The sequence below is a fragment of the Miscanthus floridulus genome, chromosome 8 (genome assembly GCF_019320115.1).
Source record: "Miscanthus floridulus cultivar M001 chromosome 8, ASM1932011v1, whole genome shotgun sequence".
NCBI lineage: Eukaryota > Viridiplantae > Streptophyta > Magnoliopsida > Poales > Poaceae > Miscanthus > Miscanthus floridulus.
Genome location: NC_089587.1, coordinates 222211477 through 222282776, shown reverse-complemented (window position 1 = coordinate 222282776; position 71300 = coordinate 222211477). Strand labels below are relative to the sequence as shown.

The following is a 71300-nucleotide window of genomic DNA, read 5'->3' as shown; positions in this document are numbered from 1 at the left end:
TGTTGTAGACTTGCCTGAGACAGGGTTACCTCTAGTAGGTCTAGGAGGAGCAGCAGGTATAGTTGAGGCAGATGCACCTGAGAGTGGTGCAGTAGCAGGAGCTTCACCTTCACCACGTGCACCTCCATGTTCCTCTTCATGCCATGGCAGTCCTCCCTCGCCTATCTGTAGGCTTTTCAACTCTATATTCGGGATGTGTAGAGACATCCAGACCAGGCAGCAGAAGGAGAGGGAGGCTAGGAGGAAGGACACTCGGACTTTAAAGCAGATTGCATCTAGACTTGAGCTTGATCCTCTTAGGTCTCCACTCTTAGATGAGGTAGCTAGTGAGCCTGAGACTGAGGAGCAGCTGCAGGCCAGGTACAATAGAGAGTATGCTGAGTTCCTTCAGCGATAGCAACAGCAACAGTAGGCACTAGACCACCCTGATACTCTACCACTACAGGCTCATGTGCCTACTCACTCTCAGCCACATCCTAGTTCTGCAGATGTCTATGCTTCTGACTGGTGGAGTGACCTCACTGGTGGTGGCGGCTACTATGGGTCTGGTGGCTATGACCTATCCGGCGCAGGTGGTTCTCATCCAGCTGGAGTTACACGCTCAGACGATGAAGATGCTGGGAGAGACAAAGATGATGATGAGTGATGCCAAAGATAAGATACAACTTGCAGCCCCTTTTGTCCTTAGTTTGTCATTGTTGGACCTTTGTGGTGATGGATGACAAAGAGGGAGAGAGACTGATTAAAGCTTCAAGATACTTGTTTCATTTAGCTTATCTTTACACCTGATGATATGTACTGTAGGTTGTAGTTTTCGTTTTTTGAGCTTCATTGATGTATCTTGAGTTTGAGACAGTTTGTATCATGTGAGAGATGAGACTCACTTATGCTTTATCTATGTATCTCTTAAGACATGATCTTTATATATATTCAGTGGCTTGTGGAATTGAGAAAAAATGTGTAATGAGTGCTATGTGTGACATACATGTGTTGTATTTATTTTCATAAGGTCTATGCATGTTAGAATGAAAATAATTGATGTGATGCCTTTATATTTATTCTTGTGTGATATATCCTGTCATATGCATCACGGTTTCATTTTGTCACACACACATGCACCCCATGGATGCAATGATTTAGGGGGAGTCTCCTATATGTTTTAGTATGTGCAATTGACATTTGAGGTCATTTTGTGAATCCAAATCATAAGCACATATTAAGGGGGAGCCTCTCATAAATCATTGAACCCAAAAAATCTTAAATGTTTATATTCTTGTGTAAGCTTTAATCAAATTGTCATCAATCACCAAAAAGGGGGAGATTGAAAGTGCATCTAGCCCTTTAGTGGGTTTTGGATGATTGAATGACAACATGATTAAAGGTCTAACCCATTTGCTAAGTGTGAACAGGTAATAAGGTATCTCATAGGTACTTAATGAAAGCCAAAATGATGTGTTGTTGTATAAATAATCTAGTTCAAGCACAAGACAACAATGCAAATGGAATTCATGCAAATGCTTATTTATTATGGGATTTCCATGTACTATATGAAAGCAAGCTCGTGAGTATTAGTTAATGAGACATGAGGGATTGCATATGGAATGGTCTCATATTTGAAGCTTGCTAAATTGAAATAAAAAAGATAACAATACATATGAATGGATGATTCAACACAAGATATGACTTGATGGCTTGAGATGGTGAAGATAGCAAGGAAAGGCTTCGAGGTACTAAGCAAGGGTGAAGGGCAAGCGATGGCTTGGTGGCCGAAGAACCTAGCTAGGGTGAAGAAGAAAGTACTTGCATTTAGTTGAGGTACTAATCAAGCTAAGATGGTCATACTGATGTGAAGGATCAAATCTATAATGAAGTATTTGATGGAAGTGACTTGATACATTTGGGATTATTCAAATTTGATGAATGGAATCAAGTCACGTGCTCAAGATGGCTATGCTCAAGTGATAAAGATCAAAGTTGACATGCTGGCACCCTTACTTGGTGAAGATTGGAATACACGGCTTCAGATTGAAAGAGATCAACTCTAAAGGTTTAATTTTGTTATACTTTTAAATTTAAGTTAATAGAAATGTCGTACTATCAAGAGGGATGCATCATGTTGATAGATAATGTTTCATAAGTGCTTAAGCCAACCCATGTGAGTTTTGAGTGTTTGAGAGACAAATGAGCTAACTGATTTCTCGCTGGTCTGGCAATACCAACGTGTCCGGTATTGATACCGGACGTGTCCGGTATTTGCCCAGCAGCTGTAAAATTGTTGTTCTCGGGTTAGTTCATCGGGAGTTCCGACGATCGGGAGTTTTGGCAATGGTCGGGAGTTCCGACATCTCGCACTTTAACTAACATTGGAGGGTTCACTGTCCTGGTCATACTGGACGTGTCTGGTATTCACGACCAGAGGCCAATGGTTACTTTTCAAAGCCTTGAGGGTCGGGAGTTCTGACGTAGGTCAGGAGTTTCGGCAATGGTCGGGAGTTCCGACATCTTGCACTTTAACTGACATTGGAGGGTTCACTGTCCTGGTCATACCGGACGTGTCCGGTATTCACGACCAGAGGCCAACGGTTACTTTTCAAAGCCTTAAGGGTTGGGAGTTCCGACATGAGTCGGGAGTTTCGACGGTCGGGAGTTCCAGCAATGAGTCAGGAGTTTCGACACCTCACATACTTTAACTCAGTTATATGATTTTCAAATTTGCTGAGGGTCGGGAGTTCCGACGTGAGTCGGGAGTTTCGACGGTCGGAAGTCCCAGCATTCATCGGGAGTTTCGATGCCTCACAACATCACTATAACTTAGTTACCATTGGTGCAGTGTAAGTCATACCGGACGTGTTCGGTGTGGCAACGGCTAGTTTTTCTATATGGGCTATAAATACCCCCAAGCCTCCACCTTTGGAGGCTACTGATTCTGCTGACATACACACACATTTTTGAGCCTTGCCAACTCTCCTAAACCCTCTCTTAGTGAGTGTGTGATACAAATTGCAAAATACATTTGTGGGTTAAGAGAGAATTTGAAAAAGAGAGCAAGCCACCACTTGAGCACTTGTGCATATTGTCAATCTCATGATTTGCATTTGTTACTCTTGGACTCTTCGGTTCTAGACGGTTAGGCGTCGCCGGTGAGCACCCGAAAGATTGTGGTGTGCCTCGGAAAGTTTGTAACGGTCGATTCCGCCGCCTCGGAATCAATTAGTGAAAGGAAGAAAATGAGTTGAAAAAGACTCCAACTAGAGTGACCTTCATGGTATCCTCTAGGGCTGACCTTCGCTGTGTTGCCCGCAGCCCCCTCAACGGAGAGTAGGTCTCGAACGAGTTCAAACTTTGGTAAAACAAATATTGTGTCTCAATTCGCATTTCATTTGATATTTGTGTTGCTCCAGCTCTTGTGCAGGTTCTCTATGTACATTTATATCTCTAGTAGGTACCTACAGTTTGCTTTGAAGATCAAAATCGAAAGGAGCAAGTTCGGGGTTGATCTGCAGAAACCGTGCATACCGGACACGTCCGGTATTAGAGCTCTGTGCTAAAAATATTTATTTTCAGTTCTAACTTTGTGTTGCAGGGTTATAGCTTCTAGATATATTATTTATACCCTGTATACTCTATGGCTAACTTGTGAGGGGTGGTACTACTCTTTATTTGGAGTTTCCATTTTAGAAACTCCCTTTTCTAATCGTTTCCGCATTTAAAGGTGTTAATTTTCAGAAACGCCTATTCACCCCCCTCTAGGCGGCATCCTAGGTCCTTTCACTTAGATGAACTTGTTTATGCTACAATCATGGTTTTATGAGATGAGCTCATTTGTTCACAAATTGCCTGATCTTTTATTGAAGTATCAGTTGATTTTACTGACCACTTAGATTAGCTTCGAGATATTCATTTTTAGAAATTTGCTCAAATTTACAGACTAAATGAAAATACGATAACCTCTATTACTTGGAAACTAAAGCCAACATTTGGTCAATTATTATTACTGAAAATGCAGACTCTCAAATGAACACAATAAAAGGCCTCTGCTGGCTGTAGTCCTGCACGCCACACCAAACAAGGGTCCCAAACAGAGTTAGTAACCCAAGCGACCTCGAAACCACCATGAGAAGGGGGACCTCTTTCAGGGGTACTGGCCGTACCAGCGGTGGGAAGCAGTCCTCGGTGGTGCGGCGTGGCACAGAGAAGCCACTGTGAGTGCTGGTGTCGGAGGACATGAGCGTCTTGCAGAACATGTGCGGCATCCATGAGAACCGTTACTTCACGGTCTCCCCGTCGTCGCCATCCCCGGCGCTCCCATCCTCGGACCCTCCGCGCAGCTGCCTCATTACAAGAAACACAAATCAGACTAAAATCCTGTCTTAATGGATGCAACAGAGAAATCAATCTGAATCCAATGCTGTTGGAGCACTGTAGTTTCCGTGAACCTCATTCTCGACGAGGAGGGCGAGCTAGGCGTACACCTCGTCTGTGGACGCGTCCACCTGCAATGAGCACAAGAGGAGGACAAGTCAATGGAAGCCGCACCGGCATGGGCAACCCACGCATGCAGGCACACACACATTGAGGAGCTCACGGAGGCAGGAACCGGCGCACGCACATGGAGAGTGACGTCGACGACGCGGCAGAAGACGTGGGGTGGCAGGGCGGTGGGTGCCGGCACGCCTCCACCGGTGGCATCATTGAGATGCTCGAGGTGTCCCTGCAGGAGGTACACCACGACGCTCCCTTTCCACGGCAACGACGCGACGGGGCCCGCATAGGCGTGCCACAGCTTGAGGCACACCATGGCGCCTGACCTTGGCTAGGGCGGCGGGGGCGTGGCCGTGTAGTTGGTCCGGCTCTGCTAGGAGCACGCGTGACACAGCTCCAAGCACACGGTGCCATTGGCCCTAGTGGCCATAGGTGGCGCCTCTGCCTCTACCTCATCCTCCTCCTCCATGGTGTTGAGGTCAATGCCCGCCATGGCCCTGGTCGGCCGCAGCAGCGGGCTCCACGGAAGGAGCAGACGACAACAGCAAAGCGCCGGTGCGGTGAGGGATGAAGCTGAGGAAGTGAGTGAGGAGTATCCGAGTAGGGTAGAAGGGTCACAAGAGGGCCAAAATACATGTATTTTGATTAAAAAAGTGAAGAAATACGTCAAATGTCATAAAAATAAGAAGCCAACGTTAGGATGATTTTAACGAAGTCGACGATTGCGAAGCGCATTGATTGCAATTTTCTCCTCCCTCTCCATCAGCTACGGCTCCCTCCATGGCTGGCCTTCACGCCGTGGTGTCTGGCCTGAGTGGCGGCAGCGCATCGCCTTTTCCCCTCTCCTTGGTGGTGCCTTCACTCGACGACCGGCCCTGGTGGTGCCTCGCCCTCTTCTTCTCCTCCTCCACCCTGCGGCCCAAGCTCTGGCAATGTCCCTTTGAGTCGAGCGGCCATTCTGTTATGAACTCAGATGAATCACAACATTCAGAGTAGCGATAACAGAGTTTTAGGCGAGTAGCAATGGATTGGAATGGAGGAAGGAGAGCAAAGCAAGGGGAATAGTTTGAAGGAAGCTTGCAGGAGGCAAGTTGCTTGATACACATTTTTTGATACCCTCTCTCCTCTAACCTATTACACATATATCTGATCTGTATCTAGTGGCCACCGCTTCATGCCGTCGCCCACTCATCTCCGCTGGTGCGCGTGCTCGACACCTTTGCCCTGCTAGAGTGCCTCAGGTGTGGCCTAGGCCCATGTGCTGCTGCCTCCTCTTCTGATGCTGGCCTAGGCCCATGTGCCGCTGCCTCCTCTTCTGATGCCTTGCATGGGTCCACATCACAGGCCATAACATCCTCTCCCCCTTGCGCGCCAAGCTGACTCTAGACGGTGGCATGAGGAAACTGCTGCCGGAGATGCTCCAAGTCTTCCTAGGTGGCTGGAGAAACTGGCAAATGAGACCACTTGATCAGTCCTTGAGATATGGAATGCGTACCTTTGAACACCGATCGGACTTGTAAGATCCATTCTGGAATACTCTAGATCACATCAGCTGAAGGAGGATGAGCGGTAACAGACTGCTGAGGACCAACGGACTTCTTCAACTGCAACACATGAAAGACCGGATGCACAGATGAAGAGGCCGACAGCTCCAACTGATAGGCCATGGTTCCTACACATGCCACCACCCGATATGGTCTGAAGAATTTGAAAACTAACTTCTGATTGGCGCGCTGACTCAAGGAAGACTGAATATATGGTTGAAGCTTCACAAACACCCAATCATTTACCTCAAAGTGATGCTCAGAACGATGTTGATCGGCATACTTCTTCATGCGTTGCTTGGCACGGTTGAGATGCTGCCGAATGACATCAAGCATAAGACTTCTGTCAGCCACCCAAGTGGCCAAATCTACCACTAGAACCTCCGAGCTATCAACAAGGCCAAAGTGCCTGGGAACATAGCCATACAAAACTTCAAATGGTGAGCGCCCAAGAGTAGAATGTCAATTTGTATTATACCAAAACTCCGCTTGGTCTAGCCACTGCCGCCAAGTGCGAGGAACGACATGAGTGAAATAGCGGAGAAAGGTTTCCAGACACTGATTCACCGGCTCTATCTGACCATCGGACTATGGATGATATGTCGTACTCATGCGCAACTCCACACCAGCCAACTTAAATAACTCATGCCAAAAGTTGCTAGTAAAGATCTTATCCCGATCTGAGATGATGGCTTGGGGAAGACCATGTTGTTTATACACTTGCGAAAGAAATAGCTAAGCAACAGAGGCAGCAGTGAATGGATGCTTGAGGGCTAGAAAATGAGAGTACTTGGAGAACAAATCGACCACCAGTAAAATGCAGTTGTAGCCGCTTGAAGATGGAAGCCCTTCGATAAAATCCATCGAGATGACTGACCAAGCACCATCAGGGACCGGAAGAGGTTGCAACAGACCTAGAAGTTTTGCTCGATCCAGTTTGGCCTATTGATAGATAGAGCAAGCAGCAACAAAAGCCTAGACAGCTGACTTCATCCCACGCCAAGCAAAGAGTTGCTTGAGACGGCGATAAGTAACAGCAACCTCGGAATGTCCCCCAATAGCTGTTGAATGCACGGCTGCAATCAATTTAGCTTGTAGATCCTTGTGGTGACCCACCCAAACTCGATTGTGATAACGGAGCAAGCCATCCCTCAAAGTGAAACCCGACACTACATCAAGCGTAATGGAGAGCTTAGTAAGGAGCGCTTGAGCGTGGACATCCTATGCATAGGATGAAAGCATGTCCACAAGCCACTGCGGTTGACAGACTGAAACCATAGCAAGCTGACAAGAAGGAAGGCGAGACAAAGCATTAGCCACGCCATTATCAGCACCCTTATGATACACGATCTTATACTGAAGGCCAACCAATTTAGCGAACACCTTCTATTGTCAAGGAGTGTGCAAGCGCTGTTTGGTGAGTTGCACAAGACTGCGATGATCAGTAACTATCTAAAACTCAGCATGTTGGAGGTAGCTGCGCCACTGCTCCAAAGCCATCAGAATGGCCATATATTCCTTTTCGTAAGTGGACAAACCCTGAGAACGAGGGCCCAAAGCTCTGCTCAAGTAGGCCAATGGATGGCCACCCTGCATCAGCACTGCCCCAATACCAGTACCACTTGCATCAGTTTCAACTGAAAATGGTTTACTGAAGTCCGGAAGGGCCAGCATGGGAGCTAAGGTAAGTGCCTATTTGAGAGCTGAAAAGGCCTGCTCCTACAACTCGGTCTAGACAAAGATAGCTCCCTTTCGTAACAGCTCCGTCAAGGGACGCGAGATGATACTAAAATTCTAGATAAAACGCCTGTAATACCCTGCGAGACCCAAAAAACTGTGCAGCTCTTTTTCTGTCTGGCTGTAACACCTCGGTGTTAAGCATGCACTAACATTCCATCCCATGAGCATAATCATCATCACCTTATGCATAAGCATCATTCATGCATTTCATTTCGAAAGAAATGAAGTATCATTTCATGTGGTGCTTAAATTGATTAAAATTTAGTATGTTTAAAACACTGTGAAATGCCATGCTCATGTTTGGATGCCATGATTACTTGTTTCGATCACTAAATTAACTTGGAAATATTTAGGATGCAATTTGGAACAAAGTTTATATTCAAAGTTTTGCCAAATTATGCTTTTAAAATAATTCTTAAAAATTAGGGTTTTGGGATTTAATTTACTTTAAATCTATAGTTCAAAATCTATATGGAATTTGACTTTGGTCATAAAAGCAAAGTTGTAGAGAATAAATTTTTGAGCAACTTTTATTTTTGGGCCAAAGTTTGAAACTGCTTTGAAATTGCTCAAAATTTGCATTGAATGAAATAGGAATAGAAATTATTTGAAAAAAATCACATTTTCCCTTTATGGGCCGCCGCCTTGCTTTCGGCCCAGTTCGCGATGCTGGCCTGGCCTGCCTCTGCGCTGGCCCACTCGCTGGCTCGCTGGCTCGCCCATGCCGGGCACGCACGTCGTGTGGCCGCCATGCGCCGGTGAAGCTCGCCGTGTGTCGCAGCCGGCCTGCCTTGCCCTCCATGCACGCGCCTACATCTGCCGAGCAGCGTCTGCCTCCCCTCCTCCATCTCATTTTCTCTCTCGCTCACTCAGCAGCAGCAACAGCCGCAGCGCACACCTGCCTTCGCCACCACGCGCCGTGCCTCACCGGAACTCGCTCGCCCGGCCGTCCCAGCTCGTCGTCGACCCCTCTATCTCGCCCGCAGCTCTGCCTCCACATTATGCAACCTGTGCTTGTCTCCGTTCGACGTGGTAAGGCTCGAGCTGGCTGCTATTGCTCACCGTAGCACGGCTGAGCTCACCGGAGAGCTCCGCTCCCGTGGGCACCCCCTCTTCGCTCCACCTCGCTCCTTCTTTTCATGCGCATGAGCACCGCCTTACCGTCGCGAAGCTCATGCGCGTCTCCCCACGCCCTGCCATGGCCAGAGTCGGCGTACCGCCGATGAGCCATGCCTCTGATCCACCATGCGCGCCGTCGAGCTTCCTTTCGAGCTCTTCCATTGCCCGTTCTTGGCGCATCGGGTCCACCTCGTTGCGGAGAGCCCCTGGTGGCGACCTCACCGCCAGCGAGCTCACCGGCGATGAACGCCGGCCGGTCAGCGACGGCCCTGCTCAGCTTTGGCTGACCTGTGGGCCCGGTTTGACCAAGGGTCCTGCCTGGCAGCCCCTCTGGGTGCACTGCTCCGGGTGCACCTAGCGGTTTTGGGTTGGGGGAATTTCAGTGTTAAAGAAAATGAATTCAAAACTTGATTTAAAAAGCTTGTAAAATGTATATCTCCAGTTATATTGCTCCAAAAATGGTGAAACAAATTTTGTTGTGCTTCTTGTCACCAGATCTACATGATAAAAATATTGGATGTCATTTTTGAGATACTTTTCTGTGGAGTTTTATTTAATCATTGAAATTGCTATTTTCTTGAGAAAGGCATAATAAATCATAGAAAGATCAGAAAAATATGATTCCAAGTTTGTTACTCTTCTTATGTAATGCACTTTCTGTGAAAAATATATTCCATGCATGTCCTATAGAAAAATTATGAGGTGTAGTTCAAGTGCCTTTAGTGGCTGGTTTTTCTTATTTTTGCTAGCGAGCAAAATTTGTATAAAACTTGCATGTGATAATTTTTGTGCAGTGATTATTTACTGTGTAGAACATAGGAAAAATATTACATCTGTTGTTGACACTTTTCACAAGTACAAAGTATTTTCATGATCATAATTATGCCATAGCTTGTCATTTTTGTGTAGGCTATTCTACTTACCCAAATGCCATAAAAATCTGATGGTAGACTACTTAGGGTAGTACTGTGCTATGGTAATTTTCTAAGATTTTTCTAAGCTATAAAAATAGATGTTGCTATTCAAACCTATTACTAATTTGGGTTTAATCAAATGTTGCTTTATGCATGATTAAGAAAGTAGTGAAGCTTTGGTGTATCTTTGAAGCATTTAATGAGATGTGTTGACTTAGCATATTAGTAGTAGAAAAGAATGCGGTAGATGACATGTGCTTGTAGTACATGTTCTTGGATGATGTGACTACCTTGCATGCAAGCATATTCATTGTGTTCATTTCATCCGATGCACCTTTTGCATAAGCACTGACGCATCTGCATCATATAGGATCGCAAACCAAGAGTCTAGTCGTCATACCCGAGGAGTCCGAGGAGCAGCTCGAGGTGCAGCCGCAAGAAGTGACTGAAGCAGACGAGAAGGACGTTGAGGAACTTCCGGAGTGCCCCGATCACCGCCCGAGCTCCTTCGAGAGAGGCAAGCCCCAGAGCATTTTTCTCCCTAGTTTGCAATTATTAATTAATGCTTTACTTTAATTGATGCATTACATTCAGGAGTTGTTTGCAACTGTTGCTGCATTATACCTTGTTTACCTTTATTATACTATATCCTTGTTACCCTGATATCCACAGTCGAGTCAATGCTTAGCTGGCTTAGACCGATAGAAGTCGGGTGATTTCCTATCACCTGCGAGCTATAGGTGGTCACCTAGATCTGCTTGGATAACTATGTAGTCATGGTATAACTAAGTGTTAATTTGAAGTTGAGACCGGACGGAGACTTACAGAGTTTTGGACTGTAGTGCTTTCCATCTGTGTCGATTAAGGACCGACCGTTGTTGGGCCTCGAGTCATATTGAACGCATGCCTTACATTTAGCTGGCCGAATAAAGTACCTTTCGACCACGAAGCTAGGAGATTATTCGGGTCGAGTAGATTGCCCGCAGCGCACTGTACCGGAGCAGGTGTGGTAGGACACGGGGGCACGATGATAAGACCGAAAGGCAGTCGGTCGGCCTCCGGGTACATGTGGTTCCTAGCAAACTTGAGATTTTTCTTGGATAGTTGACTCGGTGACCGATACCTCACTTTAGCGGGTGAGTGAGGTTTGTGTAAGTTATAAATCACCAGCTGGTTAGGAATCGATTCGAATCGCCATCGCTCCTGGATAGTGAGCACTTGACTTGAGTGACTTCATCGTAGTAATGTTGATGGAACACTTGGACAGTTATAATGAATATGACATTATGGAAGTTGTTAATGATCATTGGTTATCATTATTCGCTTAATCACATGCTTGCTCTAGTATAGGTGCAAATGTAGTCGATAGGTTAATAATAATTAACTTGACAATAATGCTTTTGGAAAGGTTCTTGAAATGCTAAAAATGCCACTTTTTGCAAATGAGTCAGCTACCCTACTATAAAGCCCTTCATAATCCTTGGTGTCACTTTATTTTCGGTTATGTTGGGTAAGTCTAGCTGAGTACCTTCTCGTACTCACGGTTTTATTCCCACTTGTTGCAGATGGGCAGATGTATTACGGCTACTGTATCAACTGCCTTTATCCTGCGATGGGTGATGCTTAGGACCATGGGCATGGTCATTCCCTATGTCTCGTCTGATGCTTTTGTTGGAGATGATCATTAGCTGGCACTGTATTTGAACTCCATGTGAGTGTGTGTGGTTTTGAACAAATAGCTTCCGCTACTTCTATTTGAACTCGTTTTGTAATAACTATGTTTAAACTCTGATGTATCTGTGATGCAAACTTTTATGTAATATGTGATGGTGACTGCTAAACTTATTACGATCTTGGCTGGTATGTGAGTTGGTTTGAAATCCTTCGTGATTTCACGGACTACCGGGTTATACGGGCTTAAGTTTGCTAAATTGTCTGCTCTGGCGGATGATTTTCTTACTTAATTTCGTATAATTGGTCGGTTCTATTATAGCTGTAACACCCTAGGTGTTTGCCACCAGTTAAGCAATGGGTTTGAACTCAAACATAGCATGTTAAGTGGTGATGAAGGTGTCAAGATCAAATCTACAAGAGTGAGCTCCAACTTAAACTCGGGCAACACACCTTTGCTTGCATATTGGCCCTTTTCGGATATTTACCTAAGTAATGTTGAAGGTGCTTATTTCATGTGTCTCACATCAATTTCCACCCACATGAATGATTGGAAAAGTTTCATGAAGTTTGGAATCAAGAAGTCACATGAAATGATAAGTTAAAATCTTTCTTGGATTGCTTTATTAAGTGAATGGAATTATAGGTCATCAACCAAACCTTGCTACCTTTCCCAAATGACTCTAATTGAACTCTACAACAAAAGTCATGAAGGGTTCGTGTTGAGCAGAAGTCAAGAAAATGCCTCAATCGGTCTAAAACTCTAATTTAAGCTTTATCGTGATGCTACTTTGACTTGGTTTGACCTATGGCTTAAATTATTTGCATGGCAGTGGAACCTAAACAAAAGTTGAAGTTTGAGTGGAGTAGAACAAACTTTGTTTTTATACCAAGAGCTAGATCAGCTTGTAAGAAAGTCAAACTGAGCCATCAATTTGGAATCCATGTCTGTTTTGGGAGCTCGAAATTTTGCCTAAGTCTGTAAAACTGAAGATCAGTTTTCCAGTTTCTTTGTGACCATATTTGATGCCTTGTAGTTTGCTAACCATCTTGAATCGGACCATGGTACTTTAATAAAAGTTTGAGATGGTATGTAGATCTACAACTTTTATTAATAGAGTTTTTGCTAAATCCTCGTGGTTTAGGAGTTACGGAGGTACGAAGTTTGGGTTTCAGTGGTATGTTTGAGGTAGTATTAGATTTTTCCTTCAGTTAGCAGAAGCAGCTGCATGGCCGACCGTACTCAGGCGTTGCAGTCCGCGTGTTGCGCTCGCTCGCCCTCGCTGCTTGCATGGCCGCCAGCTCGCCTCCTTGCTATGCATAAGTACAGAGACCCTCTCCACTCTCTCCCTCTCCCTTCCCCTTCCTTCTCCTGCTCTCTCCAAGCCGGCACCTGCCGCTGCCATCAACGCTGCTGCTGCTGGAGCTCTATCGCCACCGCTGTTCCCTTGCCTCCAGTCTTCCTTTGCTCAGGCCGGCAACACCTTCGACTTCTCCGGTTTGCGCCGCCGCCTCCACCCCATCAGCTCCCTTCGCCGCTGTTGCCGCTGCCTTGCTGTCGCTGCTGGCCACCATCGTGGCATGCCATCCACACATGTGGCCAGGAGGGCCACGAGCTATAGCTGGCCATGCCATTGGCCAGGCGCAGCCGCGGACAAGCCAGGCCGACCCCTCTCCGCCGCTGCAGGCTCTCGCTGGTCGAGCCCGGCCGCTCCCCTGCGCTGCCGTCGAGAGGTGGAAGAAGGTGGACCACGTGCGGAAATAAAAGCTTCTCCAGGGGGTTAAGTGAAGAAGTTGTGACTCATGTGAATAGTGCTTAGGAGGACCTCTTCGCTGACGTTTGAGTTCTATTTTCCGTAGGGACCCCGATGCAAGAGTTACATTGCTTTTCTTTGATTTTGGCAGATTTGAATGATGAACTTTGAAAATTTATAGTAATTAGTATAAAAATCATAAAATAGTAAATGAAAACTTTTTGGAATCCTTGTGAAATTCTCTATGCATTAGATCTATAATATGGCATGTTTTAGTTTAAATATTTTGCGATAAAAATAGATTTGTGCAGTAAGGTTGTAATGCAAGTTGAATTTGTTATTTTCCATAACTATAGATCTAGGGCTCCAAATGAAGTGAAATTTTTGTGGCATGCTACTCATGTGATAGTGGATGTGTGGTAAAAATTTCATGGTCATTGGTTGCTGCATGAGTGAGTTATTGGTTTATCTTGCTCTCACATGATTTCTTGCTTTAGCAACTTGTCCTTTTCATAGAGGTTGCTATACATATTCAAATGGAGTAAAAATTGTACATTAGACTATTGAGAGTATATGTGAGCCACTGTAATTTTTGTAGAAGTTATTGTGCACTTTTGGTATATGTTCATTAAGTCACCTTGTTATCTAAAATAAATTAAGAAATGCATTAAAAGAATTTATTTGGTCATGGACACTAGGTTTTCTGGTGTTCTTTAGTCATGTGTGACATGTTGGTAAAGTTGGTTTTGCCCAGTTATGTGTTTGCAACATAAGTTAATAATTATTTTCTTGCCGATGTGGTTTATGGATAGATCTGGGAACTTAGCAAAGTTCTTCATGATAATGTGCTTTGTTGTGAAACTTGTTTATACAAAAGTTGTAGATAATTCATGTATCTAGCTTCTATTAAAATTTGGTGTCATTTGGCCTAGTAGTTTAAGAGTTATAGCTGTTTAAAGTTGGGTTACAGAATTGATTGCTCTCTGTCTTATTTAGACCAGTTTCTGTAAATAAGTATATTTGACTTAGTTAACTTGAGAATCATGATAAGATAATTAAAGATGAATTGTAGAAAATTCCATAAGCTTTCCAGATTATCATGTTGCATGTCTTTTGGATTAGTACAACTCCTGTTATGAGTAAAATTAGCTGCTGCTGTTGCAGCCTTGACTCTGTGATTGCCGTGAATAACTTGTTTGCATCTCATTTAGGTACGTTAGATGAACCATGTGAAGGACGTGATGTTGGAGCCGAACCTGAAGACGGTGCAAGCTAACTGAACTGACTTGTGTCGGATCCCAGGCAAGCCTCGGAGCATTCTAAGTCTCCTACTTGATAAAAAGCAATTCTTTCTATATATGAGTTATATATTGTTGCATTAAGTTGTAGGAGTTGATTGAAACCGTTGATGCATTTATTACTATCCTTGCCTACCTTATTACCTTTTTACCCTGTTAGGTCGGGATCGAATAACTGCTTAGCCTTGCTTAGACCGGTAGCGATCGGTGATATCCGGTCACCTACATTATAGGTGGTTACTGGAAGAGTTTAGCTATGGAAAGAATGATATCCTAGAATTAACCATGTGTGATGGATAATTGGAGACCGGACGGAAAAAGTTGGAGGCAACCAGACAGGGTTCTGGGGTGCTGTTAGTTTCCGTCTGTGTCGATTAAGGACCGATCATTGCTCATCCCTCTTGTCATGTTGAACGCATGCCTTACATTTAGCTGGCCGAATAAAGTACCTTTCGACCGCGAAGCTGGGAGATTATTCGAGCCGAGTAGATTGCCCGCAGCGCCCTGTACCGAAGCAGGTGTGGTAGGACATGGGGGCGCGATGATAAGACCAAAAGGCAGTCGGTCGGCCCCCGGGTACATGTGGTTCCTGGCAAACTCAAGATTTTTCCTGGATAGTTGACTCGGTGACCGATACCTCACTTTAGCGGGTGAGTGAGGTTTGTGTAAGGAATAAATCACCAGCTGGTTAGGAATTGATTCGAATCGCCATCACTCCTGGATAGTGAGCACTTGACTCGAGCTACGGCATCGTAGTAATTATTATGGAACAATGATGGTTATCTGGATGGTATGGGATATGCTAAATCTAAATTGGTAACTGGATCGTTATTGGTTAATCAAGTGATTGCTATAGTATAGGTGCTTACCTAGATGGATAGGTCATAATAAAGATGATGCAAAGTACTTAAAATGGTTTCTTCATGATAGCTTATGCTTTTCACAAACAAGTCAGCTAGCCCACTAAAGAAAGCCATGCATAATCCTTGGTGTCGTTTTATTTTGGTTTAAGACGAGTAAGTCTGACTGAGTACATTCGAGTACTTAGGGTTTATCCCACCTTGTTGCAGGTGATGTTCTCGACCTGTTGATGATGGTGGCTAACTACCGATGGGCTCGGTGATTCTATAGTTACTTCTCATCTATATGCTTTTGTCGGATGATGTCACTTATGCTAGGAATATAATTGGAACTTATATTAATGTAATCATTTGAAAGCTATGTTGTTTTCACTAAGCAGTTTGGAAACCCAAACTTGTACTATTATTTGTGAACCCATTTGTAATATTATTTTCGCTGCAACTCTGCGTATGTGATGTGTATTTGCTTAATCACGTGATCTTGGTTGTGATGTTGATTTACCGAGGTCTTTCGGGACACTCGATGGACTACCGGATTTATATGAGTGAAAGTATGTGTGTGTCAACATGTTAGCGGAGACAGCCATACTTGATCTTGTATAAATTGGGTGGTTCTGTCACAGCTGGTATCAGAGCGAGGTTAAGCATAATACTGCCAGGTACATAGTTTTAAAAGCCAAGTTTTAGTTTTAAAAAGTCTATTTTAACTAAAACTTTAGCTACAGGTAAATTTGTCAAAACTTATTTGTAAAACTATGCTAGCGACATCTTCCTTTATGCCCAGTTAAGGACTATTAGGTGCCTATCTAAGTACTAATTTTGAGGGATGTACTTTATTGCAATTTGTCTTTCGTCGTCCATACGGCGTGCTATTGTATGGATGCCATTCACTTCAATGGTAATGTATGGATCAATTGCCTCTACACCCAGGTAAGTGTGAGTTGTGAGAGCATGACCGTCCAACTAGCGGTATAGGGGAGAGTTAGCTATGGTTACTAGAATATTTACATGGTACACACATGTATATATGAAGGTACTTAACTATGGGTATATCTGCCGAGTAGCTATGGATACCGAAGTATATATATCTGGGGATATGTATATGGAGGGTATCTTAGTTTACTATTTTCATTGTGTGCTTATTTATCTCTTGTAGGGATGGGTTGCAATGAATTTGCCTGCAGGTATGCTAACCATGAATGCGTAGATGGAATATAGCTGACAACTAGCTATATATCAAGAGAGTACATGTTATGCCACCGACGTAGAATGTGATTGCCGCCTTAGGCTAGCAATTTTGTAAGGACAGATAGGACGAGCATGCATCATGATGTTGTTTATGCATAAATATGCTTCCCTCACCTTGTTCTAATATTAAGTAACTTGTGATCAATGTGATGCTACTATTTTTTTCCTTGTGTAAAGCTAGACAAAGTGCCTTGTTCCATGCTGCTTGAATAGCTGTGCTTGAAGATAGTGTGCGATTAGCTTTACCTTGAATGTTTGCTTCCAAAGGAAATAGGTGACAAGTTAGTAGTTAGCAAAAAAGTTCACCTCTTTGAAAACTAAATTGCTAAATATAAGTGAAACTTGTTTTGTAGAGATATCCACCTACTCTGTAAAAAGGAAATAAAAGATAACAGTGCCTTACCACCATGTTTTGCATGAGTTGTGTAGTAGTGTTGTTGTAGGTGACTGCTTGTATGTGCGAGCTTTGTGCTTAGTGGTAGTCGCTTAAGCTAATTAGATTGAGTGTTTTGAAATGCTTGCTTAAGACCATGATGTAGATGTGGATGCTCATTATCTAGGTAGTGCCATAGCTATCACTCTTTTGTCCTCGGTAAGCATACGGGTGTTGAAGAGCACTATCCTGGAGCAGCGTCCAAGTTTTGATAATCTCATGGTTGTCGTCTCCAATTAAGTTCTCTCTTAGGAGCCTAAGCCTGTACACAAGGTTGCTAGCCATTGAACGTTGCGCTACAAAGACTTTTATCCATGCCTTTACTTGACCTTAGGCCCAAGTTTAGTTCCCTTGAATGCTTGCATGTGTTGTGATTGTCCCGCTCCTATGGGGGAGGACCTTGCTCAAAAATCCTTGTCGAGCCTCATTGCTCCTTCTCCTACTGATGATCTGGTGCAACGCTAATCGCTATCTACCCTAGCTTTAGAACCTTTTCCTCATAGATCATGTAGTCACTTTCTCAATTGAATCCTTAGTCAGTGCCTTGGCTCTGTCCCTTGAATCTCGTTGTTTTGTCTCCAACTCTTCCAAGTCTCTGGATGTTATCAGTCTTGATCTCATGTTGCTACTCGGGAAGACCAAATCTCATGTTCATCTTTACCTGGTAATCACCTTGGTGGACACAAGGAGTATATGGAAATTATGCAAGAGTCCCCTACTCAGTTGTCCTAGATAATTAGGCTATGTTCTCTTGTGTGGTGTTTTGATCTTTGGATCCCCTACATGTTGACTCCTAACCTTATGACTACCTTTGTTTGCTATCCCTCCTTCGCATAGTGCTTGCTCCTATGCAACCCAATTTATGCCATGTGAGATTTCTTGTAGGTTATATGTTCAGTAATGGTGCCACGATTAGCGATCTATGGTGCCACGACGAAACTGAGAGCCTCCTGTGGGTGCACACACAAGGCTGTGCTACTCGGCACGCGCTGGTATTGAGGTTTCTAGTCATGATCCATTGTAGAACTACACCAATATATTATTTTCACATGAGCTCCTCCTTGGTTATCTCTCCTTATCTTGTCAAAAGATCTGTTCGTCGAATCGGATACAATGGGATTTCCTTCTAGAGTCGTCCAACGGTTAACCTTTGAAGAATAGGCCACTAACATGAACGTAACAGACTACAAGAGATGGTAGGTAGGTGACCCTCCTTAGTTGTCCCTGTAATGAAGTCGGTCATCTAGTGAGCAACTTAGGTCATTCCAGTTGGATCAGAAAAGATGCACAACACTTAAGGTTGAACAAGTTATCAGTCGGATGATAAATGGACTAGGATATTATGTGCTATAATAGGTCACCTGGTATATATGAATTCATGTCCAAGTTCTCAATCTTTAGGTGCATAAGGATCATGTAGACGAACCGACCTTCTTTGGTGTGACCCCTTTCTGCTGACTTCAATGGCGACCATCTGTAGGCTTCGACCACAATTTTTATTATTATCAAGAGTGAAGATTTGGAACCTTTTTAGTGTTGAGGGACAACTGATTTATTACCAGTAGGAAAGTTAGTCTTCAGTTAGGTAATGACTATTTGGTAACTATGAAGGCTAGATCTCACAGAATAATGTTGATCAAGGAAATAGCAAACCTGGCCCCGCAATGCAAGTGCTACTTCTTCTCCAAATGTGCTATCAAGTCAATTCCATCTTGGACAATCACGTATATAGTGCAAGATGTTGTATCAGCTAAGTGAAGAACTAGAGAAAGCATATCCCTAGTTTCGATCAGCATCATTGTGCCCCTAGGTACCACAAACGAATTTGTTCAAGGCTCTATTGGATGAAGTGCCGAAGAATATATAGGAATGGTTCCTTGTCAATGTAGAAATGCCCTACATGTGGAATAATGTTTTGTGCCCTGCGAAAACAGCCCACAAGTCCAATGCTTGTGCATAGTCAAGTTGGTGTCTAGAACGATGGTTGAAGTGTTACCAGAGAAGCATGTGAGGAAAACTCTAGCCTCCCTCCTCAGCTAGAGAAAGACTGCTGCTGCTATGAGAAAGGTTAGAGAGTACCAAACACACACCTCAATGTGTGGAGCGAAGAAAAGGGAGGGCACCAAATCTATCCAGATTTTGTGGCACTAAACCGGTTATCTTCAAGCCAGCGGTTAGTGACTCAAACGAAGTTGGATTGACCCCAAACTTGGTGATCTCATTCCTTGCTTAGGGTCCTTCAATGTCTTAAGTTGGTTTGAGTATTGGTTGAGTAAAACATCGGATTTGAGAGATATCTTGTCGGCTCGGTTTGCTGCCATTTCATAACAGAGCAGTTTTGGTAGATGAATTGTTTGGATGGTCAACGGTGTCCGGTTGAGTTGATTTTTGGTGAGTAGTTAGAAGACCCATGGATCTACATGCCCACCAAATTTTGTGCATATTGGAGTAGTAGTTTGTGAGATATGAATAGAAAACAGAAGGGTACAGAATCTACAATTTCGCTGTGACTACGATCATCATTTGCATTAGACGGTTGTGTTTGTCATTCCTACCAAGAAATTACAACTTGTAGGTGTATTGCTGTTAGACAACCCTCCATACCCTTGAGAAGACTAATTGCACCCCTATGTGCCTTGCCTTTGCCCTCTTAGATCAGCAATGCGTGAGCAGTTAAGGTGTTCTAGAAGTAAAAAATTGTGCCCTTGCAATTCGAAAGCAATTGGAAAGGTGTCAAACTGTAGATTTTCGGATTATGGTTTTTGAGATATTGATTGGCCTTAGAATGGAAGCCTCGATGACAAATATAGTAAGAAAGCTGGTTTTGCTATGATGCAAGTCAACCCAACTTGCTGTGCAACTGCACCACGAAGGCAAATTGTACTCAACCTACTTGGTAGTGAACTAGTCCCTAGTTTTGTGATTACTTGCAACTTGTGTTGTCCTCCAAGCCTCACTAACATCCTTCTATGTCAATGGTTCTCCAATGCTGACATGCCTTTGGTACCTTATATGTGTTTTTACCCAAGAGGTTGCATCAGATTCCACCCAGATCACTGTTGCAACCTAGATCCAAAGGCTCCCTAAGGAATGATCATCGAGAACGTTGAGCCGATAGAGTCAGCTACTATGTTTACCACTCACTCAGCAGACTCAGACCATACAATATTGTTATCAGAGAAAGAGAACTACACCCATGGAACATTATGTAGCTTTCCATCAGTTGGCATCAAATGACTAGACAGTTATAACCAGAATAGACATTGTCTGTTGGTTAGTCGGTTTTCCATAACCTCAGTGGATGTTTGTCATATAGGATCTCATCCCTTATGAAAAGTTGTGCTCAAGCCACTTTTGTAGAGAACTACTTTTCAAACCTTGGGAACAAATATAGCACCGTTGCAAGGAATATCTATCAATAGGCTGCGGTCTAGTGCAAAGTCCATATGGTCTGTGCTATATCCACTTGGGAAGTAGATGCTGCAAGTATTTAGTCTACGTTTGTATCACTCTTCATACATCAAGGACGAAGTACGTAGGACATTGCTATCTTGGATTCCTCCCAAAGTAGCAATACTTCATGAAGGCCAACGAAGGAAATTCTTCAGACAAAACTTACTACAAAGGACAAGTATTAGAAAGTGTCTTGACCAAATTAGCCTCTCGTATGCTTGAAGCTAGGTAGCCTAAAGCTATGGCTGATATTGGAAACTGGTAGCATGTCTCTCTTCCATAAAAGGCTTTCGTCCTGAATCTCGGGACGTGATTCTTTTAAGGGGGGAGGGCTGTAACACCACAGGTGTTTGCCACCAGTTAAGCAATGGGTTTGAACTCAAACATGGCATGCTAAGTGGTGATGAAGGTGTCAAGATCAAATCTACAAGAGTGAGCTCCAACTTAAACTCGGGCAACACACCTTTGCTTGCATATTGGCCCTTTTTGGATATTTACCTAAGTAATGTTGAAGGTGCTTATTTTATGTGTCTCACATCAATTTCCACCCACATGAATGATTGGAAAAGTTTCATGAAGTTTGGAATCAAGAAGTCACATGAAATGATAAGTTAAAATCTTTCTTGGATTGCTTTATTAAGTGAATGGAATTATAGGTCATCAACCAAACCTTGCTACCTTTCCCAAATGACTCTAATTAAACTCTACAACAAAAGTCATGAAGGGTTCGTGTTGAGCAGAAGTCAAGAAAATGCCTCAATCGGTCTAAAACTCTAATTTAAGCTTTACCGTGATGCTACTTTGACTTGGTTTGACCTATGGCTTAAAGTATTTGCATGGCAGTGGAAGCTAAACAAAAGTTGAAGTTTGAGTGGAGTAGAACAAACTTTGTTTTTGTACCAAGAGCTAGATCAGCTTGTAAGAAAGTCAAACCGAGCCATCAATTTGGAATCCATGTCTGTTTTGGGAGCTCAAAATTTTGCCTAAGTCTGTAAAACTGAAGATCAGTTTTCCAGTTTCTTTGTGACCATATTTGATGCCTTATAGTTTGCTAACCATCTCGAATCAGACCATGGTACTTTAATAAAAGTTTGAGATGGTATGTAGATCTACAACTTTTATTAATAGAGTTTTTGCTAAATCCTCGTGGTTTAGGAGTTACGGAGGTACGAAGTTTGGGTTTCAGTGGTATGTTTGAGGTAGTATTAGATTTTTCCTTCAGTTAGCAGAAGCAGCTGCATGGCCGACCGTACTCAGGCACTGCAGTCCGCGTGATGCGCTCGCTCGCCCTCGCTGCTTGCATGGCCGCCAGCTCGCCTCTTTGCTATGCATAAGTACAGAGACCCTCTCCACTCTCTCCCTCTCCCTTCCCCTTCCTTCTCTTGCTCTCTCCAAGCCGGCACCTGCTGCTGTCATCAACGCCGCTGCTGCTAGAGCTCCATCGCCGCCGCTGTTCCCTTGCCTCTAGTCTTCCTTTGCTCAGGCCGGCAACACCTTCGACTTCTCCGGTTTGCGCCGCCGCCTCCACCCCATCAGCTCCCTTCGCCGCCGTTGCCGCTGCCTTGCTGTCGCTGTAGGCCGCCGCCACAGCATGCCGTCCACACATGTAGCCAGGAGGGCCACAGGCTGCAACTGGCTATGCCGTTGGCCAGGCGCAGCCACAGACAAGCCAAGCTGGCCCCTCTCCGCCGCTGCAGGCTCTCGCTGGCCGAGCCCGGTCGCTCCCCTGCGCTGCCGTCGAGAGGTGGAAGAAGGTGGACCACGTGCGGAAATAGAAGCTTCTCCGGGGAGTTAAGTGAAGAAGTTGTGACTCATGTGAATAGTGCTTAGGAGGACCTCTTCGCTGATGTTTGAGTTCTATTTTCCGCAGGGTCCCCGATGCAAGAGTTACATTGCTTTTCTTTGATTTTGGCAGATTTGAATGATGAACTTTGAAAATTCATAGTAATTAGTATAAAAATCATAAAATAGTAAATGGGGACTTTTTGGAATCCTTGTGAAATTGTTTATGCATTAGATCTATAATATGGCATGTTTTAGTTTAAATATTTTGCGGTAAAAATAGATTTGTGCAGTAAGGTTGTAATGCTAGTTGAATTTGTTATTTTCCATAACTGTAGATCTAGGGCTCCAAATGAAGTAAAATTTTTGTGGCATACTACTCATGTGATAGTTGATGTGTGATAAAAATTTCATGGTCATTGGTTGCTGCATGAGTGAGTTATTGGTTTATCTTGCTCTCACATGATTTCTTGCTTTAGCAACTTGTCCTTTTCATAGAGGTTGCTATACATATTCAAATGGAGTAAAATTTGTACATTAGACTATTGAGAGTATATGTGAGCCACTGTAATTTTTGTAGAAGTTATTGTGCACTTTTGGTATATGTTCATTAAGTCACCTTGTTATCTAAAATAAATTAAGAAATGCATTAAAAGAATTTATTTGGTCATGGACACTAGGTTTTTTGGTGTTCTTTAGTCATGTGTGATATATTGGTAAAGTTGGTTTTGCCCAATTATGTGTTTGCAATATAAGTTAATAATTATTTTCTTGCCGATGTGGTTTATGGATAGATCTGGGAACTTAGCAAAGTTCTTCATGATAATGTGCTTTGTTGTGAAACTTGTTTATACAAAAGTTGTACATAATTCATGTATCTGGCTTCTATTAAAATTTGGTGTCATTTGGCCTAGTAGTTTAAGAGTTATAGCTGTTTAAAGTTGGGTTACAGAATTGATTGCTCTCTGTCTTGTTTAGACCAGTTTCTGTAAATGAGTATATTTGACTTAGTTAACTTGAGAATCATGATAAGATGATTAAAGATGAATTGTAGAAAATTCCATAAGCTTTCCAGATTGTCGTGTTGCATGTCTTTTGGATTAGTACAACTCCTGTTATGAGTAAAATTAGCTGCTGCTGTTGCAGCCTTGACTCTGTGATTGCCGTGAATAACTTGTTTGCTTGATATGAGTTGATGTGATGATTTAGATGCTAGGCTAATTAAGATAACTTGTTAGTTACAGGTGCCAAGCCCTTAACTGAAGATGAGCAATTGTATATTAGGTTGTCTAAACTTGGCAAGTTAAAGTAATTTGAATAGAACATAAGTAAACTAATATGCCATGCTTGTTGCACTTGCTATCTCGATGTTTGGTTTGATGTGAATAGCTTGCTCTCTATAGTTAGTTGTGTGAGGTTAGTTAAATAGCTATTGGTGTCTATGTCTTGTATAATCTTGTGTTTGTCTTGAATGCTTATGTGATGCATCTTGTGTTACAATTCATCACATTCATACACATGCATCTTGCATCTCATTTAGGTACGCTAGATGAACCACGTGAAGGACATAATGTTGGAGCCGAACCCGAAGACGGTGCAAGCTAACTGAACTGACTTGTGTTGGATCCTAGGCAAGCCCCAGAGCATTATAAGTCTCCTACTTTATAAAAGCAATTCTTTCTATATATGAGTTATATATTATTGTATTAAGTTGTAGGAGTTGATTGAAACTGTTGATGCATTTATTACTATCCTTGCCTACCTTATTACCTTTTTACCCTATTAGGTCGAGATCAAATAACTGCTTAGTCTTGCTTAGATCGGTAGCGATCGGTGATATCCGGTCACCTACATTATAGGTGGTTACTGGAAGAGTTTAGCTATGGAAAGAATGATATCCTGGAATTAACCATATGTGATGGATAATTGGAGACCGGACGGAAAAAGTTGGAGGCAACCAGATAGGGTTCTAGGGTGCTGTTAGTTTCCATCTGTGTTGATTAAGGACCGATCGTTGCTCGTCTCTCTTGTCATGTTGAACGCATGCCTTACATTTAGCTGGCCGAATAAAGTACCTTTCGACCGTGAAGCTGGGAGATTATTCGGGCTGAGTAGATTGCCCGTAACGCACTGTACCGGAGCAGGTGTGGTAGGACACAGGGGCACGATGATAAGACCGAAAGGCAGTCGGTCGCCTCCCGGGTACATGTGGTTCCTGGCAAACTCAGAGATTTTTCCTGGATAGTTGACTCGTTGACCGATACCTCACTTTAGCGGGTGAGTGAGGTTTGTGTAAGGAATAAATCACCCGCTGGTTAGGAATTGATTCGAATCACCATCGCTCCTGGATAGTGAGCACTTGACTCGAGCTACGATATCGTAGTAATTATTATGGAACAATGATGGTTATCTGGATGGTATGGGATATGCTAAATCTAAATTGGTAACTAGATCATTATTGGTTAATCGAGTGATTACTATAGTACAGGTGCTTACCTAGATGGATAAGTCATAATAAAGATGATGCAAAGTACTTAAAATGGTTTCTTCATGATAGCTTATGCTTTTCGCAAACAAGTCAGCTAGCCCACTAAAGAAAGCCATGCATAATCCTTGGTGTCGTTTTATTTTGGTTTAAGACGGGTAAGTCTGGCTGAGTACATTCGAGTACTCAGGGTTTATCCCACCTTGTTGCAGGTGATGTTCTCGACCTATTGATGATGGTGGCTAACCGCCAATGGGCTCAGTGATTCTATACTTACTTCTCATCTATATGCTTTTATCGGATGATGTCACTTATGCTAGCAATATAATTAGAACTTATATTAATGTAATCATTTGAAAGCTATGTTGTTTTCACTAAGCGGTTTTGAAACCCAAACTTGTACTATTATTTGTGAACCCATTTGTAATATTATTTTTGCTGCAACTCTGCGTATGTGATGTGTATTTGCTTAATCACGTGATCTTGGTTGTGATGTTAATTTACCGAGGTCTTTCGGGACACTCGGCGAACTACCGGGATTATATGAGTGAAAGTATGTGTGTGTCAACATGTTAGCAGGGACAGCCGTACTTGATCTTGTACAAATTGGGCGGTTCTATCACAATCTGGGGGGACGGCCATTGGACCACTGCCTGAATCTTGTTCGGGTCAGTGGCCACACCTTCAGGCGAAATGAGATGACCAAGGTAACGTAACTAGCGCTGAGCAAAGCGGCACTTGGACATCTTGACCTGCCACTGATCACGTTGCAGTAATTCGAGCACCTGACAAATGTGCTCCAAATGTTCTTCATAAGTACGGCTGAAAATGAGGATATCATCAAAGAACACCAACACACACTTGCGCAAGAGGGACCGCAAAGTGGTATTCATAGCTTTTAGGAAAGTAGCTGGAGCTCCAGTGAGACCGAAGGCCATAACTCAAAACTCGTAATGGCCCGAATGAGTTTGAAAGGCCATCTTAAATTCCTCACCGATTTTCAAACGGATCTGGTGGTATCCAGCAGTGAGATCCAGACAAGAAAACTAAGAAGCATGGGTCAACTCATCTAGGAGCTCCTCAATAACAGGTACCAGATACTTAGCTTTGATAGTCAGGGCATTGAGCTGGCGGAAATCAACGCAAAAGCGGAAGGTACCATCCTTTTTCTTGACTAGCAACACTGATGAAGAAAAGGGACTGTTACTATGTTGAATGGTTTTAGACTAGAGCATATCTGAAATCTGTCGCTCGATCTCATCCTTGACAGCTGGAGGGTAGCGATATGGACAGAACGAAAATGGACTGGCTCCCGGTAGCAAAGGAATGGCATGATCAAAATCATAGGCTGGAGGATAACCTGATGGAGGAGCAAAAACTGACTAAAATTCAGCTAAGAGGGCCGATACCTCTGGTGGTACTGCTCCTTGACCAGCAACTAAATCATTTGATAACACTGCTGAAACCTGCACCACCGAACCCGGTGGTAGAGCTAAAAGCGAACCCTATAAGAAACACTGTTGTTGGCCTTGTGTAATAAGCAGCCACTTGTGTTGCCAATCAATGTGCATTGGACTATAAGAAGCCAACCAATCCATGCCCACAATGAGCTCAAAGGAAGACAACAGCAACACCTTAGCTTGAGATACAAAATCATGAGACTGAACAGTCCAAATGAGGTTCTGAAATTGATAGGAGCAAAGCAACTAGGAACCATCGGCCACCATGACCTTGAGTGGAGGTGAGAGCACAGACTAACCTTGCAACTGAGCAGCTAGAGTAGCACTAACAAAGGTGTGACTACTGCCAGAATCAATGAGGATGAGAACTAGATGACCTTGAATGTGCCCCATGAACTGAATAGAGGTGACAGAAGGTGGACCACTAGAAGCAGCCATAGATATAGCAATACACACTTGAGCTTCCACAGCTTCAGCTTCCAAACAGGCAGTAGAGTCATCCTCCTGATAGTCCCTAGAGAAACAGGCCTCCCAAAGTTCTTGCAAGGCATGCAACTAAATTGCTTCAGGACAACGATGATCACGTGACCATTTTTCTCCACACCGAAAGCAGAGACCACAGGCACGCCGATAATCACGCAACATGGAGAGCTTGTCATCCATACCACGAGCACGGTGTTCTAGAACCTGATGTGGTGTCACGGGCTTCTCTTGACGGTCCAGACATGGCGATGGATTCAGCAGTGGTAGAGGTGGCCCGTGCACAGGAGCCTTGGCAAAGGTAAAGGGTTCAGGGCGTCGAAGCTCCTTCATACGCATGGGATCCACCAATTCCTCCTGCAACAGAGCAAGGACACAGGTAGTATCCAAAGTCTAGGGACGTTGCATATGAACAGCAGCACGAAAGTCGGCACGCAATCCATCAACAAAACGCATAGCATAGTAAATTGGATCTGTATTACGGCCATAAGCAAGTAACTGATCTACCAACCCAGTGAATTTGTCAATATAGTCTTGGACTGTGGCTGACTGGTGGATGTGAAAGAGCTGGCGAACTAGCAGTTCATGCTGATCTTTACCAAAGCGGTTCATGACTAGCTCCTGAAACTGCTCCCATCCCCCCGAGCAAACCTGCTCCTCAACTGATTGCAACCAACACGTCGCGGCGCCAGACAGGTGCATGGTGGCCACCTTGACCCAGCGGCGGCGCGGAACAAAGTACATCTCAAAATAATCTAAGCAACGGCCGAGCCACAACTTTGGGTTGGAACCATCGAATGGAGGAAAATTGATTTTAGGTAGGTGATAATTGCCCCCATTCCCATCCTCATAACCACGATAATCCAGAGACCCATGTACCCCTCCCGAACCGCCCTGAGTGCCAGCAACAAGAGCCGAACTTGAATAGGATCGATACAACTTGGGTTTGGAATTGGGATCAGGCGGAATGAACGTACCCTTGACTGGGAATCGAGCATAAGACTCAAATCCCCAGTGACTTGATTCCTCATGGGGCCCTAACGGGCGAAAGTGAGTCCAGCCAGTGGGAATCCACGCCGGAGACTTCTTGGGACGCTGTAGCACGCCGGTCGGCGCGGCCTGCGTGGCGCCAAGGATGGAGCGGCTCACTGACTTGCGCAGCTCAGTCATCTCCTCCCGCATTAGTTCCACCTTCTCCTCTGTCTTCCTGAAGGCTCCAATCTCCGCGCGTAGTTCCGCCATGGAGGCGTCCATCGTCGGTTTCCACGCGTCGAGCACCTTTGCGGCGTCCTCTAGGGAACCGACACGGGCGCCGATGGAGTGCTCGACAGCATCAATGCGATTAGTGAGGTTGGTTTGCATAGACTTGAGCTCATCGAGAATGAGTTTGGTGTTGAGATCCATGGCACTGAGCTGCTTGTAGAATCGGGTGAAATGCTCGTGGTCGATTTGGTGGGGCTCCAGGGTGAATCGATTTCCGGCGATTGGCTCCTACACCGATCAGATCAGCCTCGGCACGGACCTATGGGTTCATCACTTGTTGCCGCAGCACCGAGGATGATCAACCAGCCGTCGGGGGTTACGATCCTAGATCAAGGCGGAGGAAAACAAAAAATCTGCCGAGAATCGAGGGCTCTGAGTACCAATTTGTTACGAACTCAAACGAATCTCAACATTCAGAGTAGCGGTAACAGAGTTTTAGGCGAGCAGCAATGGATTGGAATGGAGGAAGGAGAGCAAAGCAAGGGGAATGGTTCGAAGGAAGCTTGCAGGAGGCAAGTTGCTTGATACACGTTTTCTGATACCCTCTCTGCTCTAACCTATTACACATATATCCGATCTGTATCCTGCGGCCACCGCTTCACGCCGTCGCCCACTCATCTTCGCTGGTGCGCGTGCTCGGCACCTTTGCCCTACTGGAGCGCCTCAGGTGCGGCCCAGGCCCATGTGTTGCTGCCTCCTCTTCCGATGCCGGCCCAGGCCCATGTGCCGCTGCCTCCTCTTCTGATGCCTTGCACGGGTCCGCATCACAGGCCATAACACATTGAGACTTTTCCCTGTGTGCCATTATAAAAGATCGTAATTTCCTGTGTGCCCCTAAAAAAATTCAGCGGTCTTTAGTGCCACTACTCTAACTTTTTCATGTTCTCCATGCCACTTCCGTCAGTTTGGGATCTAACGTCGTCAAACTGCAGGTGTAAAAAGACGAAAATGCCCTTAAGTTCAAATATGTTATTAATTTTTTTTGAGCATCTTAACGACTTCAAATGAAAAATCTCAAAACTAGAAAGTTGTAGATCTCGTCGAGATCTATAATTTTTATATAAAAATTATTTTCATTTAATTTCGTAAAAAAATAATTTTTCTAAGATATATTAATCATATCAAATCATATTTTTTTACGAAATTAAATGAAAATAATTTTTATATAAAATTATAGATTTCGACGAGATCTACAACTTTCTAGTTTTGAGTTTTTTCATTTGAAGTCGTTAAGATGCTAAAAAAAATTAATAATATATTTGAACTTAAGGGCATTTTCGTCTTTTCACACCTGCAGTTTGACGGCGTTAGAGCCAAAACTGACGGAAGTGGCATGAAGGACACGAAAAAATTAGAGTAATGATGCTGAAGAACGCTAAATTTTTTCAGAGGCACACAGAAATTATGATATTTTATAATGGCATGGAAAAGTCTCTAACACATTCTTGGCGGAGTCGCCTCGTGCGTCACTGAAGATGGCTCCATGGGGACCGCCGCCACCTCCTCCTCCACCTTCTCGAGCATGTCTGCTGACATGACTCCACCGGCAGGATTAAGGGCGTGTTTAGTTCCGAAAATTTTTGGCTTTTGGCTACTGTAGCACTTTCGTTTTTATTTGACAAAAATTGTCCAATTATGGACTATTTAGGATTAAAAGATTCGTCTCACGATTTCTCGGCTAACTGTGTAATTAGTTTTTTTTCCCGTCTACATTTAGTACTCCATGCATGTGCCACAAGATTCGATGTAACGGTTACTATGTAAAAATTTTTGGTTTTTGGATGGAACTAAACGGGACCTTAAAAAAAAGAGATGTGGTCGAGGTACGCTTCTCCAGTTTCTCGCTATGGAATTACCATGTCCACGTCGTCAGCACCCCCGTCGCTTCCTCTGTTTCTGCCCTGCTGCACCTGTGCGCCTCCCTCTGAAATGCATCATGTCGCAGGAGGCACGGGGCGCGGCCTTGCTGGTACAGGAGATGGATTCGATGCGTGCGTGTGGAAGCAGTACTACAGTCCAAGGAGGGACGGGGCGATCCTGCCGTGTCTGGTTTTGCGATGTTATGCCCGCAGGCGCACCATGGTGGCCTCGACACTCGGCCTCCTTGAACCAAGGAACAAGCGCTCTCTCTCGCTTGCTCTGATTTACTTCGATCTAGTTTTACTAGGGTTCCAGCTGTGCTGGGCGGTGGGCTCCACATCCAGCGTCCTTCAACTAAGTTACAGGTGCCCTTTTTATCTCCCCCTCTGATTTCTCCCAATCTGTTTCTTCTAGGGTTGCAGACGTCCTCAAATTGGATTCTACTTATATGCATTCAGACTTGGGATTGATTTCTACATAGCCTATAGGATGTGCTTGGGGCTGCAGCTGTTGTGTTGGGCAGCATCGACTTCACAATCCAAGGTAAGGTATGCTTTAAAATTCCTTGAGTTGGGAATACAAAACCATTTGGTTTTGACGATAAAAGGTGTTCATGTGTTCTATGCCTTAGGTTCAGATATACATAAGTTTCAATTATGCCATTCATGAATATGGAACAGTGTTGATGGAAATGTATTGTATAGCTCTCTGAAAATGGGAGATTTGCAAAAATGGGACTCGAAACATCGGTCGTTTGCAGATTTGACATTGGACCCATATTCATAGACACAGATGGACCCACTTATCATCCACCCGAGTGTCAACATAATAAGGAGTCAATCTTTCGAGTGTCATTTTTGCAAATTTTTCCTCTGAAATGCCTACTTTTACGCTCTGATCTTCTCATAAAATTCTTTGGTTCTTTAGTTAAAGTAGATATCTGCTTCATGGCATGGGGTTGATGGGTTCTTCCTTACTTGATTTTGTAGTCAATGGGTTACTGGACACTATTTCTCGAGCATTTTGAAACTGATGATTGAAATTCTCATATATTCAGGACAGTGAGATCCAAGCTCAAAAGTGATGGGTTCTTCTTCACTTGATTTTGTAGTCAATGGGTTATTGGGCACTATTTCTCAAGCATTTTCAAACTGATGATTGAAATTCTCATGTATTCAGGACAGTGAGATCCACGCTCAAAAGTAAAAATTCCTAAAGCTGCATTTGTCTTCCTAATGTGTCAATGGACTATGAAGAATATTTCAATATACGAAAATTTATATTTAGTTCATAGAGTCAAAATTAATTTGAATGGTAGAGATAAAAAGTGGTAAGTCACCCATCAGAAAAACGTGGGATTAAACCCTTCAAATGCTCACGAGCCCATGTATTTTAATTTCATCAATATTGCTAAGAATCAACTGTTCTGAATCCCTTATGAGTTTTAGGTCAACACCTTGCTTATAAATACATTCGACTCATTTCCTCCTTTATGTGCAAAAACAATATTCCTTGCTATTTTATTGTGCACACAAATCAAACCGTTCAGTTTAATTCTCTATTGGCTCCCAGTTCACATCACTTTGATCTTTGTCTGAATCCTGATTTGTTTTACGCACTTGTGATCACAGATTTAATCAGACTGTCAATGTTCCTGTCTTCAAAAACATATGTTTGTACATCCCATGTTTGATGGGTTGCTGCTGCTGCTCTGAAACAATGAAGAATCATCTGTCTTTGTATGGACAGTTACCATTGCTACTACAGTGAGGTCCACACACGGCATAGAGATCAACCGTATGCTCATGGACTCTTACAATACAGTACGATGCTACTAGCTCTAGAGTACAGCCATAGACACTAATTGTTTTCACCTTTTTTTTGTGCTTGGTGCTTTCCTTTTCGTTAGTTTCCTGCTGTTGTTTATCATTTCCTCCATAACACATATGTATTCATGTGTACATAAGCATTGGGCTCAACAGTTTATAACTGATTGGCATTGGTGTCTTTGGATTGTTTATCCCTGGTGTTTTTGTGATCCGTGTTGGCCTTGCATCAGTAGAATAAATGTTTAGCGATTTCCATGGAAGCCTTGTGCCCTACAACATAGCTTTGTGTCACTTATGCTGTCATACTAAGAACCTGTTTGGATGGACTAAACTAAAGTTTAGTACATATTTTGGATGCCAAATTGAAGACCCAAACATAAACTAATCATGCTGTAACAGAAACTAATAGAGGCTAATTGATGAGTAAAACTCATTAGAAAAAGCAAAATTTTAATTAGTCTGATCCGAACAAGCCCTACTCTATTTCGAGCAACCATGGTCCATGAACCAAACCAGAATATGTGTTCAAAAACAGGGCGGGCAAGGCAAGGCGAGCCTACCATCCTAGTAATAATCATACATGCTTTCACCAAGACACGCTGTGGGCATTCACAGGAAGGAAGTGGTGATTGCTACAACGACACGCCATGAATTCAGGAAGAGTGTACAGGAGCAACTTACAAGGAGGGAGGAGGACAGTTAGAAATCTTCCTGGTGAAAATGAAAATACGAACGAATCTTTACAAATATATATATGTGTGTATGTATGTTTGTATGTGTCTATGCCAAAAAAAAAACCTGAGTTGAGTTTACACGGTGTAGCTCTGATTAATGGTGTCAATGTCGAGGCCCTTGAGCTTGACGACGGACTCAACGTGCCCCTTGAGCGTGTGCAGCTCCCTGAGCCGGGCCACCTCGGCGCGCTTGGCGGCCTGCTCGGCGAGCTCCGACAGCTCGCGGTAGCCCTGGTTGTCGCCGAAGAGGTCGGAGGTGGCGGTGGCCTGGTTGAGGCCGTGCAGCGTCCTCTGCGCCGTGGCCCACTGCGCCTCCCGCTCTCCCCTGCCGTAGTCGGTGCGGTTGGTGAAGGCCGTTTTGTTGTTGATGTTGCTCCAGGCCTTGCCGGAGAGCGCGTAGCGGATGGCGAACTTGAGCACGTCCAGCGGGACGTAGGTGACGATGCTGAACACCCAGATGGCGCCGCCCCAGCCCCAGCCGACGCCCTGCATCTTGCAGAACTCCCAGTTGGCGTACACTGCGATGCACGTCGCCACCAGCTGCGCCGCCAGGAAGGCGATCACCAGCAGCGCGCCGGGCCGCTCCACGAAGGACCAGCTCCGGGACCGTGTCACGAAGATGAGCGCCTGGCTGATGATGCTCACTTGCAGGTACAGCGCCGCCATCAGCTCCTTGTCGTTCTCCTTGATGGACCGCACGCCGAAGGTCTTGGTGAAGAAGTCGGTGTCGTGCGCGAGGTAGAAGAAGAGCGCCGTGGCGAGCGCCATGTAGGTGCCGAGCACGATTCCCGTGGCGAAGATCTCCTTGAGCTTCCACGAGTCGGGCGTCGGCGACGGCTTCACGCGGTCCTTGGAGATGGTCATGATGGTGCCGTCGTTGAGGATGGCGATGATGAGCACCATGAATGGCGCGAAGTCGAACTTCCAGACGAGCGCGACCGAGCAGGAAGCCCAGCACGATGCGGATGGTGATGGACACGGCGTAGATGGTGTAGTTCTTCATGCGCTGGAAGATGGCGCGGCTGGTGAGCACGGCGCTCACGATCACGCTCAGCCCGGGCTCCGTCAGCACGATGTCCGACGCGCTCCGGGCCGCGTCCGTCGCGTCGTCCACCGCGATGCCGATGTCCGCCTTCTTCAGCGCCGGCGCGTCGTTCACGCCATCGCCGGTCATGCCGCAGATGTGCTTCCGGTCCTGCAGCCGCTTGACGATCTCGTACTTGTGCTCGGGGAACACCCCCGCGAACCCGTCCGCCTTCTCGATCAGCTCGTCGATGTTCAGACCGCCCATCTCGCCGGTCTTGTTGTCGCCCAGCAGGGTGGTGGACGGGTACATGTTGCTGCCCATGCCAAGGCGCCGCGCCGTCTCCTTGCCGATGGCCAGCTGGTCGCCGGTGATCATCTTCACGTTCACGCCCAGGTGGAGCGCGCGGCGGATGGTCTCCGCGCTGTCGTGCCGCGGCGGGTCGAACAGCGGCAGGAGGCCGATGAACTGCCACGGCTCGCCGGCGCTCTCCTTGCTCTTCTCGGGGACCTGCTGGTACGACACGCCCAGGGAGCGGAGGCCGCGGTCGGCGTAGCCGTCGATGAGGGCGTGGATCTTCTTCTCAGCGTCCTTGCTCATCCGGCACAGCTCGATGATCTGCTCGGGGGCGCCTTTGCTGACCCTGTGCCAGTCGCCGTTGACGTCGACGTAGGTGATGGCCGTGCGCTTCTCCACGGGGTTGAAGGGGAGGAAATGGACCTCCTTGATGCCGGCGCGGGCCTCCTTGGGGTCGGCAAGCATGCCGACGATGCAGGTGTCGATGGCGTCCTGGTTCTCGACGCGGGAGGCCCTGGCGGCGTAGAGGAGCACCATGTCCTTGTCGACGCCCTTGCCGCACACCTCGATGAGGGTCTTGTCGACGGTGAGCTTGTTGAGGGTGAGTGTGCCGGTCTTGTCGCTGCACAGCACGTCCATTCCAGCCATCTCCTCGATGGCGGTCATGCGCTTGGTGATGGCGCCCTGCTGGGACAGGCGGTGGGAACCGATGGCCATGGTGACCGACAGCACGGTAGGCATGGCTATGGGTATGCCGCCGATGAGCAGGACGAGGAGGTTGTCGATGCCGTCGCGGTACGCGCGGTGCTGGATCGGGTACATGACGATGATCTCGATGACCATCCCGACGGCGATGGAGATGATGCAGAAGTTGCCGATGGCCGTGAGCACGAGCTGGAAGTGGCCCACGTTGTTGGTGCTGTCCACCAGGTGCGCCGCCTTGCCGAAGAAGGTGTGCACGCCGGTGGCGATGACGACGGCCTCGATCTCGCCCTGCTTCACCGTGGAGCCCGAGAAGACACCCTGCCCCGGGTGCTTGTTGACCGGCAACGATTCGCCCGTGAGCGCCGCCTGGTCGACCTTGAGCGGGTCGCCCTCCAGCAGCCTGGCATCGGCGGGGATGATGTCACCGAGCTTGATGCTGATGATGTCCCCGGGCACGAGGATGGACGCGTCCTCCTCCTTCCACTTGCCGTCCCTGAGCACCTTGGTCTTGGGCGCGAGGCCCGCCATGAGCGCGGCCGCCGCGTTGCCGGCGTTGTTCTCCTCGATGAAGCTGATGGTGGAGTTGATGAAGAGGAGGACGACGATGCCGACGAAGTCCTGCCAGTCCGGCGGCTTCCCGCCGCCGTTAGCGAGCACGATGGCCATGATGGCGGCGGCCTCCATGACCCAGGAGAGCGGGTTCCACATGAAGCCCAGGAACTTGAGGAGCTTGTTCTCCGTCTTCTCCTCCAGCTTGTTGGGCCCGAAGATCTTGAGCCTGTTCTCGCCCTCCGCGCTGGAGAGCCCCTGCTTGCTGCATTTCAGGTGCTGGAACACCTCCTGCACCGGGACGGTCTCCTGCATGCGTGGCGTCGGTGCCGACGTCGGCGGTGGCAGCAGCAGTCAGAGAAAAACATATATATATATATATATATATATATATATATATATATATATATATATATATATATATATATATATATATATATATATATATATATACAGCAAATTAAAGGAAGGGAAAATTAAAAGAGCTGCCACGAAGGTAATCCATGGCGACAAAGTGGTGTGGAGGAGGAAGCGGGTGGGCGTACGAGGTCGACGGTCTCGTTGCGGACGTCCTCGAGGGAGATGGACGCCATGGTTGTTTATTAGTCGATGTTGTTGTTGTTGCTGCTGCTAGCTAGCTAATGGGTGGAGCGGCGTCGGCGTCGTGCGGTGGTGGTGGCGGTCGGCGCGCGGCGGACCCGAGGGAGGGAGGCGGCAGCTAGCGCTGGCTTCGCTCCCGGTTGGCCGCTCGCGCTCACTCGCGCCCTACTAAAGCCTGCCCGCGCGGGTTAGGCCTTCATGGAACGGGACGGAGCCGGGCCTGCCCTTCGCCTCGGTCCGTGCGCTGCTTGAAGACGAGATGGCCATGCCCCGCCGGTGCGCGTCTTATACTTCTTGGAGGCGGGGTGCCACGCGACGCGAGGCGTGCGGCGGGACGCTGCCTCCCGCCCGCCTCTGGCTGCCATGCCGTGCCACTCGGCTCTCGCTGCGCCATCCGTACCCAACGGCTCTCCTCTGCCTATCCGCAAGATTTACGGCCTGTTTGGATTCTCAGCTCTAACTTTAGCCACTGAACTTTAGAGGTGGGATCAAACAGGGCCTTAGAAACCGGCAATGCGGCAAAGGAGAGCCGTTGGGTGCGCCGCCAGCCATCCTCCGTTGTACGGAACATGATCTTGGGTGTACCAGCAAGCCACCTCGGCTCACTATGGCTCGTCATTTCGTCAACCTCAGCTCGGATTGGCTCCCTGCTCGTTAAAAAGACAAACTAGAACTATAACTCAGCTCAGCTCGTTCAGATCATGAGCCGGCTCGACTATTACTCTGTTAAAAAAAATAAAGCGACTACAATAAGAATCATATATTGGTTAAACACTAAGCATAAATAAAGTTATCTATGTGTGTGTGGAAAATACTCGTCACGTGTAGGCCACGAGGAGAGTAATTGCTTCTAGAAAGCAGTGGTCTAGTGGAACCTATAATTAGGAGGAGGGGGAGGGAATTATCATTAGGTCCTTGATCGACTAAAATAATGAGAGATAGGATTAGAAAATTCATCACACGACTTGCATATTATGTAATTATGCAGTATCAAATACCAGTCTTCTGTTTTCTACTAAGCATCTTCATGAGTACTCAGTAGTTCTTTCTCCTTGAGTCCTGCAGTCCTGTCGCAGATGACTACTAGATGAGGTCCAGACAAACCTGTGGTACCCGTTGGTTCTTCCGTCCTGGTCTTGTGCAGCCTTGTAGGGGCAGAGGTGCGAGTGGCGGAGGCAGAAATATTTTGTAGGTTTGGCAAATTTATAGGCCATGTTCGGCTTACCTCATATTCGGTTTGTTGGACTTGTTTTTTCAGCCGGAACACTGTTATTCTCTCACAATAATTCAGTCAGAACAGTGTTTTTCAGCCAGTTTCAGTCAAGATTCAGCAAGCCGAACGGGGCCATAAAGGTCAAATATGTATAATGCAACTATCAACTATGCAAGGACATTATCTAAATATGTATATTACTTTGTGATAAGCAAATATAGCAGAAACCTAAAAGTAAAGAATTGTCACTTAAAATACATACACATAATAAAACTTTATTTGTGTACACTGTATAGACCTTGGCAATGGCATTCTTCTATTTTTCTTTTGGAATTCTTTCTTAATTTCAGCATGATCCAAAAAATAATTAATAATTGATTATTGAATTGTCCCTCTATGTATAGCCTCATTATGTATTTTCTCTTTTTTGGTGGTGCCATTTTTTTATGTTGATTCCTTCAGATGTCAGATTCGTAGCCGGCAGCCGTCCGCCGTCGTCGATCGCCGCCTGACCGCCTCGCCGATCGCCGCCTCTACACTTGACGCGCCGCCGTTTTTAGATTTGCGATCGGTTTTGGTCTTTAGGAAATGCGAACCGTCGGGCGTCGGCGACTGGAGCAGCCGATCAGCGAGTAGGACTATTGGCTTCCTTCCGTGCACCGTGGGCTCTTGAGGTTGGCCCATGACCATGGCTGCATCAGGCCGACTAGCCACTAGACATGAGATACTAGCCCAGCCACAAAAGCCATCCGGTCATTAACCATACCATATATACTATTTTATATGTATATACACATAATATACTAGGGTTTTTTATATAAATTTTAGGTATGGCGGACGCCAAGCCTCGCCGTACAGCTGCCTCCGCCCCTGAGAGGTGCCATAGGTTGACATTCTTGAAGAGTTGCAGTCCCTATTAAAATTCAGTCGGGTAGGGGGAACCTAGTTTCATCTCCACTCGGCTCCGCCCCTGCTAGAAAGTTGCCCCACATGTCATGGGTGTAACGTAGAAAAATGGACAAACTTGTGTGTTCATCTACCATTTGTTTTTTTTGGCTTCCAAGAGAATGGATGAGAAGTATCTGGACACTAGTATAGCAGTCACAACTACTTCAGTTTGCCTCATCTGAAGATCAGAGAGCGAGATAGAGAGAGGATAGTCGCTCCTGGTGTGCGAGTAAAGACTAGCCCATATGCTTCTTGCGCGTTAGAGATGGGAAGAAAACCAGAGAAGAAGAGGAGAATGAGATTAGAGAGGAGATTTGTTCTCAAGGCTGTCAAGTTTCAGATCCATATCCTTGGTGCCTCTAATATGAGTTTTACTACCATTTGGTGAGGCCTTTCCACTCTTAAATAGCAGCCCGAAATCTTATTGTTGCTATACAAGATCTATAAATCTTGATGTATGGTTTGCCTCTAGTGCTATCTATGAATTTATTGTAATCTCACAGGCATATAGTGGAAGAAGATTTGGTTGGCTTAGCCTCATGGTTTTTACCCCGATTTGGAGGGTCTTCCACGTTAAATCTGGTATCTCTTGTTGATGCGTGGATCGATTGAAATTTGCTGCTACCACTGCCATTTCCTCCATTTATATATGATGCATATGTTTCCTCTTGTGAATAGGTTGAGACCTCGGGACTGTTTGGTTCACGACCACAACGTGCCATGCCATAGTTTTGTTTGGCAGTTGCCGCACTTTGTTAGCACCCTGCCCCACACACCGTAGACTCATTTTTTTTTGCCAAACTTTACTACAAATGTGGCTTCAATTTTGCTCGCCAAACTTTCTGTGGTAGCCACAATTTATCGAAGGTTTGGCGTGGCAAACTCTGGCACCAACCAAATAGGCCCATATTGTGCTGAAATTAAACGCTTTTACTGTCACTAGCAAGTGTGTTAGTGTAGTTATCCGAACAATGTGTTTAGAGTTTATAGGCTGTACTTGGCGCTTTTGGCCCCCTGTATCTTGCTAGCTAGCTCATTATATTAACAAGTAAAAATGATGCTAAGTTGGCTTGTTATAACAAGGAAATAAACAATCATTCTCACACTCTGTGCTGAAAGACATACCCCTTTGATGACTATATTATTTACTAGGACGGGAGGCGCGCTTGGCCGCGCCCGTAGGACTGCAGTTGTGATCACAATATATTTGGACTGAACTGAAAGTATTGAACTTAGGTCGGGCAGTATTGTGTATAGCAATTGATCATAGGAAAGAAAATACAGCGTGTGCTCATGTATGTATTTTTTTCAAAAACAAAGATGTCTGATAGATACATAAAAAAAATAGAAACCATATTCTACTTCTACTTTAGAGTATGCAACTATGCTTTGGAGTCCATGTGCATGCCGACCACCTCCATGCACCCTGCAAACACCATAGGAGCAACGATTATTTTTTCCTACACAGATGAAAAGACGATTCAAATTAGCAAGAGTAGTATGAATGAAAGATTCATATCACAAAAATTGTTTAGCGCAAAGGATGAATGATTGCCGCCATGGTAACAAAACATTTTGTTCTGATCTGAAGCATGCACCACATGTAGACTTCAAACTTTAGGAAATGATATCAAACTACATTTGAGTATAAACAAAAGGAATTCATGAGACTAAGCAAGGACTCAGGTGGATTCTAGAGTTTTGTGACTATCTCATTGAAGGTCTTCGGCCATGGAAGGAAAAAATGTAATTCAGAACAGGAAAATGAGTCAACCAAGAGGAAAGCAAAAACAAACATGGCATCAACACAGGCCGACCAACAATTATCAAAGCAGTATAAGATCTATGAGAAAACCAATCAATAAAGGTACATACATAAAATAGGAACTACAAATATGCCAGTATGTACCATAGAAGGCAAAATGGTACCAATTAACATGACAAAGATATGAACACTATAATAAGAAAATAATAGCCAATAGATATTGGAATGGTTCCATTGCTCGATCTCAAAAAAAAAAAATAACATACCTAACCATAGTTGATGAACCCATGTCCCTCGTGGTCCCAGCTGATAGGTATCAGGGAGTATCTGTGCAAAGGTATCTCTGAACTGGTGTTGTAGACTCCTAGTCACCAGAGTAGCTTTAGAGGCATCCATAGTTTATCCCAAAGTATGACTCTAGCTTGCCGAGACCAGATTGCAGCACAAAGCTTATACTTTGTTATGTGAATCAATCATTAACACGTTTGTTTTTAACACCACACATTTCACTGCTGTCAAGGGATAGGCTGCTGGTGGGGAGTTCTTTGAGAAAATACGCGCTGCACAGCAGCTCAGTGAAGATGAGGATTGTTTGGACCCTAGCCATTGTCCTAGTGTCAGGTTATTTGGTTGCCCAAAGGCCTAAAGCATGTCTGACTAATAATATGAACATATTTTTTATGTCGTAAATGGCAGTAGTCTAGGTACTTCTTTAAGCAGCTGATATCAAGGTTCGGCTACTGCCAATCGATAGTATGCTTTTGCTTGAAAAAAGTATAGGCTGAACCTATAATAATCATATACCATCGAATGGTAGAATTTAGATACTGCCATATAAAGTGCTAGCATGTTAGCCAAAAACACAATCAAAAGAAACAGTATCTAAATAGTATGTAAACCCCATATCTTATAATCAAGATGATGCAGCATTATATTTTGAAAGAACTTGTTGCAGATACCAATGGAGACAAAGCAGTTTCAGTCTCAACCTAGTAAGCTAGCTCAACTGACATACACGAAGCATCTATGTTGGTAGATGGTAGTGTGATAGAAGATCGATTTGTGCTATCAAGTAATAGGCGTTTAGTAAACATATGCAATTGACCTCTGAGATGCCAATAGATCAATAGAATAGATGTGAAGTATTAAGATTATAGGTTCAAGGATGATTGGTGCAGCTGCAGGCTAAACATGACCATCTCCTGTGTGTTGTGTTGAAAATCTCCTTGTTTAGCTATAGGCGTTTAGTAAATATATGCAATTGACCTCTGAGATGCCAATAGATCAATAGAATAGATGTGAAGTATTAACATTACAGGTTTAAGGATGATTGGTGCAGCTGCAGGCTAAACATGACCATCTCCTGTGTGTTGCGTTGAAGATCTCCTTGTTCAGCTATCAGTAAAGGTGGATGTTGTATCTGGCGGGCTGGGCTGGTAAACATAAAATTACATAAGCAATATCCGTGGGGCTAGGCAGGTAGGAATAAAACTACATATGTAACAACAGGCACAATAATTTTGATATGTAGCAAAAGATGATTAATCTTGTTTAGCAGATTCATGGGACAACTGCAGTGTAGCAGATTTATGGGACAACTGCAGTACCTTCGACATGATGTGTAATGTGGACCCTTTCCGATGATCCAGAGAGCACCATCGACACAGATGAGAGTTTGACTGGAGCAGGTAAATTTCTCTTCCTTTTAGACCAAAGAGAGCCAGTTTGACAACTTGAGGCTCCACTGGCAGTGTTGGCATCAGATTAGCGGCAAGAACAAAGTTTGATACTTGCAGATTGTATTGGTGTAATTAGAAAAAAAGCACAGCCCTGCTGTTGTGCTCCAGGGCCTTGTTTAGATGCCATCCAAATTCCAAGTTTTTTCACTCTCTCTCCATCACATCAATTTTTAGCCGCTTGCATGGAGTATTAAATGTAGGTAAAAAAAATAACTAATTACACAGTTTAGTTGGAAATCACGAGATGAATCTTTTGAGCCTAGTTGGTCCATGATTGGACAATATTTGCCAAATAAGACAAAAGTGGTACTATTCATCGGGTTCAAAAAATTTGCAAAGTGAACCAGGCCCAGGTTCTATTACTAATGTCACTAGCTGATGTATCTGTTTTGGCTAAATAAAACAATAAAGAACGTGCTTGAATCTTTTTTTTTCTTAATTTTGGCAATGAATGTATATGTAGCTGCATCAGTTTTGCCTATCATCAGTTGTAATTGAGGTATGGAAGAATATTGCGAAAATTGCCAATCATAAGGACTACCATACCATGGGATTTTAATAGCCAATGTGGCATATCCAGGAAGAACAGTTGTTGCCATCCTAATTTGTGCTGAAACAAAGAAAAAGAAACATCACTCCAGCCTTGGACCATACCAGATGGAAAGCACTAAGAAGCTAATTAATTTTAGGGGGAAAAAAGAAAGAATGGAAGGAGAGCACATGGCATCGTTGAAGCACTACACAACTACCATGAAATTGGAACTCCCTTCTGTGGAGCAGCAACAGGTACGATGAATCAAATATTGCCATGTGTTTGGAAGTTTTGGTGAATATAAAAAGCATGTAAGAAACTGAATGAAAAAACCAATCACGAAATAAATTAGGAGGGGATGGATGAGCCTGAGAGAGAGGTCAAGAGGATTATCTTACCAAGTCTGATGCAGCCTTGGCCACGCTCTACGATTCAAATAGTCCCTGGAGGAGAGGGAGGAAGGGAACGATGCATTACTGCGAGGTGGGCAAGCAGGCACCAAGTCCATCTGTATGGAGAGGCTAGGATCGACGGAGCCACCGAGGAAAAAGGAGGGCAGCGAGCTCGCCGCTAACTCCATCGACTCTGTCGGAGGAGTAAGGCAAAGAGTTAGGGAGGGATACCGTGGGCTGAACTGGAGGAGGCGAGGGTACCTTAATCGCATCTACTTTTTGTGCGCCGCCGTGACCGCATCTCGCGCCGCTGGTGCCACATCTCGCGCGGCCATCGGCACCACTGTCCTTGTCTTGCTGGCAGTGACGACTGATTGGAAGGAGGAGGCACCGTGCGCGTCGCCGCTGGGCGAGAGGAAGATGCGACGAAGCGGCCCGCCCGCGTAGCTGCCGCGCGCTTGCTGGCACCAGGGGATAGGAAGAGGATGAAGTCATTGCGACCGCGGCGAGGCGGCCAGGCGCCGCATCCACGCGCGCCGCGACTGCAGAGGAGGACGAAGAGGAGGCGGAGGCAGCGAGGCTCCTAGGCATTTTTTTCTGGGGCATCGATGTGTAGCGGCCGGGCGCGGCATCCGCGAGCGCTGCGGCCGGGGTGAGAGGGAGAGGAGGTGGAGACGAAGCGGTGGCGGCGGGTGGCAGGCGGCATCAGCGCGCGCGGCGGACGGGAGCCGGCATCCGGGCTCGCGGCGACCGGAGGAGACGAAGAAGGTGGAATGGGAGCTAGGCGGAGGCGGCGAGGCGTTGTGTTTTTTTTTCTTGAGATTCATAGACGCAGGCTGGGACACGGACGAACCACGGGGCGGCGCCTCGAACCACGCCACGTGAGAACAGTATGTAAACAGTAACCGAAGCGTTCTCAGCGCGCGGAACCCAGGCTGGGACACGGACGGCGCGCGGAACCCAGGCTGGGACACGGACGAACCACGGGGCGGCGCCTCGAACCGTAGCTGAATGAAGACACGCACTACGACACGTGGATGTATAGGATTCAGGACACGGACGAACCACGGGGCGGCGCCTCGAACCGTAGCTGAATGAAGACACGCACTACGACACGTGGATGTATAGGATTCAGGACACGGACGAACCACGGGGCGGCGCCTCGAACCATAGCTGAATGAAGACACGCACTACGACACGTGGATATATATGATTCGTGAACAGTATGCAAACAGTACCCGGAGCGTTCTCAGCGCGCGGAACCTAGGCGCTTTATGGAGTTTCAAACAAACAAAGATGGCCAACTCCTCGAGCAGGGCCACCATCCACGTCGCCCAAAATAACCTCGGCCGTCCGATCAGCTACAAACGGCGGGGGGCTCCCGGATGGCCAGATGGGCCACGTCGCCCGAAAACCATTTGCTTTCCTGATTGGTCCACCTTGGCATCTCCCTTCTCAGCAAAAAAAAAAAAGCATCCGCTCGTCTCTCCTCCCCACCCCGTCGCTCCTCCCGGCACCCGACGCGGCGGTACCTGCGGCGGCGGCGCCGCCCACGGCCGGCCTTCCCCTCTCTCCTTCCCTCTCCTCCAGCGTTGCGGCGTGCTGGACGGGTCAGACTTCGGCCTCGTCATCGCGCGGTGGCTGCGGCGTCGGCGCCCTCCACGCGAAACCCTAGGTGCCTCTTCCCGGCCGCTGCCGGCTGCGGCGTACCTCCTCTTCCTCTCTTCCTCTCCCTCTCCCTCTCTCTCCTGGGGTGCCAGCGCTACAGCAGGCCCCGACCGCGCCAGCTTCCCTGCGTCGCGCGCGTCCATGGGCCCTAGCGGCGGGCGAGGCGAGACCGGCCGGCCATGGCGTCACGCCCCTACCCATGCCGGCGTCGAGCCTCCTCAGCTTCGTTGCGGCCGTCGGCCGGGCCTCGCTGCTGGGAGCAGCCGGTGCGCTCTCCTTTGCGCACCCTCTCGCTTCTCCCGATGCGGCTTCCTATGGTGGGCGCCCCAGGAGCTGGTCGGCCTTGGCGGTGCCGCGGTTAGCACGCAGCACTCTCAGGTGTTCCCGTTTCCTCTTATTCTCTAATTTTGCTTTTGTCTCCATGATTTCTCACCATATTGCCATGAATACATTCTCTAGGGTTTGGCCTATGCCTACTGCTGTGATGTTTGCCTGCTTACAGTGTATCAAACCTGCTATCTGTCCTTGGAATTTGTTTCCACTTATATATACATCTATTTTTACCCTGATGCTCGGTGCACGTGATGGAAATATTTTTTTTTGCTGTATGGCCTGTGATGAAAATGAACTCTTATTTAACCTTACAAATGCGAAGCCCTCCCTGGGATTTGAGATCTTTTGTTTCGTTTATGTCGAAGCTACTGTTTTCAGCCTGCTGCTCCATGCACGTGATGGAAATATTTTTTCCCCGTATGGCCTGTGATGAAAATGAACTCGACGGCCAGCCCATCCACGTCTCCTAGAATTCTTTCATTGGACCGCTTCAGCGACATGTCACCACCTGCTTTCCTGATTGGTACACCTTGGCCATCAAGATCCTGTGAGAGACTTGGCATTTTCCATTTACTTTGGTGCCTTCATACTCCAGGATCATGGTTAAATGATGATTCATAGATTTTTGAGGCCGCTACAATTTGTCAAGGTTTCCTTCATCATATTATCTGCGGCCTTTGCCTTGCACCCTGTTTTTTCGCCTTTGTGGTTGTGCCTGTGCCCATGATCATGGTTAAATGATGATTCATATATTTCTGAGGCCTCTAAAATTTGTAAAGGTTTCCTTCATGATATTATTTGGGCCCATTGCCTTGCACCCTGTTTTTTCGCCTTTATGGTTGTGCCTGTGCTTTATGTGCCTCCTCCAGTTCCTCCTTCATTCCATCTTCTCCTTTGTGCAGGTGAATGAGCAAGAGATGCTTCAGGCCCGTGGTGCACTAACCCTAGCTATATATTGTCCAATTGCAGGTTCGGCCTCCTGAGGTCCTGAAGAAAGAGGAGGGGTTCGGCTAATTTTTGAGATATCATTTTGGTCAGCTCTTGTGACTCCTCTGCTTGTGAAGTGTTTGCACATTCTGTCCACTGCAATCAGATTAGAAACCAGCTCAATGGATTCTTATGTAAATTCTCCTATCTCCTGATTTGCAGAATGAATCATATTGTTTCAGAATTTTGCTTTATTTGTTGCAGCCCGGTGTATAAACACTAATGTTGCCATGTTTCGTACGGTCCCCTACTCCATAGAAGGTATGATGCTACCTCCGAATAATGGTGCTCTATTTTTATAGTTCAATTATTTTATATGCAATGATGTCAAAACTTGATTCCTTTATAAAGCAATGGTCTCAGATCTTAAATGCGTTTAGTTGTTGAGATAGAATAGAACGGATCAATGAAATTTAGTGATTTGACTATGTCCATGGCCAGTTGGTGCTTGGTAAAATCCATTACAAATTCCTCAGTTATTTCTATGTGGTTTTGTTAGAAATTAAATTCACTTAATTACTTCTACCTATTTTTTAGCCTTTTTTGTTCAGTTAGATTTCCTGCTTATCCAGTTCATTGCTGAGCCAACAAACATGATGTCAGATCTTTATCAGATTCGAAATGTAGAGTTTTCTTAATGACTGATACTGTAACGGTTACAAACCATAATTCGATTTTTTTTAGTTCAGCAACAGCAAGGATTCAATGCATGATTTAGGTTGCTCACAATTAACTTAATTTTTCGTCATGGCCAAAGTTGGATGCGTTTTCATTATTTTCCTTTCTTTTCTAGATAAGGCCTTCAGCTTACACTTATATATGGTAACAAACATGTCCTATGTGTTTTCATTAAATACTATCTGGCTTGCCTACTCGCTAGGGATACGAGGTAGACATGCTTCTTCATGTCAATTTACTTTCAATAGTGAATCTCGGTCTTCGACAGTTTGAGCTAACTTTGTTTCTTTTGTTGTCCTTTTGATTTAGAGTTCTTGGTTAGCCTTCAAGAAATATGGAGCAGTGTTTTTGCTGCCTGCTTCGGAATAGGAACCACGCAGAAGTTCTGGCATCAGGGCTGCCTCTTCAACAACAATGTGAAGTTTTGTATGCCTTGATATAGACCTACACCAATGAAAGTAGACCAACTCAACTAAGCTTATGGATTTCTCTCTCGTATGTGTCAGCACTCTTACGACCATGATATTTTATTTAGTTGCACATGATATATCATATTGATCCCTAATTCCATTAGTCTTTCTATCCGTAATTTTACCTAGCCTAATAGTTCCTTTTGTTTTTTATGGCCAACAAATGCGACTGGGAAAAGTATAATTGGAGTGCTTCAGTTCACATTTACCAAACAAGGTAACCTCCAATTCATATTACTCCTCTATTTCATGTAGTATCTCAGTTGAGTTGTTTGGGTATTAAAAAATAGAAACTCAAAAAATATTTTCCCTTATAAATTTCCTGTCATTTTACCATGTCTAAACTTTGACGCTCATGTTTCTCACATCCCTCAAACAAGGCAGCAAATTGGCGAGGGGAACTACAGCTATGATTCAAGCAGTCCCATGAATGCAACCCTTCTGAATCCAGGTCTCTGTCTGATGCCCCCTAGCTACTTTCCTCTCCATCTCCCTTTCCTGTGTTTCTGAGAAGATTACATTTTAAGTTTACATAAGCTAGCCTTGTATCTTGCTTCCAGTAATTTGTTAACATGGTGGTACACTCTATTTTTTCAGAGAAACAAGAGGCAGTGAGGAAGCTGATGGAGACCTCAGGTATCTATGAATCTTTTTTCTAGATCTCTGAATGTCTTCCCTCCTAATGCTACAGCTGTCATATCCTCCATTGATTATTATATGCCTTTAATACGTTGGGGCTAAAGCGAATTCAGGGTGTAGATTTTTTAGAGCAAGGTGGTGCTGGAGGTTTTGTCGGTATCAAATTGAAAAATCCTGAAATGAAACGTGTGTGTGCTTCTATGGAATAGTTGCATTATGGTTCTACCTCTGCTTTCTATTAGATAACTAAAGGTACCTGTACAGATAAAAAGTGGTATGCATTTCCATCAATTTTGTACCATTAAATGGTGCATTAGCAGCTGTGTTCCCTGGACTAAATATAGTGGCCTGATCCTATTCATGGCTGCTGATATGCAGGTTCTTTCCCTTATCAGGATCTCGGGTTGATGATATTTGTAGCTCATTCTAAGGTATCCTGTTTCTTTGATGTTAGGTTCTCATAGTACATGCTCATTTCTTTTTATTAATCTTACATATAGTGCCATGATCCTTTTCGTGGACAAGTGCTCTGCCAATTTGAGTTTTTCAATGGTTCTTCCACAAACATACCATGTCACAATTTTTTGAGTGCCTCGTCCAGTAAGAGATTGAGAAACGTATCATGATCCGTGTTAGGATTCGATTCCTATATTTTTTGAGATTCAACGCTTTTCCTTGTGTTCTATTTTTTAGATTTGAGAGGAATATATATCAACTGAGTTTAGGATAATAGGTACATTTAACTCTGACCAGCTTTACCCACTGTTAACATGATTTCAACATGATATGATATTTCATTACAATCTAGGTTTACCGTGCACACATTATTCTTCAATTTAGTTTGCAAACAAATAATAGTACCCAGTCCTATTTTTTGCATTTCACTATTGGCATCCATTCATCAATAATTTAACGTACCCGCTGATCACAGCTTGCTAAGAGAACTTCCTATTTGCTTTCCTATAGGTCCAGGAGGGAGGACACGAGTGTCTCCTCCACCATGGAAGCCAAGGAGAGGCAGGCCACAGCCAGCAGCTGCATTGCCCAAACATTCTGCTGCGTGTACTCATGGGAAAACACACAAAAAAACAGCACAATAGATATTCTGTACGAACGATCCACGAAACCAGGGACAGATCATACATGTTCGATATTCTTGCATTGCAAGTACCGTACGCCTAAGCCCTAATTGTGTCATATCCAGGCCATTGCACCACCATCTATGGTTAGTTAAAAGACGTAAACTTACTTGCTTCCTTTCCAGCCTATTGAATGTATCACGATGAGCATTCTTAAGGTACAACGATGTGGCTGCGGACTAAACTTATGTGGCTATCTATTTCAATACTTAGAATAATACTTATCTACTATCGTAATGCTACCACACCCAGATTAAAGTCTTTGCTGTCGCGCCTCAGTTTTCTCAGAATTTTGACCTGCACGGGCGCGCAAAAGTGCGCGCCCCACCACTAGTTTCATATAAGAGTGCCTTGTCTCGAAAGAACATAAACAATCATTCTCACATTCCGTGCCGAAAGGCATACACCTTTGATGACTATATTATTTATCTAAAATAATTGTTAATGCCTATTTTAATCTTGTCGAGATCACTCCTAGAATCATTCTCTCTCGGTGCCAAAGGACTTGCTCCTTTGATGAACATGTTATATGTCTTAGACAATTGTTAATGTCTACTTTAATCTTTATGAGATCACTCCAAGAGGTGTACTATCTACAGAAAGAGACATATGTGACAACTGTTAATGTCAACTTTAATCTTGATGAGATCACTCCTTCCGTCCTTGCAACTGAAATTGCATCGTGCAAGTTACTGTAGGGGTTTTGGACGACCAATCACGCTGCTTGGCAAGTTTATACGCACGCACAGATACAGCAGTGCAGACCCAGCGGAAGCAGCCACCAAAACACGCCCGGAATCTTTGGGGACATCGGCACTCCAAAAAATTTTCACCCTAAACTATCGTATCGAATCTTACGGTACATGTATGGAGTATTAAATATAGACGAAAAAAACTAATTGCACAGTTTAGTTAGAAATCACGAGACGAATGTTTTAAGACTAATTAGTCCATGATTAGCCACAAGTGCTACAGTACTAGCATGCGCTAATGATGGATTAATTAGGCTTAATAAATTCGTCTCGCAGTTTCCAGGCGAGCTATGTAATTAGTTTTTTTATTAGTATCCGAAAATCCCTTCCGACATCCTAAAACATCCGATGTGACGTCCAAAAATTTTCATTTCGAGAACTAAACATAGCCTCATTGTCCTTGAGTGTTTGGTTCCGAGTCAATGAGATGGGATGGTCCTAACCCTGTTTCTAGGACCGGCCCAGTATTTGATTGCAAGGGTTAGGATCGTCCCTATTTTGTGTTTTGTTTCAGAACATCTAATATGGAATGAGTCATCTGAGACGTAGGTCCATACGTCATTCTCTATCCCTTCCTTCTTCCTTGGCCATTCTCAACGTCATCTGCGCACTCCACCAGCCAGAAGCAGATTCGTACAGGTAATCACGCAAGATCGGAGTCGCCACATCGTTTATACAGGCAATCACGCAAGATCGGAGTCTGCCACATCGTAAGATTCAGCCAAAAAAAAAAACTAAATTAGCTTTGCAACGTTGACGCACAAAAAAGAAAAGACAAGCAATACGTGACAAGCAATACGAGAGATTACACTGGGATTTTCAACAAAATAGCGCCAACCACACCAGTCACCAGACCAACACACCACGAGAACTGCGCACAACAATTTAAAAAGCAACTTCGTTTGCTATAGGCATCAGAATGCAAATCCTGACAATATAATCCTCACAGTATCCTCGATAAGGTATCGGCGGCATATCGGAGTATCGGATACGTATCGCGATACCAGTATGGCACTTCGGTGAAGTATAGGGTTATCCTAGCTCAAAAGTCAAAAGAAATGTTCATTTGCACAAGCACAACCGCGCATCGTGCTAAAGATTTCTCATTTGATTGCCGCTTTGCTGATCATAAAGAATTCCACCCATGAACATGGGATCATTGCTTGATAATTCAACGGGGAGGTCATCTCCCCGGGTGCATATATATGGCCCATGGAGACTGGTGAACATGCGATCATTGCTTTGCCGGCCATAAAAAATCTTTGATAGAGGGAGAAGGAGAGGGAGAGTAAACAAGGAAGGAGACATGGAGGAGGAAGCCCATGGCATCATCATTGTCGGCGGCGGCATCGTCGGCCTTGCCACTGCTCTTGCTCTTCACCGGTGCGTGCACTTGCTCCATATCACGGTTTTTCCTTCAAACCTTCCCCTGCAGCGTCGCACAGATAGTTGTATATTCCATTTTCTATGCCCTGCTGCTGCGCGCCGCCTCCCCTCCAAGCTTCTGTATTAGGGCCGGTTGTTTTGTGTTGTGAGGACTAGATAATACCTCGCGCGTTGTATGAAAGGAGGATTCGTAGAGTGAGAAATAGTAAAACCCAAAAGAAAATATGAACATTTATTTGAAAGTTTGATAGATATAAAATTATTGAGAGAGGAATCAAATAGAAACAATGCCATAGGAAAGTGCTACGGATTACAGGAGAGGAATTAGAAGAGGAGCAGCACCATAAAAGAGAAGGGCTATTGAATACGAGAGAGGAATCGTAAGAGGAGTAGAACCATCATAAATAAAGAGCTACGTAACACGGGATGAATTCTTCTTTCGTTGCTGATAGTGTGGTAACCTTAGAACGATAGGGAATAAATCAAGGAGACATAATTAACCATCATGAATGACACGACAACTAATGGTAAGACGAAGTTTGCTCCTGAGAGGAGCATAGATGTTTGAATCATTCATACAAATTGTACAACACATTTTCTTTTCTTTGAGTACACAAATCTTGTAGAGTTTCCGACATCACAAATCTCTTATTTTGATGGGCCGCATATAGACAATTTTGAGCATGCGATAGTCCATATAGACCTCCATACTTTTTACATTCAGGTATACTTTTCTGAAATAAAAAAAAAATCCTCGAATACGCAAAAGCTTTGCGTATCATTGGATTAAGTAGAAGAGTTTAGACAAACATACAACGCGCTTGTATCGAGCGCCGAAGGAGGTCAATCTAACACAGCCATAGCTGGATCATCCTAGCAAAAAGACCTCTATATTCGATATTACATTAAAGGAAACAACCAATACCGATACAACGGTGAGACCTAGGAGGTGGACTTGTGTCCTCGCGGCTGCCTGGACCGAACAGCCGGGAAGAGCTCGTCCAGCGCTTCGGCTTCGGACGCAGTCAGGTCACCCTTGGTGAAGCTCATACGCTGCATGATCAGCTCCTCATCTCGCTTAGAAGCAGGTACTCGAGAGAGGGGCTGAGCCGCCAACTGCCTGCTCCGCCACGGCATCACTGGCAGGAGGCTGCTTTGGAGGCTCACGAATTAGTGGAGAGTCCCTCTTACGTGTCACTTCGTTGATGAAGCTACCGAGGCGGCGTTTGGCGAAGTCATCGATGTCCTCAGTCGGGTGGGTATCCACCGGCGGTGAACTGGGAGAGCCAGCGTCCACCGTGAGGTTCAGTGAGTCCACGACCCAGTGAATGGGGCGCGGAGGTGATGTCCGCAACGCACAGGAGCCCACAGCCGCTGGGTCCTCATCCTCCAGCTGGGGGGGGGGGGCATCACTGTCGGGGCCTCATCTTGTAGTTGGGGGGGCCACTGGAGGTGACAACTGGCGCTCAAGAGAAGGTCACGCGATGATCCGACTACTGGCGAGCGAGGCTGCGAATTCCTCCAGCATCGGTCCTCCGTGATGTCGCGACCATGCGTGGCGTCCAGGTACAGCATCAGCGTCAGCGGGTTAGGCTGGACACTGCCCATCTCGCTGGACAGCTCCACGTGCCTAGGCTGAGCTTCAGCAGCAACCGAGGTGAAGGGCGGAGATGTCTGTGCAGCCCTTGTCGACCACCCATGACGCCTCCGCCTTCGGCGCCGGCGACCACCGGTGGCAGGAACGGCGTTGGCCAACTTGACCCTACCTGAGTCTTGCGAGCCACCATGGTCCGCCGGCCCAACGGAGAAGGCGGGGTGCTACGGCTGGCGACCCATGGCTCTTGCGTCGCCCGAGCTCCGAGAGCCCAAGTGCCTTGGCTGCTTGCAATCGCGCGCAATGTGTTGAAATCCCCTGCACCGCAAACATCGTTGGGAAAGCTTGCAGGTTGCCACCCGATACGCGGAGGAGAGGCAATTGAGGCATTTGCCGAGAAGATCTGTCGGGATGCGCCTCGGTGGTCGACGACTTGCCGGCTGGCCTCTGCTTGCTGGCCCTCATGGCTCAGCCGAGGCGGCCGCTGGTCGCATCTCCTACCGATGATCTCCCGCCACCCATCGACGTTGGGGGCGAAGACCCGTCCACAGCGCCCGAGGCGCTGCATGCCGGAATGCGGCCCTCCACTGGCCGAGCCGACATGCTGTACAATAGTTGTGGGCGCGGCCGACTGCGTTTCTCCCTTCTTCACCCAGCAACCTGGCGACCCGCCGCCGCACCGCCACGGCCCAACGTTAGAGGTTGAGTGCGCGACAGGGACATCACAGGCAGCGTCGATGTCCTCGGCGGCTGCGGCTCCTGACGAACCGCGTCCAGGTTGGGGTCATGGAGGTGGTCTGCACCTCTTCCGCATCGGAGTCGTCGAGGAGGTCATTGTCCGCCCAACGACAGGCCTTGGAGCGTCCCGCCGCGCTACTCCCAGGATGGAAGGGGGTAGCTTGGGGGGATAGGGTGGACGATGGGCTCAAGGCGGGGGCGGACGGGTGAAAGAGGAAGGCGTCGAGGTCGGAGACAGCGGAGGACGATGACGCTACCGCGGAGCCACGCCCAGAGGCCGCCTCCATGCAGAGCGCCGCTGCCCCAGCCCCCGTGGCATGGGCCCCTACGCCCACCGGCTGGGCGAGTGCAGCAGCAGGCCCGGTCGCCGCCTGGCTGTGCGGGGCTACCTCTGCCACAGCCTGGCCGTGAGCTGGTGACTTGGGTGGCGGTGGCTGCGCATCTGGCGCGCCAACGCCGGCGACCGCGGTGCCCGGCTCAAGCGACGGCGGCGGCGGCGAGCTCGGACCAGGGCCGCCCATGGCAGCCAGCTTCTCGGGACCTACTTCCGTCGGCACCTCCTCCGGCGACGTCATGGGTCATGGCGGCGACAGTGGCTGCTATCGCGTGGCGGCCTCTCCAATGCTGTCGGCCATGGATCTGGCCGCCCGGGCCCATCTGCACGGGGATCGGCCGCCTCCTCGGTCTGCGGCGGTGGTAGCGCCCCATCACCGGCTTTCGCGAGCTGGGAGGTCACGGCGATGCTAGGCCCCAGCTGCGGAGGAGGGGGAGCGGGTGGGGGAAGGAGGGGAGGGAGGGGTGGAGACAACCTTCATGGCCGCAGCCAGCGTGGCCGGGACGGCCCGCGCCGGTGCCGGCGCTATCGAGGATGGGGAGCATGGCCTGGAAATGGTGGCTCCCGGCGGTGGGGGAGGAGAGGGTGGGGGTGAGAGGGGGAGGGGGAGGGGGAGGCAGGCGCCAGCGGCGACGCCGGGAAGGCTGCCGGCGTCGGGTGCGGCGGTGAGGGTGGCGGCACCGCCAGCTAGGGTTGGGGTGGTCCGTCAGTGAAGACTAAATTAATGGTGATGGGGTGATGTCAACGGTTTATGCGGCATCCAGGTGGTGGCGGGTCATTTCATTAGTGAGATATTCATCAAGCAAATAGCGTTCATATAAATAAATTACTACTTATCTATGAATTAGTATATACCTAGAAATCAACGATCCGTGTATAAATATAAAAACTATAAGGAGGACTGGAGGAGGAAGAGAATTCAAGTTAACACGCACCGCTGTCTTGACATGGACCGTGGTGGTAGTTAGGGGCTGTTTGGATCACTGAACTAAAGTTTAGTCCGTAATTGAATTACAGGCTAAACATGGACTAATTAAAAAAATTCTAATGTGTTCTACTCATCAATTAGCCTTTATTAGTTTTTGTTAGACAATGATTAGTTCATATTCAAGTCTTCTATTTGACATCCAAAATATGGACTAACAGCAGTCTTTATTCATGGCTATTGTGGTTGTGGCCGATCGATCTCGACATTAAGGTGGGCCCTGTGCTCAGTAAATATGGAACCTGCTATGTCGAATAGTTAAAGGCTGCTACCAGTCATTACTGGACTCCATTTATTTAGAAATAAAAAAAAATTGCACTTACATGCAGAAGAGTAACGGGCGAAGTCAATCTCCTATGTCTCTCGTACTCTCGTTGCTGAATGCTGACCTCTCCGACGCCGTGGATACATGATCCCGAAGCGGCGTCGCCTGATCTGTCCCCTCTGCCAGGACCCAGGAGCGGGGAGGAACTCAAGCGGCTCTATCTCCCATGTCGTTGACGACCTCTCCAACGCCACCGTGCATGTGCATCTCGTCGATTTGTACGACCCCAGAGCGGCACCTCCTGATCCATCGCATCTGCCACGAGCGGAGAGGAACTCAAACCGGCGTTCCGGCCATCCCTCTCCACCCGGCACGACCCCAGTTCGAGTTCGCCGCCTGGCGTTTGGCGCGCAGCGGTTCGCGTCCTCTGCAATGTGAATGTTGCGGAGCGCCGGAGCTCGGCACCAATCCTGTATATGCCCCTTCGCTGCTTTGAGCCTCAAAGCTGAAACATGCCTGTGGGTTGGCAGGCTGGCAGCAGCACCCTGTTCGCCCGATCTATTAGCTATGCTTATCAGTCATGATACAATATTTTTTTCTCATACGATCAAGCGAACAAGAATGGCCGGCAGGCTCACGGAGTTGGCTGCGCCTCCTCTGTTTCGTTTGGCCACGCTAGTTACATCGGATATTTGACACTAATTAGGAGTATAAGACATAGACTAATTATAAAACTAATTGAGAGGCTAATTTTCGAGACGAATCTATTAAGCCTAATTCGTCCATGATTTGACAATATGGTGCTACAATAAACATGTGTTAATCATAGATTAATTAGACTTAATAGTTTCGTCTCATTAATTAGTCCACTCATGTGCAATTAGTTTTATAATTAACTCATATTTAATCCTCCTAGTTAGCATCAAACGTTTGATGTGACATGGGAGTCCCTGATCCAAAATACCCACCTCTCAGCTACCATGATAGTTCGCAGTTGCAGGTGAGGAGGATTCATCTTATAGGGGAAGACTAGACTGGGCGTGTGTGTGATGGTCAGTGGGGGAGCGTAGGAGGCAGTATCGTTGGAGAAGTGCAAGAGACGCGCACTGCGGTAGTGGTAACCGGTGAGTGCAGGATGGATGAAAGGTGATGACGCCGTGAAGCTAGGAAAGTCATCTAGCGAGGATTTCCTATTTAGTTATGGAAGATACCATGTGGAATTGTGAGTCAAATTCTAAGATCCAATTCTAAAAGATCCAAACGTGTGGTATTAAAGATATATACACAATTCCAATTCTCTAATTCCAAGCTAAATACCAACATCCGAACGGGGTGTTAATGGATCCACGTAAACAAACTATCATATATTGTTTATTGTGTGGTTGAGATTCTAGGGGTATCTGTTTTGCCGATAACCCTTACATCACCTCTTTACCTTCATTAAAATAGTACAAGTTTCAAGTTTGAAGGACAAATCTTGGGCACATAAAAGGGAAAATGTGTATGAATGTCTAATTTCTACGTCGAACCTTCACCTTTGCCGAAGTTTTCATTTCTTGAGTAGCTCTGAACAACAAAACAATTTGCTTACTGACTTGCATATATGAAAGGGATTGCTAGTCTGGTGCTGGAGAAGTCTGAGACCTTACGAGCAGATGGAGTTGCAATTGGTGTCCACGCCAACGGATGGAGAGTTCTGGAGCAACTTGGAGTGGCTGCAGAGCTCAGGGAAACTGCCAATCTCATCACCGCGTAAGCTTGTTGATCCTAATAACTTCTCCTAAAATTACATTTTGATTGCTTCGGATGGCATGAAAATTGAAAAGCGACAATTCAGTATCAAAATGATCCTTATGGAGAACAATCTGCAGATAAGAAGTCCCAACTTTGCATCAGACAGAGGGAATAAGTAGTAGAATCAGTATGTTTGCCTTTTTTTTAGGACTCAATAATGCTTGCTTTAACACACTGACATTTCAGGTATCATGACGTCTGGCAGCAAAGGAACAACAAGACTAGCCAGTTACCAATCAGGTTAGTACAACAGGTGTGGCAGCGAAGGAACAAGACTAGCCAGTTACCAATCAGGTTAGTACAACATTTACGACATAAAATGATCACATTATGAAAATATATTCTATGGTATATCCAATAATACTAATTTAATGTCATAAATGTTGACGGTTTTTTTTCTAGAAATTCAGTCAAAATTTAAAAAGTTTGACTGAAGACAACTCTAGAAATCTATTTATTCAGAGAGTAATATATGTTTTTTTTTATTTTTTAATACATTTTCATAAGGAAATGACAAAAAGTACCACGGATCTGTTAAATCTAAAAAATAATACCATGTCGTCTTCCCGTGGGACGATTTTAAGGAATCATTCACCGGTGGAACGACTTTTCTAAAAAATCATCCACAAGAAAATGTTTTCTTTTCAAAAAAATATATTTTTTAGTAGAAATCGTTTGACGGGAAAACGGAAAGGCAAAAGTCGTTCATTTCGGAAACGACTTGCACCTATCATTCTATTGAAGAACGATATGTCGCCCCATTTGAATTTTTTTTTTCTTTTTACTTTTTTTGCCGATATGAGACGAAGAACCTAGAGACCTCCAAACATCTTGTAACTTTTAAAATAGATGCTCAAAATCAAGATACATCCATTTGGCTTATATCTCAAATAATATGTTTTGAAGTTTTTTAATTAAAATTCTTCATGGAATGCCATATTTGAGTTTACGTTTAACTAAGCTACTTTGCCCTAAAATGATTTCTAAAAATCATAAAAAAGTCATATAAACTCATGGTTTTTAATATAATACTTTCATATAATTTCTAAGCAAACCTGCACAAGTGAAATCTAGAGTCGTTCCTTAGCAAAGCGCGTGCTCAAAGTTATAATTGCACATATTTTATGTGTAATCATAACTTTGAGCGCATGTTTGCTAAGAAACTAGATTTTTTAGACCAAGAAAATTAATAGCATAATTAGCAAAGGAACTCAATATAATTATAAAGTTGCACCACATGCAATGGCGCAATTAGAGGCACCACACTAGCAGTGATCGAGCACCCTGGTCACGCTCGAATTTTTAACAGTAGCGGTGATCGAGCACCTGGGTCGCGCTCGAATTTTTAATTGCACGTATTTGTTTTCAAAAATAAGAAAAAGAATCATCCAGATTCATGGTTTCCAATAAAGTAGTATTTGTTATGATTTTATAGGCATACGTGCTTAATTTTTTAGCCCAAACAACTAATATTTTAATAATAGTACGTCTGAAGCGTCTTCCACTCGTGGGGACTTAGAATTACGGAAGAAACCGGACAGATTGACACGTGTTACACCCGGGCGGCCGTCATTGCTTTTGTGTTTCTGAGCTAGGAGAAGAGGGAAAGGGAGAGGAGGAGGGCTAAACGGCGTCGCGGCCCCTATATACAACTCAGTCTTGCCAAAGGAACCTGGTGCGATTCAGTCACGCTTGCTGAGGATCTCGCGACTCAATGGGCTAAAAAAATCTAGAGTTCCTTTGCTAATTATGCACTCAAAGTTATAATTATACGTAAAATACATAATTTTGAGTGTATGCTTTGCTAAGGAACTCTAGATTACACTTGTACACGTATGGTTAGAAATTAGATGACAAAGTACTGCATTAAAAAACCTGAATTTATATCTTTTTATGATTTTTAGAAACATTTTAGAGCTAAATAGCTTAACCTTAAACTTAAATATGGCATTATGTGAAGTTTTAATTTGAAAACTTCAAAACATATGATTCTAGATATAAGCTAAATGGGTTGTACTTGATCTTGGGAATCTATTCAAATGTTACAAGATTTCTAGAGACCTCTAGGTACTTCATCTTGTATCAACAAAAAAAATAAAAAAAAATCAAATGGACTATATATCGTTTCTTCCATAGAACGATGTTTTCCCAAGAAATGATTTCTACCTTTTCGTTCTCCCGTCGAAAGACTTCGATAAATTTTTTTTGAAACATCATTTTCCCAGTAGACGGCTTTTAGAGAAGTCATTCTACCGGTGGACGATTTCCCATGCGTAGACGACATGGTATTATTTTTTAGATTTAGCAGATCTATGGTATATTTTTGTAATTTCCATATAAAAATGTACGTATTAACAATACAAAAAACTCGTAACTATATAGCCAGAGTTCTCGTAGTTGTCTTCCTAGGACACACAAAGGCACTAATTAAGTTGGCCAATCTTGATTTGGCTAGGAAGGAACTCCGAAACTTGAAAAGGAAGGATCTCATCGAGACAATGGCCAAGAATTTACCTTCAGGAGCAATCCGCTTCGGCTGCCACGTGGTTGCGATCCACCAAGATCATGGTACCCATGGAGCCATTCTTACTACAGTCGATGGTTGCACTATCAAGGCCAAGGTGTATCTCCACGTCCATGCATCTGATCGAATTCAAGAGCGCAATGGACACAAATTCCTCTCTTTTTGCTTATTTCTCTGCATGAAACTTTTTATTGATCTCGATGCGCAGGTCCTGATTGGATGTGATGGTGCAAATTCGGTGGTAGCCAAGTACCTAGGACTGTATGCGCCCAAAACAATCCATCGCACGGTTTTTCGTGGTTTCACTAGATATCCGCATGGACATCCATTTAGTACTGAGTTTCTGCGATTAAAAGGAGAGGAGTTCTTTGTCGGCAGAATTCCAATAACCCACAATCTAGTTCAATTCTTGGTAATCACGCCTATTCCTCCAACAGGTATATACACACACACACAAATATAAATGTTTACTATTTATGGAACTAGTACTACCTCTGTCCCTACATTTATGACTCCAAATCAATTTATTATGAAAATACATTTTGTAATTAATCTAATGATATTTATTTGATATTATAAATGTTTATATTTTGGGGCTCTTGCGTTTGTACCCTTGTTTTGTATTGAAATTGTGATTTTGCCCCTATTTTTTTGACTTTGTGAATTTACCCCTACTGTGCCATTCACGAAGCACCGGTTTACCCCTGCTCCGTCATCCACCCCTAACGGTGTTAAACTTTATACAAAAGACATGAATGCCCATGCGATTTTGCCCCTTGTTTTTATGACTAATTGTGATTTTGCCCCTGTCTGGCGAATGAAGCGAGGCCGGAGGACGGGCGGGGCAGCACAGCTAGCCGACCGGCCGACCGAGCCCACGGGGCGGTGAGCTCATCGGGCGCAGCGCAGCAGAGCTAGGCACAGTAGCCGGTAGGCGGCACCACGGCGTGGGGCGCGTCGGATCAGATCAATCAGCGAGCGCTAGCGTCGCCCAGCAGCCAGCGTTCCAGCAGAGCGGGAGCCTGCACCAGCCGTCCAGCCCACAGCGCGACAGGGCGGGGTGGGCGTGGCGGCGTGGCGACGCGCGACACGCGGCCCCTGGCTTTTGGCCGGTTCCGGGGCAAGATGGGCAGGCGCGGCCAGGCCGGCCGGCCGGCCGGCAGCGCGTCCGTCCGTCCGTCCACCGGTTGTCGTCGTCGTACGCGCCGCGCCGCGCCGCACTGCCGCTGCAGAAACTCGCTCGGGGGCCCCCCGGCCCGCGCGCGCCCGGCCGCGCGTCTCTATCACTGGCTCGCCGCACGTCGCGGAGCCGGGCGGGTGGGCATGAGTCACGACGGGCACGGGCAGGCGCAGGCCTATGGATGGATGATTAACGGCGGGGACCTCCTGAACCGCAGCGACGACGTGCTGCTGCCATTGCGATAATAATGCGGCAAGCCTGGGCCAGCCCCGTCGCCATGCGTGCATGGTCCAGGAAGCCTACCTCTCGCGGTCGGTCGATCCGTCACCTCGGAGGAGGCCCCCCCTCTCTCGCTCGCTGTCGCGCGCTCGGGATCTCGCGACGGCGCGCTAGCTGGTCGAGGCCGGGCTTTGTCGTTGCCTGCCGGTGCCGACTGCCGCCGCTGCGCTGCGCTGGTGGCCTGGCCGGCATGTGCAGGTCCGTACGGGGGGAACGCGGCCGGCCGTGGCCCACTCTAGCTCTGTCGTTCTGCGTCGCGCCTGGCCGGCGCCTCGGTAGCTACTAGGAGTACTACTACCGGCCGGCGCTACTGTTGTCAAGTGCACCACGTACGTACTGCGTGCTGCTGGCAATGGCGTTCGTGTGTCATACATACCGGTAAGGAATCGATCTGCCTTCAACGGTTCTCCGGCTCTCCGGCCACAGGTACGCGTGCCGTGCCCCGGCTTGGCGGCCCCCCTCGCGCTGCTGCCTGCTTGCTCGCTGCCCGTTGCTGACAGCGTGCTCATGCATGACCTCATCGGCGCCGTACACCAACCCCACAAGTCCTGGTGCCACTGCCCACTGGAGGTAAAAACAGCGTCGCAGTCACTGCGCAGCCACTTGCCATACTACTGACGGCCGGCCCCCCTTTTTGGATTTTCCAACACTGGAATATCTACAGGAAATGAAGATAAGATGAGGGGCAACATGGTCTTTTTGCCTATGTTTGCAGGGATTTTGATTTCTTTTAATTCATTTATTCCATGTTCATCTAACAGACATCCAAACCAGGGGCAAACGGAGGGTTCGTTTTAAAATAACAGGGGCAAAATCACAAAGTTGAAAAAACAAGGGCAAAATCACAATTGGACTGCTGGACAGGGGCAAGAACACCATTTTCCCTTATATTTTTTATCTATATAATTGATCAAACTTGGTATACTAAAATATGATTCGATTCTAGAATTGCATTCTTTTGGAGACGGAGAGAGTACAAGACAAACTGCTAGCTGAATGACATTAAAAAAAACTGATAGCTGAATAGAGTAATTAACTAGTGCTTATAATGATGTCATCCAGGAAGGATCACTAAAGATGTGATCGCCACGAAGGATTCCGTGGTAGAGAAGCTACGAGCTGAAGATTGCCCTTCTGATGTCATCGAGATGCTGCGGAACTCTGATCCGGAGACCCTGAACGTCGTGAACAACATCTGGTACCGGCCTCCATGGCAGGTCGCGTTCGGCACCTTCCACAAGGGCGTCGTGACGGTCGCAGGCGATGCGATGCACGTCATGGGCCCGTTCATCGGCCAGGGCGGCTCATCGGGGCTCGAGGACGCCGTCGTGCTCGCCCGGTCGCTGTCACGAGCCGCCGCCGGCGACTACAGTGTCGCGATTGAGGAGTATGTCCGAGAGAGGAGGCCAAGGGTGGCATTAGTGTCTCTGGAGTCCTTTGTCTTTGGGATGCTGGGGAGTGCCAAATCGCTGGTGACAAAGCTTGCCTGCATCGTTTTCTTGGCACTCCTAGGCAATCGGTCGTTTAGGCATGCCAACTATGATTGCGGTCGCCTCTAGCACTCCAGAATGCATTTCCTACTACAGCATGGCATTCATGAGTTGCCATGTGGATATTTGAATAATTTATGTGTCAAACAAGAAATTATGCCACAATAAGCTTCATCCAGATGAGATGAAACAATGCATGTATTTTTTTTTCTTTTCCCTTTTATTTTACTTTGCATTTTCACCACTACACTGAAAGCAAATGATCAAGTCGGTCAGTTTGTTTCTGAAATGAAGCAGTTGCTCATTACACTCAGAGAGAGAGAGAGAGAGAGAGAGAGAGAGAGAGAGAGAGAGAGAGAGAGAACGGTTTGTATTTATGTTGTGCGAAATCAAAATTTATACTAAGAGCCACGAAAAGCATCTTGGAATTACATTACAAGAAAATTAATGAACATAAGTTGGAGCACACGATAGCCCTAATGGGAACAAAGGATTCTAAAATAGAGAAACGGGAGAAAACGCAGGAATGAGAGGAAGCAAAAAGTGAAAAACCATGGTATCCCAAAACATAGGAATGGAAATTTTGGGTTGTTTGGATTGCATGAAACATTTAAATCTTCACATATTTTTCATGGACAAAGTAGTCGTTGCTTACTTGCCTCTTTTCTAGCCGTTGCTTGATTGATTGCAAGGTCAACTTGTACACTCTACTAGCCATCGGGGCTGAACATACAAGTGCATCTGCAATGCGGTATGCATGACGTAGTGGCTGATGTTGATGTCAGTGATGACATTGAGGCCCCGGTGCTCGATGGCGTCGGTATCATACGTCACCGCTAGGGCCGTCTCAACAATTTCTAGGGCCATTGGGCAAACAAGACACTGAGGGCCTGGCAATCTAATGTTTTAATATGACAATTGAAATATATCGTACTATTAATAAGAGATAACTTACAGCACATATTTAGTTCATAAAAAAAATGAGAGTGTACATCGAAGAAGTTAAAAAACGGTAAAATAACTATTATGGTTACCTCAAATAGAACTATAGTGCTTCAGTGCTTTTTAAAAAAACCGCCTTCGAGCATTTCTTGATGCAAAATCTTCGAGAACAATATCGAGATCAATTTTATCCAAAATATCCTTCTCAATGCTGCACAAAGCCAAGCCATTCAATCTTTCCTGTAGCATAGTTGACCTCAAACCATTTTTCAATAGCTTCAATTTGGAAAAGCTTCTTTCGGCTGATGCTACTATCACAGGAATAGTTAAGAGAATCTGATATGCAACAGACACATTCGGATAGCAATCTGCAGCTTTAACAAAGTGAAGAATCTCAGATGCTGACATCAAATTATCTAGCAAAGTTACTTGCAACACTTTCAATTCAGAGAACAAATCATCTAACTCAACATAAGACTTGTTGTCATGAGATTTTTTTTACAAAAGTAGTGCAACACTTTCTTAGATCACTGTCATCCAAGGACTTTAGATTTTCTGAGTTGAATAAGAAACCAAATATTTCTTCAAATTCCTTTAGCTAATCAAATCAACTAGTCAATGAAGCAATTGCAGCATCAACAATTACTATGAAGTACTCATATTTGAAGGATTCTATACTGTAAGTTGTAATTCTTCAGTTTCATCATTTTGTTCATCAAAATGCTTCTTTCTCAAGTGCAGTTATCAATGATAGAGCATCACTCACTGCTTTTGGGTCATCGGAAGTTCTTTCCACCTCCTACAAAGCTGATCTTATTTGAGGGGCTTGATACCTGATAGGTTGCACACTCTTTATTCGACTCTCCCAACGAGTATCTGACTAGAGTTTGATAGTAAACCTCTCAACATTATCAGTCAAAATTTTCCACCTTTTAGTAGAACGTGAAAACAATGCATATATCTGTTGTATGACATCAAAATTGAAATAGGTTTTCTGCAAGATTTTACCATATCACAAAGAGTAAGGTTCAGACTATGACATGCACATGGCATATATAATGCTCTTGGATTAATTTCAAGCACACGGGTCTGCACACCTTGATGTTTTCCCTTCATATTGGAACCATTGTCATACCCTTGACCTCTCACATCATCAATGTTCAAATCAAGAGATTGCAATGCGTCCAACAATACATTAAAAAGCCCTAATCCTGATGTGTCATCAACCTTTAAGAACTCCAGGAAAAATTCCTCTACTCTTGGAATGGCACTTGACATATTAACACAACGCACAATTAGTGACATTTGTTCTTCATGGCTCACATCTGGAGTATAATCCAAGATAACAGAGAAGTACTTGTCATCTTTTATGATCTTTAAGATATGTTTTTTCACAGCATCAGCAAGAATACCAATTAACTAATTCTGAATAGTGGGGCCAAGATAATGATGATAGATTTCATTATTATGAATGCACCTGATATGTTCTTGCATCACAGGATCAAATTCAGCAATCATTTCTACTGTGGCTAGAAAATTACCATTATTTGATTGATAAAGTTTTGCATTTGATCCTCGAAAGGCTAGATTTTGTTTAGCAAGAAACTTCACAGCAGAAACTATTCTTACCAGAACTTGTCTCCAACGCTCCTTCTCTTTTGCAATTTCCCACTGCATTTTATCACCAATTGTTTGATTTTTGCTTAATCAAATCCGAAGATCATTCCATGTATTCATGTTTGTCAAATGTTCCACACTGTTCTCATGTTGTTTGAGTTTCTTACTCATTTGCTTCCAATCCCTCACTCCTTCAAATGCTAACAAAGACTTGTTCTGATTTGATTTGAACAAATTGCAGCAAAAACAATAGACCTTGTCAACATGTTTAGAGTAAACCAGCCACTTCCTGTCAACAGCCTCACCATTAGTTAACTTTCTGGAGTAATAAGCATATGAAAACGCCTATTGCTTGGATCACTAGGAAATTATAAATCCATCTCTCGTAGGCCCTTTCTCAATTAAGATATCTGTCGGTGTTTCGGATCGGCCGGCCCTCAACCAACTAGTAAATTTGTACTACGTGTTCCCAGTCCCGGATGGTGATGCAAAGAGACATAAGGTTTATATTGGTTTGGGTAATGAACACCCTACGTCCAGTTTGGGAGGTCGATCTTGTATTCCTTGCACCGAAGTGCTTGTAGTAGGGGGTTACAAGCAGGGCGAGAGAGGTTACTAGTCCCAGGTCTCTACGTAGAGTGGCATGGATTGCTTGAGATGTTGATCTCAGACAGCAGGGAAGCTCGAGCGTTCGTCTGTGTGTTCATGCGTGAGTTCGTTGCGTGGGCATAGGCCTAATCGTTCGTGTCCTCTTTTTTTCCATCCTAGAAACGGCCCTGGTCCCTTCCTTTTATAGTTGAAGGGGAGACAAGGGTGATACATGCGCTAGCTACACGGCGTCGTGCGGACGAAGGCGGCATGTCTGAGCCCTGTAGCCAGTTACTGTGGCGGCGTGGGCGACGGAGTGGTCTCGTCCTTGAAGTACTGGGGCGACGCACCGGTCACATCCGATCCTGTGCGTCGTGGGAGCTCCAGTGTTATCTTGAAGCGGGCGTGGCGGTCGGCGTGCTGGTCACTGTGCATTGACTGCGCGAGAAGCCGAGGCTCAGTCGGTGCCGAGGCCGAACCATCGTGGGGGTCTCGGCAGACGTGAATCCCGAGATTGCCGAGACCCTAATGTAGATTGCCGAGGCTTGGAGGGAACAGTTGATCTCGTACGCTGATTCCGAGGCTATGGTGACCCGGACTAGACTCCCCATGCCGCGTTGTCTCCGGGGCGGGGGTTACGTGGCACAGTGTAGTGCAGGCGCTGATCGTGGCACAGCACCGGAACACAGTGGCCGATAACCCTAGCCGCGTCCGGTCCTGGTCAGTATGGCGTTGATGTGACTTCCCGTCCCGTCGGCCATTCTGCAGTGTCGAGCCGTCGTCCGGCTGAGATTGCAGGAGTGGTTGACGCATTAATGGGACGCGACGCGCTGTCGGAGAGACTGGTCGAGGCGGAAGCGACGGGTTGTTGCCGAGCCGGCTTCGAGCGAGACGGAGAACCGTCATCTCGTCCGAGGCTTTACGCGCGGAGCCTCGGGCGGGATGGAGAATCGGTTCCTCGTCGAGGCCCTCTGTGCGAGGCCTCGCGCGAGGCGGAGGTTTGGCAGGCCGTCGAGACCTCCCGTGCAAGGCCAGGAGCGAGGCGGAGAGCTGGCGGGCTCAGACGAGGCCGGGGTTTACCAAATGGCTTACCCTTTGGCTCTGTTATTGATGGGGTTTAAGTGATTCTTTTAGTATACGCTCGGGGTACCCCGTTTTATGGTACCCGACAATATCCCTTTTGCTATTGTCAAGATTTTCCCATGTTTTGTTCATCAATATTTACATTTTCTGTATCATCTGAAGGCTGCAAATTTTCACCTCCCAAAATGTCCTCATTAGCATCAGCTTGCGCATCTAAATTTTTCTCCCCTGTAGCACCTTCATTGGCATAAACTTGTGCATCTAAATTTTGCTCCTCTGTACCACCATCATTGCCATCAGCTTGTGCAATTATTGATTGATCATGTTCCTGCCCCTGATCTTAATTGACTTCGGCATTCCTTGAAGATGAAAAAAACTTATGAATAGCACCCTTTTGCGATTCTTTCAATTGATCTTCTAGTTTTATTTTTCTCCTTTTCTGAGCACCAGACAAATGTTTCTTTGGCAACATCTAATATGTCCATAAAATTTATTGAATTAGAAATCAAATCCCTAAGCCCCCTAATCCCTTACTCCCTGTAACTGATAGACTGAAGTTGAACTACTCGGAAATCTGAACTGCAGTCAAATCAGAAATCACTTACCTTCGTTACTGCTGCTGCCAACGATCAGGGAAGAGGAAACGTCGACGCCGGTCGCTCGCTGGAGTGCTGGACGGCCGTAGACCCGCGGCCATGCCTTGATACCCACGCCCTAGCATGCCGTCACTACGCCGTGCGACGCAAAGGGCCTGGGAAGCGAAGTCGCGATCACGGTTCGCGAATACAAAGCGAGCGCCGACCAGTTCCCTTGTTGGCTGATGGGCTGAATCCTGAATACATCTACTATAGATAGGTATACTCATGCGCACCCCCTCATGGCCCCCCGGCGGTTGCACAGCCAGCCAACCCCCAACCCCCCATCACCGCGCTGTCTAGAGATATTTTATTAATGTTTTGGAAAATCTTGGAGGCTACCATATACTGAATCTTGCACATCTATATACTTGCAATTTTGCAAGCCCCTCTAAAAATACCGTTACTCCTCCCACGAGATATCCATAGCACAGAAATTGATATGATATTCTTGTTAGAATACAGTAAACCATGAAAACAAAGCTAAGACTGATGTCGTCTATATACTAGCACTATCTAACCATAAGTTTACTGAATATTCAGCCTGTTCGTTGGTTGGTTTCTGGGCTGATAAGGCCAGCTGATGCTGATTTGTTGTGAGAGGAAAGCACTGTTGGCTGGCTGATAAGCCCTGGTTGAAATCAACAAGCGAACAGGCTGATTGAAGTATATATGTCACAACCCTGCTCAGGGTGGGGGTCGGGCTATGGCTGCTGTTGGTGGGCACTGGCGGTGGCGGCGGAGGCTGCTGCTGGAGCGGCGGCGGCGGCTAGGGCAGAGCGAGCGCGGGTGTGGAGAGGGAGGAAGAGGCGCAAGAAAGGACAGAGGAATAGGACAGAGTGATGGCTCTATTTTTGCTTAAAATGGAAAAGGTTACATTATCCTTTATATTTATAGTCCCTAGAGGACTTGGATCCCAAGCAAATTAGAGAAGTCCTTATAGATTTGGACTATCCTTTCCGATCTCATTTTTTAAACAAACTCTATTTCTATTTATTCTAATCTTATCCAAAACTCCCTCTAGTCTTATCAAAACTCCCTCTAGTCCCCTTCTATTTTGGACTCTTCTGGGTGGGCGGGGATCGTCGGCGCGGTGGGTGCTGCCTCACCCTGGTCACGCGCGTTGCATCCCTGGCGGTGTGGTAGGCTAGGGTGCAGGTAGCCTGGGCCCCCTCCGGTCTCGCTTGGCCCAGTTGGGCGGCCCAAATTTAGGCGGGTGACAAGGAGCTGGAGTACCCCTGATCGGTGCCCAATTGAGCAGTTACAATTGTTGATTTCTCAACTTCTTTTTTTCATCCCTGTAACTTAGCTGTACTGTTCGATTGCTTTCTATTAAATGAAAAGGCAGAGCACCTGCCCATTATGCAAAAAAATCTTTGAAAAGTTCAATAAATTTAAAGAACATCTATATGCTTACAAAAGGCACACTGCAAAAAAAAAAGAGGAATATAAGAATTTGGAACAAAGAACAAGGACCTAGAGGCTTTCAATTTTGTGAAGGATTTGTCGGTATTTTTTGACTGTATGTTTTTAAAAGTACTCTACTCTTTTCCGAGTAGTAGCTATACATCAACAGCTTAAAAGTTTCTTCCTTGACTATGGAAATATGTTTCGGCTTTGTTCATGTATACTTGTGCAAAAGATATGCACAACTCAGTCCTATTGCCTAATATATGCAATTTACTGGTGAGTTCCTTTTATTTATGCCATTTATTCTATGTTGATGCAATGTGCATAACATTTGAAATTATAAATCCAAATAATAAAAGCCAAATTTTGCTTAGGGACACCGTTCAAAGGTGTAATATGCCGCAAGACACCACCAACTCGATAATTGTTCCAATACCATTATCAAATGCATGTTTTTGCTGTTGGACACTGCAACCAATATTTTAATCTATTCCACGACTTGGGAGAGAGAAGTTTTCCAAAATGACGCCCGAAGCCACTGAGTCAGACTGGCCCGTCGACCTGGTCGAACCCGACTCGCCTTCTTAGCTGAGCATCAGCGACACTTCCGCTCTACCGCTGTCGCCACTGCGCTCGTTCGCTCACCGATGCTAGCATGTGGGACCAGCTCATCATCCGGTACTTGGCGTGTGGATGGAGGCATGAAGATGGCATCACCAGCAAAAGTGAAGCGCTTCCACCCAAGCATAGATTCACCTTAGTAGACCGAGTCGAACTTTCCTGAGCATGAAACGGTGGCTTGAATCAAATTCGTGGGCTACAAAGCGGAAACTAATGGAATTCGCAACTCGTCTCCTCCCTAACTCATCTCGAGTCCGCCCAACATCCGCTCTGCGCTCGCCTCTCCCATGGCGATTAGGGTTTCTAACGTCGCTGCCTCCATCGCTTCCATTCTCCTCCACTTCCTATCAGATCCCCTCATGCCCTCTCGCACTCGGTTTCTCTCCCACCACCAATTGTTCAGGAGAATCGCTACTTGGCCTCGCAGTCCAGAAGGCAGCGCCATAACATACTCCACACACTGTGCAGCGTCCGGCAACACGCTCTGCTCCACTCTGATTTTTTCAAGCCCCATCTCTCTCCATAGTCTTCTTATCCATTTGCATTTGAAAAACAGGTGAGCTCCATCTTCATCAAATCTCTGGCACAGCCCACACCGTGTGTCCAACTCCATGCCCCTTCTCCTTAAGTTACATTTCAAGGCCAAAGAATTGTTTGCAAGCCGTCAGATAAAGTGTTTAAATCTACTCGGACACTGAATTTTCCAAATTTTTCCCCATAAGACACCTCTCTCAGCTGATGTACTCGAAGAAGCACCTCCCTGCACGCTCCCCCGCTCCTCTTTAGCACACTGTACCCAATATGACTTAACATAGAATAGGCCCTTCGGATCATACTGTCATGGAGCATAATCTTTGGGTGTACCAGCAACAGCAAGCCACCTCGGTTCACTATGGCTCGTTATTCCTTAACCTCGGCTTGCCTCTCTGCTTGTTAAAAAAGACAAACTAAAACTATAAACTCAGCTCAGCTCGACTCGTTTAGATCAGGAGCCGGCTCGACTATTGCTCTAGTTAAAAAAAAACTACAGTACAAATCAGTTCTAGTTCTAGACTTTAATCTCATGCATACATCATAACGCCAAGCTTAAAATTATCGAATGTATGTGTCTAGAGTTTAAGACTGATGTACTATAAAGTTTTTGGCTTTTGCCAAGTAAATTTGGTAGCTAGATCATTAGTTTAACAAGTAAAAATTATGCTAGTTCGGCTTGTTAGAACAAGGAAATAAACCAAGCCGACCTAGTCCCAAGCCGAGCGCGCTAATAGCAATGTTTTTGGTTGCTCTAATGAAATCTCCTAGACCCACGTAGTATATCCTGAAAAAAGGAAGATGAATTAACAATCATTCCCACTCACTGTGCTGAAAGACATGTCTCTTCGACGACCATATTATCTGCCAAAGACAATTGTTAAGCCTACTTTAATTTTGATGAGTTCACTCTTAGACATGTTTCTTTGACGAACATGTTACCTGTATTAGACAATCCCGTTCGCTTGTCTTAAAAATGGCTTGTTCGGCTTCTTTTTTTCAGCCGGAACAGTATTTTTCTCTCACAACAAATCAGTCGGAACAGTGTTTTCAGCCAGTTTCAGACCAGCGAACGGGGCCAATCGTTTATGGCTACTTTAATCTCGATGAGACCACCCCTAGAACTGTATCCATTGGAAGAGACATATGTTTGACAACAGCACTCTATCCTGCTTCCGTCCATGCAACTGGAATTGCATGGTGCGTGCAAGTTATTATACGCACGCACGCACAGGTGCAGCCATGCAGGCCTGGCGGAAGCAGCCAACAAAACACGCCCCAATGTTGTAAACAAAAAAAACAAAAAACAAACACGCCCCAAACCTTTCGGGACATCGGCAGGCTCATTGTTTTTGAACAGACCCCGGATGAAATGGCAGCTGATCCAGGCGTCACTGAAGCAGCCGCACAGTTACAGATAAAAAAAAAGGCATTCGGCAAAAAAGCTAAATTACCTTTGCAACGTTGACACAACATCCTTCAATTTCCAACAGCAAACCCCTCCAAAAAATGACAAGCAATACTTGGATTTTGAACAAAATAGCGCTAACCTCACCAGACCAACACGACGAGAACTGCACCCAATGATTATTCCCCCAAAGCGACTTCGTTTGGTCTAGGCACCACAATCCAAATCCTGACAGTATAATCCTCACAGTATAACATAAGGTAATGATAAAGATAATCTTCAGGAAGCTAAACACTATAACCCAGAAAAGGCCCAAGATTGAACTAACGAACATAGAGTAAAAACAAGTGCGACCAAAAAAGTCTGACATCAAAACATCATACACCAGTCTTTCAGATTACTGGAAATGATTACCTGACTACCGCAACACAACAAAGTTTCTGTAATGATATAGAAATAGCTGGATGATAATAGAAATTTCATCATCCTACATCCTGAAATGCTGTGGTCTAAGGGCAAAATGAGCTATGAGACATAACAGTTCATTGCTTATTGACAAGGATCTTCTGTCCATGTTTTCTAAAGAATTTATAATGGGACCTTGCCAACAATCACAAAAAACACAGTACTTTCTAAATGTGAGTAGCTATACGTATTACTACAGGCACCTATTTTTTTAACTTTTTTGACGCGAACATCAGCCACTGGCAACGTTCCCTAATGTTTCTTCTGCCTCCAGACTGCTGTTCATCTTCTCCCAGTTCTGCTACCTACTGCCCACCACATCAGGTTTCTCGCCACTGTCCCCCGACACGCTAATCCCATGTCTACCGTCTCGCCATCTAACCCAAACCCCCCCCCCCAACCCAACAACCGCTGGCCTGTATAGGACCCCAGTCCCATTTAAGTCCGGCAGCCATGAAACCCCTTCCTAGAAATCGATCTCCCCTAACTCCGGCCAATGATGCAAATCTCATCTGAACTATAAAAATGTGCTTCTAGATACCCGTCGGCAACCATACATAACCATTAGGTTTATTCCAAAAATCATGCAGAT

At 45.6% G+C, this 71300-nt stretch overlaps 2 protein-coding genes, 2 long non-coding RNA genes and 1 pseudogene across 17 annotated transcripts; 3 read left to right on the top strand and 2 right to left on the bottom strand.

Moving 5' to 3' along the window:
• Nucleotides 1-29933: 29933 nt before the first annotated feature.
• Nucleotides 29934-31927, top strand: LOC136478270 (uncharacterized). Its single transcript, XR_010764232.1, has 3 exons — nt 29934-30211; nt 30305-30389; nt 31478-31927. It is a non-coding gene; the product is annotated as an uncharacterized lncRNA (long non-coding RNA).
• Nucleotides 31928-32197: 270 nt separating this feature from the next.
• On the bottom strand, nt 32198-35834 carry LOC136478268 (ATPase 8, plasma membrane-type-like; annotated as a pseudogene).
• Nucleotides 35835-39033: 3199 nt separating this feature from the next.
• On the bottom strand, nt 39034-43031 carry LOC136478267 (uncharacterized). 6 transcript variants are annotated; one of them, XR_010764228.1, is made up of 5 exons: nt 42435-43031; nt 42180-42366; nt 41796-41859; nt 41118-41254; nt 39034-40943 (listed from the first exon to the last, which is right to left on the bottom strand). It is a non-coding gene; the product is annotated as an uncharacterized lncRNA (long non-coding RNA). The 6 variants fall into 6 exon arrangements; XR_010764231.1 differs by having other exon boundaries at nt 39034-39205; nt 39777-40943; nt 41118-42366; XR_010764230.1 differs by having other exon boundaries at nt 39034-39171; nt 39777-40943; nt 41118-42366.
• Nucleotides 43032-43639: 608 nt separating this feature from the next.
• LOC136475092 (uncharacterized) lies at nt 43640-48302 on the top strand. Of its 9 annotated transcripts, none has more exons than XM_066472652.1 (10): nt 43640-44219; nt 45144-45207; nt 45366-45422; nt 45955-46050; nt 46149-46334; nt 46473-46526; nt 46694-46760; nt 46907-46945; nt 47327-47379; nt 47915-48302. In XM_066472652.1, exons 7-10 carry the CDS (start codon nt 46736-46738, stop codon nt 48128-48130), a joined length of 333 nt encoding a protein of 110 aa, XP_066328749.1. In that variant the 5' UTR covers nt 43640-44219; nt 45144-45207; nt 45366-45422; nt 45955-46050; nt 46149-46334; nt 46473-46526; nt 46694-46735; the 3' UTR covers nt 48131-48302. The 9 variants fall into 9 exon arrangements, with proteins under 9 accessions (XP_066328749.1, XP_066328748.1, XP_066328745.1 ...); XM_066472651.1 differs by having other exon boundaries at nt 46690-46760; XM_066472648.1 differs by lacking the exon at nt 46473-46526 and having other exon boundaries at nt 43640-43848.
• Nucleotides 48303-50145: 1843 nt separating this feature from the next.
• On the top strand, nt 50146-61477 carry LOC136475091 (monooxygenase 1-like). Its single transcript, XM_066472643.1, has 7 exons — nt 50146-50222; nt 52036-52040; nt 55752-55893; nt 56122-56175; nt 58391-58556; nt 58668-58896; nt 60981-61477. The coding sequence occupies exons 1-7, from the start codon at nt 50146-50148 to the stop codon at nt 61475-61477; spliced, it is 1170 nt and encodes a 389-aa protein (XP_066328740.1).
• Nucleotides 61478-71300: the final 9823 nt, after the last annotated feature.

Excerpts from the sequence above, each read along its gene's own strand:
- LOC136475091 (XM_066472643.1), top strand. The coding sequence starts at position 50,146 with ATGGAGGAGGAAGCCCATGGCATCATCATTGTCGGCGGCGGCATCGTC. Across the intron at positions 56,176-58,390 it reads ACTAGCCAGTTACCAATCAG|GAAGGAACTCCGAAACTTGA; the intron begins GTTAGTACAACA and ends TGATTTGGCTAG. Across the intron at positions 58,897-60,980 it reads CACGCCTATTCCTCCAACAG|GAAGGATCACTAAAGATGTG; the intron begins GTATATACACAC and ends GATGTCATCCAG.
- LOC136475092 (XM_066472650.1), top strand. Across the intron at positions 46,761-46,906 it reads TGCAACCCTTCTGAATCCAG|AGAAACAAGAGGCAGTGAGG; the intron begins GTCTCTGTCTGA and ends CTATTTTTTCAG. Across the intron at positions 47,380-47,914 it reads TATTTGTAGCTCATTCTAAG|GTCCAGGAGGGAGGACACGA; the intron begins GTATCCTGTTTC and ends GCTTTCCTATAG.